At 34.6% G+C, this 72,089-nt stretch overlaps 1 protein-coding gene and 1 pseudogene across 7 annotated transcripts; one reads left to right on the forward strand and one right to left on the reverse strand.

Moving 5' to 3' along the window:
* The window catches only part of LOC125834814 (18.1 kDa class I heat shock protein-like), an 8,734-nt pseudogene extending 7,335 nt beyond the window's left edge, over positions 1 to 1,399 (reverse strand).
* A 23,715-nt stretch (positions 1,400 to 25,114) lies between these two features.
* On the forward strand, positions 25,115 to 58,076 carry LOC125834812 (DNA polymerase eta). 7 transcript variants are annotated; one of them, XM_049513960.1, is made up of 16 exons: positions 25,115 to 25,212; positions 28,887 to 29,007; positions 29,110 to 29,221; positions 29,299 to 29,466; positions 30,173 to 30,337; positions 30,473 to 30,576; positions 30,839 to 30,958; positions 35,736 to 35,859; positions 36,078 to 36,209; positions 36,431 to 36,646; positions 37,997 to 38,105; positions 38,193 to 38,335; positions 55,796 to 55,832; positions 55,943 to 56,064; positions 56,834 to 56,939; positions 57,670 to 58,075. In XM_049513960.1, exons 1-16 carry the CDS (start codon positions 25,137 to 25,139, stop codon positions 57,927 to 57,929), a joined length of 2,115 nt encoding a protein of 704 aa, XP_049369917.1. In that variant the 5' UTR covers positions 25,115 to 25,136; the 3' UTR covers positions 57,930 to 58,075. The 7 variants fall into 7 exon arrangements, with proteins under 7 accessions (XP_049369917.1, XP_049369918.1, XP_049369919.1 ...); XM_049513961.1 differs by having other exon boundaries at positions 38,196 to 38,335; XM_049513962.1 differs by having other exon boundaries at positions 36,078 to 36,191.
* The last annotated feature ends 14,013 nt before the right edge of the window (positions 58,077 to 72,089 follow it).

Consider the following 72,089-nt stretch of genomic DNA (forward strand, 5'->3'; position numbering starts at 1 on the left):
TGAATTATATATGTATACCCGTCACGTGAATTAATTTAAGCATAAAGATAAAGGATTAAATTAATCAATGGATTAAATTTTTCAGAAGTTTGATTTAATTGATTGTGTCGGTAATTCTAACTTGGGGAGTTAAATAAGTTGTAATGGAAAAAATTTGAAACTAAATAAAGGAGTGCAGTTACAAATTTTTAGTGGTACAATCTGTGATTTATTATGATATGGTTAATTCATGCATTTTACGAATTAAATAGTATAATTTGAAGCCTCTGCTAATAAATTTGCGGTCCCTACTATGCTTGATTAATTGATCGAGTTCGGAAAAGAAAAGGATTGTTAGTATTTTTTTAGTTTAGGAATACATCGTTTTTTACCTTTATTAGTTTAAAAGAGCAAAAAACTTTTTATTTTCTTAAAAGAAGAAAATATTGCAATTCCTTTTTTCCTTAGAAGATGAAAGAAGCATATAATAGTGTTCAAAGGTTATTAGTGGCTATTGATGGTGTTTAATGGTTGTTGATCACCCTTGGTGTTTAATGACTTTCTAAATACACTTAATGATATTTAGTGGTTGTTGATAACTATTGATCATGGTTGTTAAACACTCTTAACAGTGTCAAAATACACTTAATGACATTTACTGGTTGTTGATGACTATTGATCATGGTTGTTGGAAACAATTCACAGTGTCCAAATACACCTAAAAGTATTTAATGACTATTAATAGCTATTAATTATGACTAGAAACGTTTCATCTTTCAAACTTTTTCCTTATCTAGAAAAGTATAAAATAGGGGTGGTGGTTCTTAAGGAAAGATCATCCTTTTTCTAAAAATTTTCTTGCCCACACAAGACTTGATTGAGAGAGATTGTCAGGAATTAGTAGAAGGCTGCAACCCTGGAGTCTCAGTCCCTGAACGAGTTGTGTGAAAGCTACAAAAGGTTAGAGTTTCACAATTTATATAGTTTACATTATTATGCTATTATGTAAGTTTGTGATTCTGAATAATGCTTCTGATGTACATATTCTAACAGTAACATGTGGGAATGATAGTGCTGGTGCTATGAGAGATCGAGGGGTTTCGAGATAAAATTTATGAGAGGGATCGTAAGGATCTTTCTGACCTCGACTTGTTTGGAATTGATGTGTGATTTTTGTTGTTGCTAGTTGATTAACAAGATTGTGTGGATCTTGATTTGTTGGTGGTGGTGGATAATTATAATGATCTTGCTCATCACCTCGATTTGTTTTAAATTGATTTATTATTGTTGTTGTTGGATCGTAAGAATCATAACAATCATGATTTTTCTGGGATTGAGGAGTAAATATTGTTGCTGGAGGAGAATTTTGTACACGACGTGCATGGTTTTTGCGACCGTTAAATAGAGGTATTAAAGGCATTTTTTTGTAGTATACTTAATTTGTTTTGGAATGAGAAAATATTAATTGAGAAGATATATTAGAAGGATGGAAAAAGACACTACGTATTGACCATGTGTAAAATATTTATTTTCTTTCTTAGGTGATACTTTTTGAATTTTAAGATTTAAAAAAGTTTTCAAGTTTTCCTTTATTTATATGTTTTTTTAAAAAAAATTGAATCGTCAAGTAAGTTATGGTATTAGTAATACTTTCTACGTAATTTACACATATGTAGATTTTAGTTTAAAAATTTTAATATTTTATGTCTGAATTCAATTGTTCAAATTTTGATATTTGAACTATATCACATAAATTGAGAACAAACAATACTTAGATAAAGAATAACATGTCAAAACTATCACCTTTTTCACAAATTTCAAACTTTAACTATCCATTGTTCTTTTTACATACCTCAACTATTACTCTCTTTGTATTAAAACAAACCTTAATATTGAGTTGATCAAATATTTGTTCTCAAAATCGACAACAGGGTGGGTAGGTCAATTGAGCATCAAAATATAAGTTTTAATACAAAGGAAGTGAAAGTTAAGGTATGAAACTCGTAAAAAATGATAGTACTTTAGATAGGTAATAGAACAATAAATAATTAAGTATGAACCTTACAAAAATAAATAAATTAGAATTTAAATATATATTTTTACCATTAACTCAAAACCAAATTACATTGATAATGTAAGTGTAATTTTGCATGTAATAACCATATAAAAATTATTATGACTTAGCCTTTTGTAGATATTACCGCGTAACATCACAATTACTTCTCTTTCTTCATCCAATTGAAAATGAAATCTTCATGTTGAATTTATATACATACTTTTATGGTATTTGAGTTTTTCTTTTACTGAATCATATGATTAATTAATATATATTTTACTTCAATAAATCATATTTCATTACAATAAAAATAGTTTTTAATTAGTGACAATAGGTGTGAGTATTAACAAAGAGTGCTAATGCCTTATCGGCATTAGTTCATTGTAATTAAATTCAATGTCGTTATAGGTTTTAGAGACATTTATAAAAAATTGCCTCTAAAAATTAATGGTAATTAAGCTATTATCGTTAATTAATTGTTATTAAAGTCATTTTAAATTGTTTTAGTGTTTCTTCATGATAAATTGTATTGATTTATTATAAATATTTAACTGATAAATAAATGAGTGTCGTGTAAATATTTAAAAAATGTCATTATTTTACACTATTGGTAATTAAGTATGTATTTGGATATGAATAGAGTAATACAGAAGAAAAAAAGTCAAAGTGGGACACTATTAATTAAGTATTATTTCCATTTATATGTCGTCGCCTCCGTTTCTATTAACATGTCATTCTTAATAAAAAAAAATGTTTTTTAATGTTTGTCATTTTACAAAATTAATACATAAATAATATTATTCTTTTTATTTTACCCTTGAGAGTTACTCTTCCGTCCACTTTTAATTGTCAAGTTTTCCTTTTTTAGAGTCAAACTATATAACTTTGACTAATATTTTACGATGTATTTTTTCATCATATATTGATATGCAAAAAAATTGCAATTTCTAATACTTTTCATTTAGTTTTTGAATATCTAAATTTTTTGCTTAAAATTAATATCAAACTAATATAATCTTATTTAACTTTATAAATTAGTCAAAAAATTTACTTTCGAAAAACGTAACATGACATTTAAATATGGATGGAGGGAGTATTAACCTTGAAAGCATGAATTTGGCCAACATAGAAAAACTATATAATAATACATACATGTTCGTTCATTAATTTAATTACGATGACATATAAGTAGCAACGAAGAATATGTATTTGGATATGAATTGAGTAATATCGAAAAAAAGAAAAAAAAAATCAAAAAGTGGGGGTGCTGGCAAGCGAGGAACAAAGTGAGCATCAGACATGTCCATGGACCTACCTTCTAACCTGCCTGGAGAAATTCAACTCCAAGAACTGACACACATTGGTGTTTCTTTTGTTTGGCACAACTTAGGGGAAAACACCGGGCAAACCACCTCTTCATACAAATCTACTGATTACAGAAGCGGTTTAGGATTCGGACTTAAATCGTGTGCAATTCTCAGCTCCACCCACTTTATACAAATCTTCTCCTTTTACTTTTAAAGGACTATTTTTCTTTTTGAATATCCGATATGGGATAATGTAAAGGCGATAGAGCATTTATTAGTCCACTAAAGTGATTTTATGACAACATTTATGTAGTGAAGGCAATTTTATTAAACTTTAGCTTTGGGTATTAGCTAAATAAGATTAAAGTTTATATCCAAATCATGAGACTATCTATATCTAATAAGGAGGATAATGTGGGGTTCAAGTCGGTTTGTAAGCAATTTAATTAGTTCTCAATAGTACTTGTTACAATCATCAACACGCATTGAACAAATGGAGGATATGAGAATACACATCATTGACTTTACTATAATCTCAAAATTACAATCCTAGAATATAATCGAAACTTCATACACTACTCAAATTTTGTGATACAACACAAAGTATTGTAGTTTATTAACAATAGGTAACAACAACTATATTACTCTTATTTAGAAACGGAAGTCACTGCATTATGAATTGTACCAAAAGTTATAAAATTTGTATATTAGAGATGTGGCAAATAATACGAATTCTATTATCTTATTAGCTAAATGATAACTGACTATTGCTAAAGTGCATACGTATCCTTTTTTTTGTTAAAATCTACATGTGCAATTGTATACGTGTCATATTATGATGCTCACCTCAAACTCTAGATTTTCTTGACGTTCAATTGTTTCCATTTCATCAGTTTAACAGTTCATCGTTTTCTATGTCCTCCTTGTGTTTTTTCGTACTTCTTGAAATACTCTTACCACTAATATCCTTTGTTTTTTTTACTCCCTCCATTCACTTTTATTTGTCATGTTACGTTTTTCGAAAGTCAAAATTTGACTAATTTTCAAAGTTAAATTAGATTACATTAATTCAATATTTTAAACAAAAAAAATTGGATCTTCAAAAACTATACAAAAAGTACTATAAATTGCATTTTTTTTGCATAACAATATGATGAAAAAATACATCATAAAAATGATAGTCAAAATTTTTATAATTTGACTCTAAAAAAGAAAACTATGACAATTAAAAATGGATGCATGTATTAATAGTTATTGCCATTTGGGCATTGGAAAGATGAAGCACATCAGTGTAATTTGTGTCATGTGATAATAGGTTGGAATTTTGAAATTTCGATCTTCTATTGAATTTGAATATATAACTTTAAAATTTTTTAAATAAAATTTATATATTTAAAAATTATATTAAATTATAATAATAAACAACTTAAAATATTTAAAATACATGAAAATGCTACCAAAAGAAAATTGATTAACTAAAATTATTCTTCAAATAAATAAATAAATAAAATAATAACACTCTCAAAATTTCAAGAATTCCATCTAAATTGGGAACGGAGGGAATGTCATGTAAGGAGTACTATATTTGTCTAATAATTATTTTTCACTCTTCAGAATTTGTACTATGTTGTCTAATATTTATTTTTCACTATTTTATTACCTCTTGAGAATTTGTTCCTACTATTCACGGCATCTTATTTTGCTTGTATGTAAATCATACTATTTTTCATTTATATGTCAAAACAAACATTTTTTAGTAAAGCGACAGCTGGAAAAAAATGCAGTAACTAAATCTTTGTGTTTTTCTGCACATATTGTAAGGAAATAAAGGGAAAACTACATAAATGGGCCATAAAATCTAAAATAATTCCAAGTTCATACTCAAATTCAAAGTAATTCTTGAAATACTCATTCTCTCATAAATAATTACAATCCATACCCCCATTTATTAAGGGTGATAATTTTTGCTTAAATGATACTAAATCGGTATCATATATTGTATTGGTATCATTAAGGTTGATAATTTTTGCTTAACTGATACTAAATCAATATATATATATATATATATATATATTGTATTGATATCATTAAGGTTTCTTGTTCAGAAATTACTTATTAGTCAATGATACTATACAAGTATATATGTATATTGTTGTGGTATCATTAAGTTTTGTTGTTAAGAAATTACTCATTAGTCAATGATACTATAAGAGTATATATATACTCTTATACTCTTATAGTATCATTGATTAATGAGTAATTTTTTAACAAAAAAGCTTATATATACCCTAATATATATATATATATATATATATATATATATACTCTTATAGTATCATTGACTAATGAGTAATTTCTTAACAACAAACATTAATGATACCAATACAGTATATATATACTGATTTAGTATCAATTCAACAAAATTATCAGCCTTAATGATACCAATACAGTATATATGATACTGATTTAGTATCAGTTAAGCGAAATTAGTAAATGAGGTATATAGTGTAATTATTTAATGGGGTATAAATGTAAAGGGGTATATATTTGTAATTATTTTGTTTTTATGGGGTATTTACTTATTTTTCCCAAAAAATTATGCTATACCTATGTAGAGAAGAAAGGTGGATTATAGTTATTCAATCAATATCCATCTTTACTGCTCCATCCATTTTGAATTTGTTGGTTAGTTTATTTTATTCTATCTTTTCACGTATTATATTTAAGATAATAAAATTAAAGAGTATTTAGTATATTTTACATATCTTTAGTTTAGTGCCACAAAATTTTAAGGAAAAAATATATAAATATACAACTTAAAATATCATAATCTCTAAATTTCCCTATCATTTAAAAAAAATTCAAAAATCCTCTCTCGGATACATTCCTCCCACTATGAATCATGTTCATAGTTATGTATCCGACAATAGAGGAATGTATCTGATGCAACTACAGAGTAGAGACCAATGTATCCTACAACAGAGGAATGTATCCGACGCAACATAACCAATAGAGACCAATGTATCTGACAACAGAGGAATGTATCTGACACTATAACAAAGTAGAGACCAATGTATTCAACAACAGAGGAATATATCCGAGTTCCGCACAATAAAATCTTAAGTAATGTATCATTTGCAATGTATTGGACAACCAAAAAATGTATCCTAGGACAATGAAAAATTCAAAATTTTTATAATTGGAAAAACTTTCAGTATAGGATGTAATTAGCCTCCAAATGTATGAAATTTCTCTATTTTATACAAATTTAAAAGTACATTTGACATTACACCTAACATGTTGGGCCCGTGCACAACATGGGTTGTGCCCATCTAGTAGTAGAAGAAAAGCTACAAAACTTTTGCGCCTAACATACGCATTCAACACTTGATATCCACAAGACCACAACCTCTAAAGGAGCTTTTATTTTTCACATTTTACAAGTCGATGTACGATGCATGATGAATACACATGATATATTCTTCAATAGAAAAAAACATTGTTAGTATAAATTATTGAATAAGAAATCAACAAAAAATAATAAAATTAAGAATCATCAAAGATTACAAATATAAATAAAAAAGAATAGAAAGCTCATTCAATCTAAAAAACTCAAGTTCAAAATATGATAGAAAGAAATCAAATTGAACGAAATGAACCAAAATATCACCTCAAAACATGATATATTTAAAAGTATTATCATGTGTAGAGGATTTTCTCTTTGATAAATACTGTTGTTCTTCTTCTAGTACTTTCACTTTTTTCTTTACAAATATATTCGATTTTTCTTCTCCTGACATCAAATAATTTACCTATTCACCCCCAAAGAAAAAAATGAAAAGAATACTTGAAATAATTCAACAAATAACATCACACATTTGAAGAAGAATAGATCCATTACTTTTCTTAGTTGAATTTATTTATGTATATATACAAAATCTAGATAATGGGTAGGGCACCACTTTAAATTCAAATTTAAAAAATAGTCATATTTTTTATTTAAAAAAATAGTATTACGTGTTTTTCATATTTTTTTTCATTTTATATTTGTTATTTTTATTTTTGGATTTTAAAATTAATTTAATAATTAAGATTAATATTATTATTATTGTTATTACTATTCTATTAGGGAAAAGGGTCAAAAATGCACTTGTACTACATGAAATGATTAAAAATGTCCTTTGTTCATATTTTGGTCCATTTATGCCCTTACTGTTAATGAAATGGGCCAAAAATGCCCTAAAGTTTAACGGAGGCAACATACAATACTTAAACCATTTAATTAGTCTTAATTTGTTTACCCTTTTCTCTTTATCCGATGAACCCAATTCCATTTCATTCACAAAATTTTTTTTTTTTTCCTCTTTCAAACCCTAGTCCCTCTTATAGATTTCTTAAATTAAGACTAATTGATTTGAAACAACATTATTACTAGTAGAAAATAATCAAGCCAAACAAATATTTCACATTTACACTAGAAGATCACCTAAAAGTTGAACACACAAAGTACATATCGTCAATAGTAGTAGCTTTTTCAATGTAATCCGTTGCTTCAGAATTTCCTATGAAGCAGCTTATCGACAATAGTAGACCCTTGTAAATTGTTGGTAACAGTCAATTCGGAGGCATTCTGGTTGGAAACAAGGGAAAACAAAGAAGTTGCTCTGTTATTAAAGCTTCTCGGCTGAGGCAGATCCATAAAATCAATGGTGACCGGAGGTTGAAACTCTGATCGAGTTCTATGGTGAGAAGAGCCCTCGATGGAGTCAGCTCGGATGAGAATGTGATAGCTCCGATTAGGGGTATCGAAGAGGCAACATAAATTATTGTGGTGAGGATTCTGTTTCTTTATGGCGTGGAGGAGAAATGAGATTAAACCTTCCAGGATAAGTTCCTTGTTGGTGATGGATAATCTTTTTGAGTTTTGGATGTTTAGATATTTAAGTTTTGATGTTAGGAATGGAGTTGGGTTTAGATAAAGAGAAGAGGGTAGAAAAATTAAGATTAATTAAATTGTTTAAGTATTTGATGTTGCCTCCGTTACACCTAGGGCTGGCAGGGGGATCGGGTCGGTCCGCCCCGGCCTGCGACCGGTTCGAGAACCGGCTCGCCGGACCCGATCCCGTACATTTTTGGGGGTTTGGGAGGGGTTCGGATAGGGGACCGGTTAGGGGCCGGTTCACCCTTTGGGCCCGGTTGACCCGGCCCGGATGAACCGGCCGGTTCGCAGGATCCCCTAACTTTTCTTTTTTTTTTGAATTATATCCGTTGGGCAACGGCTAGTGGGCCCCCCAACGGATTTATTGACTATTTATTCCCTTCCCCAACACCCCCTACCACCCCTACTTTTAATAATTTACTTTAAACCCTCAAGTTATCATAAATACACTTTAACCCACTTTTAATATTATAAATACCCCTCTATCCCTTATTATTTCTTACAAAATCATATATTCTCTCATCTATTTTTTATATCCTCTCAAGTCTCAATCTTTTATTCCATTTAAGTCTCATATTATATCATAATACATATATTTCAATTCTAAGTTTTCATATTATAAACCATAATATATATAATTCTCATATTTGCTATCAAATATTGGAGTTCCAAATTACAAGTTACATCAAACTACAAGCTTCAAGAATTGGTTATAGCGTCTGCTATTAACGCAGACGTTTGGTACATTCGTTTCATAATATTTATATTTTATTTTTCGTCATTAATTTTTGTGTTATTATTATTTTTATATTATACTTTACATATAATTAAATATGAGTTCTAACAAAAAAGATACCGGTAAAGGAAAAGAGAAAGAATCAAGTGGCATTAGTAGATTATTTAATTTTAATAAATAAAGTAGTAAGGAAAAAAATAAGAGTAAATGTGGTGGTACTTCTAGAGTTAGATTTAATACAAATGATTCTACTTATGTTGATGATACTTCTTATGATATTGATTCAAATGCTCAACTCGATTGTCACGACCCGGGATCACCCCCTAGTCGTAACCGGCGTACTCGACCTCGAAGAGGTCTAATACAAGCCTCTTAGCATTCATTCATCGCATAGACACTAAAACCATAAGGAATTAAAAACTTTCTTTACCAAGAAAACATTTCATTAAAAAAAAACAATAGCAAGCGGAAGACTTTCTAGACTTTATACATGATGTCTCAAAACCATCTAATACTTTAGAGTACAAATTTCGGGACTAATCCCGTACACAACTTAAACAAAACTAAAAGACATAAAAGAACGTATTGGGTATTGTCCTCGAATCTATGAGGACTCACCAAGTCTTCATCTTTAACACTTAGAAACCTATCAAAGCCATGACATGTCATCTTCTCCAAATCCCTACACTTTAGTTCAAAAAAGGGAAAGAAAGGGGTTAGCACAATTAAGTACTAAGTATGGAGACCATGCAAAAACATGTCAAAAAGGACATTTTCAAAGAATAAATGCTTTCATATAAATTTGATAAAACCTTTCCTTTACAAGTATAAGAGACATAATACAAGTCAACATTAACATATAAGACCATAGCCCACCATACATATAATCAACATATGTCCATATACAACTCATGCTTAACTTTAAAAGAACACATGTCATTTCATTACCATAGGACCTCTACCTAATATAATCTTAAGACACACTTGAGTAAGACAAGAAGTGACCGCCCATACAACCTCTTCAAGCACACTTAAGTGTTCCTCAAGATTACCTTAGATAAGGACATTTCCTTTACAACATAACATCAATAGGCCAACATTCTTTAAGAAACCATTTTGGAGACATTCAAGCACATAAGGGGACTTTCACATAATAGTCGTTAGACTTAGGGAACTCACTTTAGTATCTTCAAAGCCTACTCGTGCCATGTGTAGATAGCATCCCATACTACAACCTACACGTTGTAGAACCTATCCAATAACTAGAGTGCACATCCCACATGATGGGAATAGGCATAACCGACATAGACCATACTAGCTAGGTATGGAATCTGGAGTCTATCCTACTCCGTGGAGGTTGTTCTACTTGCCAAAGGTAGAACTAGTAAGCAACCCATGTAGGCACATGGTTTAGGGGATGTCCAAGGAAGTTCATTGTGCCTAATCTCATACTCAACTAGGCCACCTTCCTAACCACATCCACTCGGTGCTAGCCTTGTTTCCCATAGAGTATTCAATCACATATGTACTTAGAGAAGGTTCCTTTTCTAGTTCAACCAACTCATAGTACCTCTTCCCAAGAAAGGCCCCATTTCTTAGTCATGGCCAATCAAGGTTCATAAGGATAGCTCATTAAATCCCCCTGGAAGGGTGCCTTAGGCCTACCGATTTTTCATTAAGGGTGCCTTAAGCCTGCCGGTCCAAGGTTCATCATTTCACACATGAGAAGGGCTACCACCATTAGGTCTACCGATTTCATGGTTTTACATTTACTTAGGAAAGCTAGACTTATGAAAGGGCACCATTTCTTAGTTTTGCCGATTCAAGTCTTGGCCTAGAATTCCTCTTTTAGCATTTATAGAAAGGGCACCATTTTTAGTTCTGCCCATTTCACACATTCATGCATTCAAGACTTTAAGTAACAAGGAGGGACACTTTAGTCTACCAACCAAGTCACAACATTTTCATTTAAGGATACTTCATAATCCAACATCATTTCATATATACATCATAAGAAATCATACTTTAACTCGCAATGCTATCCACTTTACATAGGATCATCACAAAATCACATAAAACTCATTCACATCATACCTTCACATATAGCTTCATATAAAACTCATTCACATCATACCTTCACATATAGCTTCATATAAAACTCATTCACATCATACCTTCACATATAGCTTCATATAAAACTCATTCACATCATACCTTCACATATAGATTCACATCAAACTCTACATATAGCTTCATATAGGACTTTACATATAGCCTCATATGTGTATAATAATACAACAATATAATAACATTCACATAATGCCCTTCATGGCCTCAATTCACAATAATACAACAAATAACCACCTCCACCAAAGGTGGATCAAACCAACCAATAACAATTATATTAATACTAAGAGATCAAGCCATCTTACCACCCTTTTCAAAGGCCATAAGCCACAATACTCAATTTCATGCCAATTATACAATATTTATCAAGTTTGATCAACTTACCCTCTTTCCATGGCAATCTTCATCATCCTCATATTCCAACAATTAACAATACAATAACAATGATAATAACAACATTCAACTATACAAACTAAGCTAAGCATAAGCCCATAATCAACATGAAGACCAATTCACAATTTTGCCCATTCAAGGCTAACATCCCACATCCTTCAATTCAATAACAATTCTTAACAATTCAACATAGATAAATACATACATGAACAGCCCACAACAATTTACACAATAATCGTCCATCAAATTACACAAAATCAATACACCCACTTTAGGCCAAATTTAGAGAATTTGTAAAGGCATGGGTTCATGAAGATTTCTTTCCTAAAACCATCAATAATCATTAATAACAACATAAAACATCATTGGAAATCATTTAATGCAAGGACCCATGCTTAGAATTCGAAATAGGATTTTGGTGTATTTGAAAGACCTTGAAAACCTTTCGATTGGGCTCCTTTAAAGAAAGAATGATCAAGGATAAAGGATCCCCATACCTTAAAGATGAATTCCCCACGAAATTTGAAGAAGAAACACCAAGAAATCTTCAACCCTAGCTCCAACTCCTCTTCTTCCTCTCTTCTTCTCTTCTTCCTCTCTTCTTCTCTTCTTCACTCAAGAACCCTAACTCTTATTCTTTTAAAATGGAACAAAAATGATCCACAAACAGCCTAACACAACAATATAACCTCAAAAGAAAAGATTTGTGAAAAGACCGAAATGCCCTTAAATTTCCGGACGGACTCCCTGCCAACTGCCCAACTTTCAAAGGGCATAACTCGCTCATACGAACTCGAAATCGAGCAAACTCGGTGGCGTTGGAAAGATCGTTCCAAGGGATTTCCAAACATAACTGGAACTACTCCTGGATCATCCTGAGCTAGGAGTTATGATTGGTCAAAGTTGGCCAAAAACTCACTGATTTCCACACTTGGCCGAATTTCTAGATTCTGAATTTTTTTCCAAAAATGACTACTTCCAATTTCAAGCTCCTTCTTATTCATTTTAAATTGTCGGAGTTACACAATTAAAACGAAATTACATATAAACCCCTCATAGAACCTCATTATAAAGTCAACACAAAGTCATAGGCTCTTGCTTAACCTATCATTTTTTTCCAAGTCGTTACATCGATCGTGAACTTTTACAATAAATTTATGGTGATATTAATCCTTATCTTGATGAAAATTCAGGTGAAGAAGTAGAAGTTGGTTCGGGAGAAGATGAATTAGAAGATACACCTACTAGTCCGGTGACAAATGTTCCAAATGAAACTACAAATTCAATGGAGCAAAATTCTGGACGCCCACCCCTTATATCTTCTACAAGGGAGAAGGTGAAGTATCAACGCCCTGAAATTTCTGTTGTGTGGCAATTTATGACGTTAGATAAGGAAAATTCTATTGCTATTTGTAATAAATGTAAGCAACCTTTTAAACATAAACAAGGTGGAGGTCAAGGTGGGACGGGGGGCTTAAATAGGCATTTGTTATCTTGTGTGCTGATTCAATATAAAGAAGCTAAATCATTAGCCAATAGAAAAAAAGGAATTTCAGTTAATGATTTTGATATTAATGTTAATGAATCGGTAGGGGCTTCTCACATGGTTCAAGGAACATTAGATCCTTCTAACCCCGGTGGTCCACTAACACAACGTAAATATAATAAGGAAAGTGATCGTGAAAATTTAGCTAAAATGGTTTCTGTTTGTGGTTTACCTTATAGTTTTCCTTCACATCCCGGTTTTATTGAATATATTCAACAAACTTATAATCCTAATTATAGAGGTTTTTGAAGAAATACTGTTAATTCTGATGTTTTTGTATATCAAGGTAAACATTGTCAATATCTTCGTTGTATGTTTAGCATATTAGATTGTAGAGTGTCTATAACTTCGGACATGGGTCATAGTGTTTATGGACGTGATTATTTAACTGTTACAGCACATTGGATTGATCATAACTGGAATTTGCAAAAAAGAATCGTTAGTTATAAAGAATGTGTAGAGAAAAAAACTGGTGCATATTTAGCTTCAAATATTTTGAGTGTTATAGATTATTACATGCTTATAGATAAAGTAATGTCTGTCGCATTAGATAATGCATCTAATAATGTAAACGCTGCTAGTATGTTAAAAACTAGATTATGTCCAATTGATGTTAATTCTTTTCATGTTAGATGTGTTGCACATGTATTAAATTTAGTTGTACAAGATGGTATTTCATTATTTGAATGTAGTTGTATGAAAATTGAATATGTTGTTGCCTGGATTTTTTATGCTAATAGAGCTGCTAGAATTATGGAATTTAATGAGTTGTGTACTATGTGATTTGCCTCCAAGACATATTAAAACAAGGTGGAATTCTTTTTACGAAATGTTTTCAGCTGCTTACGAATATAGATGACCCATACAAATGGTGTTTAATGCTCATAATGATGACCCATTAGACAGAATTTGTAAAGAAGATTGGGAAGAAACTAATGAACTATTAGAATTTTTAAGACTTTTTTATGATGCTACAACTATGTTTTCTGGAATTTATTATCCTACTATTTCATCAGTATTAATAAATATTTGTGCTATTTCAATTCAATTTTCTAAATACAAAAAAATTAAAAAATTTAGAGTTGCAATTGAAGGTATGATTGAAAAATTAAAAAAATATTTTTTTCCTATTCCTCAAATTTTTTTAACTGCTACTTTACTTCATCCTGACTATACATTACAAGGTGTGCAGGGACTTGTTGACACTTTTTATGATACCTTAGAAATTTTACCGGAAATAAATCCAACTTGTGAAATGTGTAAGTGTAGCATAAAAGTAGAAGCAAAAATTTTGTATGAAAAATATAGAACTACAGAAAATACTCAAAAAGTTGGTCAAACTTCTAATCCTCAGAGTAAAGCTCGAATTTCAAGTTATATGCGAGATTTTCTTGGTCTTAATTCTACTAACCGTGATGATTTTGAAGAATATCTTAATCAATCTTTAGAAACAGTGGAAGACGGAGATGGCAATGAAGAATTATTAGTATGGTGAAGGAGGCAGAGCGTTGCATCTCCAATTTTGAGCAAAATGGTTCGTGATGTTCAAGCTATTCAAGCTTCATCAGTTGCATCAGAGGCTGCTTTTAGTGCGGCAAGGTTTCAACTTGGCGATCATAGACATTCATTGGCGGAAGACAGTTTGGAAATATCAGTTTTATTTAGAGATTGGGTCAACACCGAGAGGAGAAATTATAATTTGCCAAAGTTAAGTTCCAAACAAGAAGCTTGGATTAATGCGGTACTTGGATCTAGTGATGATGAATTAGAGTCACAAGAGTTTCTAGCAAGTTTTCCAACACCGGAGGATGTTACCATCGATATGATGCGACAATTAGAATTAAATTTTAAAGGAGAATACAAATATTAGATTACATCCGAGAACTAATTGAAACATAACCTTTCCTAGAAGGTGGTTGCGTAAATTAGTTACTCATCTAATATTTGTAACAAATATTAGTTTTACATATGAGAACTTATTGAAACAGAACCCTTCCTAGAAGGTGGCTGCGTAGATTAGTTACTCTACTAATATTTGTAAATTGTAACTTCTAAGTTCTAAGTTGCAATTAGATTTTATTGAATAAATTTGAAGGCTTTATTAAGTCTTTTTTATATAACTATTGTCTTGCATTTTAATTTTAATATATTCATACATATTTACATATATACTAAACTAACTTTAAAATACTTAATTTAAAAATCAAAATTTCAAGTTTAAATTACTTTAAAATATTTAAAATACAAATTTGAACTTCTCAAATTTGAAATTTGAAAATTGAAAATTGAAAATTGAAGTTTGAAATTTGAAAGTTGAATTTGAAATTTGAAATTTGAAATTTGAAGTTTGAAGTTTGAAATTGAAATTTGAATTTTGAATTTTGAAATTTGAAAACTTAAGCATTATTTATTAGCTAAAAATGTTATTGAAAAAAAATCAAATAAACTAAAAATGTTATTCAATAACATATAATTCCAATACAAATAAATAAGTACATAAAAAATCCCCCATCCCGTCCCGTCCCCCAAAACCCGTCCCATCCCGTATATATAGTGGGACGGGATGGGACTTATTTTTGTCCCCCCAATCCTGGTCCCAGCCAAATCCCCCCAGAACTGTCCCCCGTCTCGTCCCGTCCCCCAGTCCCCATCCCCGTCCCCTTGCCAACCCTAGTTACACATGAGGGCATTTTTGGCCCATTTCATTAACAGTAAGGGAATAAATGGACCAAAGTATAAACAAATGACATATTTGATCATTTCATATAGTATAAGGGCATTTTTGACTCTTTTCCCTTATTATTATTATTACAATATTATTTATTATTATTATTATTATTATTATTATTATTATTTGTGTTGCTATAAATAAGGAGGTTGTGGAAAGATAGTTAGAAGTATTTTTCCAAAAAAAAGGCGAGTTGGTTGCTTTTATGTTTTAAAAAAATAGTATTACGTTTTTTTTCCCTTTATATTTGTAATTTTTATTTTTATTTTTTGATTTTAAATTAATTTAATATTTTTTCTTCTTCTTAAATAGGTTGTAGAATAATAGTTGAAAATATTTTCCACAAAAAAAGTTGGGTTGGTTACTTTTATGTTTTAAAAAATAATCTTACGTGTTTTCAATTTTTTTTCCTTTTATATTTGTAATTTTTATTATTATTTTTGCATTTTAAATTAATGTAGTTAATTTAATAATTTAGATTATTATTATTTTAAATATTATCATTAATATTATCATTATTATGGTATAAATAAGGTGGTTGTGGAAAGATAATCAAAAATATTTTTTCCAAAAAAGTATCACATGTTTACATTTTAAAACTATTTAAAAATTTAAAAATCATTTTAAAAATAAAATAGTAATTTATTATTTAACCCTATTACATCTAATTATATATATATATATATATATATATATATATATTTGGTAGGAAAATTAATGTCAGACGCTATTATACATGGGGCTTTGAATTAAAGGTGACATTAAGGTGTCAAAATAAAGGGGCGGTGACATAAATCTTAATTATTGAGTGTAGGTGACAATTATGTGATTAATGATTAAGGATTGTGGAGTTGCCCTCAAGTTTATAAGTTGGCAGTTTGGTCCATTGAATTAAATAAGGGGTAAAAGGGTAAATGACTAAAACCTAATTTAACCAATTTTTGGTGGGAAGCAACAAGCTGTACCAAAAGCCCCCCCCCCCCTTTCTTATTCTTCTTCTGCTATGTTCTTGCTCTCTTCTTGCTTGGTTGCTTGCCTTTCTTCTTCCTGTTCTCTTCATCTTCTTCTTCTTGTTTTCGTACATTGTTGGTCTTGGTTGCTAGTCCTTCTTGAGCTCTTTTCATTTTCTTGAATCAGATTTAGCTAATCTAATCAGTGGACCAGATTTTGTTCTGTATCAATTGGAATTACTCCATAAGTGATTGAGTTCACACACCATTGTTTTGGTAAGTAAAATTAACAGTTCTTTGAAATCATTCATCATCATTTGGGTAGCCGCAATTTTTTCAATAATTTGTATTCGCATTTCCAACAAATGGTTATATATGTTGCAACATATGACTTATACATTTTGTCACAATATGTGATTTATGTTTCGCAACAGAATAGTTAAATGTAGCAGCATATGACTTACATTTCGCAACATGATAGCCATATGTTGCTACATATAACTTACACATGTTGCCACATGTGATTTATTTGTCACAACATATCAGTTATATGTTGCAACATATGACTATTATGTGGAGGTATTAGTGCTAATTCCTCATTAGTGCTAATTGTTTTTTTAATTAATTTCTTCAGGTACAATAAATGGAGAAATTATTTGTAGGGATTGATTGTCGTGGCGAATGGGTAGAGAAGAAAAAATGATACATTTGGAGTTGGAAGGATGGTAAGAAACGGGGAGGGTTGGTAGGAATGACTGTCAAAAGAAATATTTTGTATGATGATTTTGTGAATTTAGTCATGAAAAAATGTGGATACAATTGTCAACTGAAAGATCTTGTCATGAGTTACATTCCCCATTTTTTTCATAATGAGAAGGTCTTACCTTTTAAAATAACTGATCAGCCTAGTTTGGTTGTTTATTTGGGAGGAGCAGAGAGACCGCCCATATTAAGAGTCTACGTGGATGAAAATCCTATCGAGGAGGATCATAATCTAGAAGAAGACCAACAAGATATGTTAAATGATGAATTTGATGATGTGGACATGAATTATCACGATGCTGAAATTGGAAAAGATGACGTGCCAAACTTTGAGAGCCACAATCCTTCTATACCTATTGTTGGCAGCAACATTCCATGTTCTTCTCAATCATCACGTGTGAATAATGTTCGAGATGATGAAACTGGTTTTTATAAGGGAATGACATTCAAGAACAAGGAAGAACTGGCAAATTCATTGAAAATTGCTTGTTTGAAAAAAGATTTTAGACTGAAAAAGGTGATCAATTCTCGTAATGTGTTTTCTTTTAAATGTTCATATCCGGAGTGCAATTGATGACTGAGGGCTGTGAAATTTACAAGTAGCAACAGGTTTGTCATTAGAATCTATGAAAAGTACCATACGTGTGGTTCAGACAAGGCCGGCTCTATGTATACTTTAATAAGGCATCGGCCTTAGGCCCCCAATTTTAGGGGGCCTCAATTTTTTACCAAGAATAAATTATGTGTTGATTTTTTATAGAAAAAACATTGATTATTTATGATAAAAAGTATATATTTAAAATTATTATTTTATTCTCTTCAACCCCATTCAAATAGAAGAAATCAAGAAAATATTATTTTATTTTCTTACACTGTCTCTACTAATACTCACATTATTTTCTTTTTAACTCCTTTTACACTCTCTTTTTTAAATTGTTGATAAGTTAGAGTAATATTCTGTCAAAATTATCAATTAATAGTCGAAAAGTGTTGAATAAATTGAATTGTAAATTCTTTTTCCATTTCTTCTTAGATTTTCAAGCATTACAACAACCATAGTAAAATGTGGGGTAACCAAATTATCAACTTCATCAAAGCTATGGTTCTAACTCTTACATTTATTTGAAATTTGTCAACTTATTACTTGTAGAACTATGTTAACAATTCATATAATGATTGTCCGAGTAAAATAATATTTTTCAACGTTGAATTAATAAAATCTTATTTAAAACTAACAATTGAAAAAGAAATCGAATAAATCATTTATATATAAAAAAAAATATTAAGTAATACTTTGCATTAAAAATGTAAGAAAAATAAATTTTAGATAAATGCATGTGAAGTTTATTTAGATTTTAGGCCTCTAATTAAGATTTCGTTTTAGGCTTCCGATTACGTTGCTGCTCACATTCTTCGCATAAACAAAAAGAGCATTTGATGTTAGAAGAGGAAGCAACACCAATAAAAGATTGAGCTGTTGTCATGGATGAAACTTCTTGTATCATTTCATCTACAAGGTAAATAAAAAAAGGTTGAGAGTTTACAATTGATAATGGGTAGCAATTTATACTTATGTTGACACAGATGGATATTATGTTGCCACATATGTACCTTCTATTGCCACAAATGAATCTTCTGTTACTACAGATGATCATTTTGTTGCCCTAACACATAGGTGATATGTTCCAACATATGACAACTCTGTTGGAATATATACCAATATATCACTAAAATGTAGCAACATACGACACATCTTTGTTTTATACAGATTTATAATAATTATAATATTTAAAAATATTTTAAATAAATTAATAATGTTAACTCTTTTATTGACAATGGCAGATAATACAGATGATATTTGAGTTGTTGAATTTGAATAATTGGTAGCAAGAGTTTGAAAAAATGGAGGGGGATAATACACTTATGCATATGGTGAACAATTTCACACTTAAGTAATTGAGTGTGCTTTGAATATAGTATCAGACTCTTCCATTATATGAAATGAAACCGTCTGTTGACATTATTTTTTAAAAAACTAGACTATATATATGCAATGGAGAGCTTGGTTCTAGATACTTTTTAAACTTTACATTTAATCTTGCTAGCTATCCTGTAACAAGTATTTAAAGGAGTTCATATATGATTTCAGATATTCCAAAGAAGCAGCACATTAAATAGACTCCAATAAGTTTAAACAAGTAAACACACAATTATTTACGTTATGTTAATTTAGTAAATTGAATTATAATCTATCAAGCATATGAATTAGATCAGTAAGCTCTTCATCTGAAGCATGCATCATTATATAGGTATAAGCACATTGAAACTATAAAAAATATCAATATAAATAAGATTAAAATATAGAGGTTGGTGTAAAAAGAAACAAATTGAGAGGAAAATAAAATAGCTTAACTACATATTTGTAGATGTAAGACATCTTTTCGAATTTTAAACAAATAATCATTTCCCTGCTTCCGCAAGAAGCAATAATTCATCACAATCTACTCTAACAACATGGTTAAACATAAAAATAAAAACAAAGATAGAGATCTAACCTGACATTGCAAAGAACATAAAACCGGATACGACCACAGAATAAACTCTCAATCACCAAGCAAAATAACAAAATTTGCATCAACATAAGCTTATTACAACTATGTTATAGCATGCATGTACTAATTAAATTAAATTTAAAATATAATACCTTAGTTGATCATCCCAAATAGAGTAACATCGAGGAAAAATAGAGTTGAAGAAGACATCACCTGATAAATTTTAAAAAATTAACTCCACGACAAGAAGTTGATGCATGCTAATACTCTTCAATCGAAGTTCTTATTACAATTCAATAAAATGAAGAAAAAAATGAACTCACCATTTCACGAAACATACAATTGTTGATGGAACGACTCTAGATCTAAATACAATTTCAATCAAAATCTTATTTCCAGTGTGATACCTGCTTGAACAAAGTCTTTCTTTCTAATTTGAATGTTCGAATGTTGAAATGAGAATTCTTTTTACCAAAGTTATGTTGATGAGATTCAAATTAGAGATTTCGTTCTTCCAAGAAACTTTACAAGAAAAAATTAACAATTACAAAGAACCCAATTGAGAAAGGGTAACAGAAGAATATAAAGAAAACAAAGGAACACTTACAGAATATGAAAAGGCACACATGAGCTTAGAGATGACAGATCTAGCTTTGACCGGTGACGATCTAAACAGGAAGCTCACTTTCCTAATCTCAAAAATCATATTCCATTGGTGCATGTTTGGTCTCCTTCCACAATATAGATAGATCCATATTTTTTAAGTTTTCATTTTTTTTTCTTATTTTCTACTACCTGACGTTTTTCTCCAACTTTTTGTTTCTATTTTTTGTTATTCAATAAATTGGCCCATGGCCATTTTGTTTAATTAAAAATAAAGAAAGAAAGATGGAAATATTGAAATGTGCTACATTGAAGTCTTACTATACTATCAAGGCACGCTAATCAATATACCTAAAAAGTTGTATTCTTTTATAGTACTTCCTCTATTTTATACCTCCTTCGTCAACTTTTAATTATCATATTTAGTTTTTCAAAAGTCAATTTGATCAATTTTCAAAGTAAAATAAGATTACATTAATTTGATATTTTAAGAAAAATATTTGTATATTCCAAAACTATACAAAAAGTACTACAAATAGCCATATATGCATATTAATATGATAAAAGAATATATCGTAAATTGTTAGTCAAAGTTCTTATGTTTTACTCTAAAAAAAGAACATGACAATTAAAAGTGGACAGATGGAGTATTTGTTTATTATTATACTAAATATAATTGTTGCATATTAATTTATCATTATACTAAATATAATTAATTTATATTAATTGATCACCTTACTAAATCAATAAAACTTTAATAACTTTTTTTACTACTCTTGCAATTGATTTTATTTTTGAAAGTATTCATATTTGTTTGTATAATTCACAAGAAGTATTTTAAGGTGTGAATTAGAAAAATCATCTTCTTATTTATGTTTTTTAAGCACCGTAAAAAATTAATAGTGATCAACTAATATGAGACGAAAGGAGTATTTCACATACACAATACTTTATTATTTATTATTTTATATTATATATTAATATAAGTGGCTTATGTTTATTATGAAAATTATAAAAACATTACTGTTGGGACCACAAAACAACTTTATATTGTGATTAAAATAAGGATTAATTACTTGAGTGGATCCTTTTTAAAAAATAATTACTTATTTTAAGTATACTCTTTAATTATTACCATTTATAGCAATATATAACAATAATATATATTTTATTAGATTTGTCTTACTCTTTTGCCTCTTTCTCCTTTTTCTCTCTCGCCTTTTTAGTTTTTATCTCTTTTTCTCGCTCTTTCTCTCTTTTTTTCTTTATATTGTTCTTTTTCCCTTGTTTTCTTTTGTGCTGCTGCTTTTTCTCTCTTGGTTTCTTTCTATTGTTTTTTCTTTCTTTTTTCCTTTTTGTTGCACTTTCTCCCTCTCTTTCTCTTGTTTTTTTTTTCTCTTTCTCTCTCTCTATTTTCTTTCATAGTGTAGTCAATGATTCATAGACTAAATAAATTTGTATTAATAATTAATTAATTAAATAAGTAATCTAATCGTAACAAATGAAGAGACATAATAAATTGCAAAATGAATTAAACTTGAATTAAAAATGTGTTCCACACATATTAAAGTTGAATTAGAAGAGAATTAATATGAATGCAAAATGTAGCAAACGAAAGAGCATTATATGATCTGTAAACTGAATGAAATTGTATCAACAATGAATTTCACAAGTAATTAAACGTAAAAAATCAACCAATAAATTGCAAAATCAATTAAAATTGTATTTAAAAGTGTATTACACTAATATTAAACAAGTAAATAAATTAAATTTGCTTTAAAATTGTATTGCATAATATTAAAGTTGAATTAGAAGAGAGAATTAAGAATGAATGAAAAACGTAACTAACGAAAGACAAGACAACGATCTATAAACTGAATTAAACTTATATTATTCATGAATAAAACATGTATTATATATGTCTTATAAATTATTTTTGATTTGTATCACTAAGAACGTGAGTGATGTTGCAATATGTATTAAAAATGTAATGTGCATGTATTATAAGTGTGTTACCTAAATTACTTTAGTTCATATCATTAAAAAGGGAGTGAAGTTTGCAATATGTATTATAAATGTAGGATTATTATTCATGATTTTAATACAATTATGAAACATATCTAATATAACTTTAATACAAACGCAATATAGTTCCGTAAACTTCATCCTTTTCGAGCTTCAATCTAATATTTCTCCTAAAATCAATTTTAAACTTAACCAAACCCTCTTAAAATTGAGATATAAACTCCAAATGATATTTTCAATTATTTGTAGGAACAACCTATCCAAACTAAAGAGCAGACAAGTAATCTAATCGTAACAAATGAAGAAACATAATAAATTGCCAAATGAATTAAACTTGAATTAAAAATGTATTACACATATTAAAGTTGAATTAGAAGTGAATTAAACACGCATGCAAAATGTAGCAAACGAAAGAGCATTCTGTGATTTGTAAACTGAATAAAACTTGTATCAATAATGAATTAAACAAGTAATTTAATCATAACAAATCAACCAATAAGTTGTAAAATGAATTAACTTGTATTAAAAGTGTATTACACAAATATTAAAGTTGAATTAAAAGAGAGAATTAAGCATGGATAAAAAATGTAACCAATGAAACACCAAACAATGACCTATAGAGTGAATTAAACTTATATCAATAATGAATTAAACAAGTAATCTAATAGCAACAAATAATAAACTACAAAATGAATTAAATTTGCATTAAAAGTGTATTACACAATATTAAGGTTGAATTAGAAGAGAAAATTAATAATAAATAAAAAACGTAACTAACGAAAGACAAGACAATAATCTATAGACTGAATTAAACTTGTATTATTCATAAATAAAACATGTATTATATGTGTCTTATAAATTATTTTGGTTTGTATCACTAAGAACATGAGTGATGTTTGCAATATGTTTTAAAAATGTAGTGTGCATGTATTAATCATTTGGTTGGTATCACTAAGAAGAGAGTAAAGTTTGCAATATGTATTAGAAATGTATTGTTCATGAATAAACCTTATATTATACGTGTCTTAGAATTATTTGATTTGTATCACTAAGAAAATGAATGATGTATGCAATATGTATTATAAATGGATTGCTCATGAATAAAATTTATATTATATGTGTATTATAAATAATTTTTATTTATCACTAAGAAAATGAGTAGTGACGGTTGCAATATGTATTAAAATATAATGTGAAAGTCTTATAAAGGTATTATTAATGTGTTACCTAAATTATTCTTGTTGGTATCACTAAGAAAGGAGTGAAGTGTGCACTATGTATTATAAATGTACTACTCATGAATAAAACATGTATTATATATATCTTATAAATTATTTTGATTTGTATCACTATGAAAAAGAGCGACGTTTGCAATATGTATTACAAATGTATTGTTCTATATTATAAATGTATTAAAAGTGTGTTGCTTAAATTATTTTGGTTGATATCACTAAAAAAGAGTGAAGTTTGTAATATGTATTATAAATGTATTGTTCATGATTTATGTACAATTTTAATACAATTATGAAACATATCTAATACAACTTTAATACAATTGCGATACAGTTTCATAAACTTTACCTTTTTCGAGTTTCAATATAATATTTCTCCTAAAAACAATTATAAACTTAACCAAAACCTCTTAAAATTGAAATATAAATTCCAAACGACATTTTCAATTATTTGTAGGAACAACCTATCCAAACTAATCACAAATTCATAAAATACAAATAATGAATTCAAAATTTGAACTTTATAATGACCATCAATGGTGAACTCTTGTTGTTGTAATTTTAGAGATTTGAAATTTCTGCTTGAAAACATGATTTTGTACAAATTTTCATCTTTCCATTTCTTTTTTCGTCGTATTTTTTGGGTAAAAATAATGAAATATGAAAAATTGATTTGTTATTTAAATGAAAATTTGAAAGAAGAAGAATCTTTAAAAAAAAAGAAAAAAAAGAAAGAAGAGAAGGAAGATAATAATGATTGAGAAAGAAAGATGGAGAAGAAGAACAAAAAAAAAAAAAAAGAGGAAGAGGAAAAACGGCCGAGAAAGAGGCAAGTGAGTACATTTCTTAATTCCAAAAAATTGTTATATTTAGTTAGAAAAATTATATTGTCATAGATGGTAAATATTTTTTTAATATAGCATATTTATGTGATTTACCCTTAAAATAATTTCAAAATATTATATACTGTTTTTCATTTAATTTTTTGTTTATTTAATTTTTGTTGATATTTATATTTCATATAAAATATAACTCAATATATGTTTTTTTTTTCATTTTAATATATCCGCGTAACGCGCGGGTACGTATACTAGTATATATATATATAATAGGGAATTGGATTATTGGAGTATAAAAATTCAAAGGAAATTGGTGGGAAATTATTTTACTAGGAGAAGACGATTGAGGGGCCGCGAGAGAGATGCCGGTGGCAAGACCCGAGTTATCGGATTCTAGAGTTATTGCTCACGTCGACATGGATTGCTTCTACGTTCAAGGTTCTACTTTTCTCTGAAAATTTTGGGATTTATATTAATTTGTGTATTCATATTAGGGCATATGCAGACTAGACACTAATATGTACAATCCCTTCATTTCTCTTTTGAAAAATATCACAATTACTTCCCTTCCTTTCGGATTTGTTGTAATAATAAGGTATCTGAAGACCTTGTGATCGTTCCTTTCAATTATAAGACCATTACAGGCGGAGCCAAGATTTTTAATTCATGGGTTCTTGACCAGTGTAGTAGGTATGGGTGTATTGACTTGCTGTCCATTCTAGTATTACTCTTGTTTCTTGTTATTATATGTTTCGTCTAGTTTGATTATAGTATTGTTCTGCTACTACTTGTTTTCTTTATTTTCATTGCTTCTTTTTCTAGACTGTTTTTATCTTAATCTGAGGGTTTATTGGAAACAACTAGCCCACTAGAGGTCAGGTTTGCGTACACTCTACCCTCCCGAGACCCCACTTTATGGTACTACATTGGGCATGTTGTTGTTGGATTACTTATAGTATCAAATGAGTTTTTTTAAAATATAAATACTGAGTTTGAGCCAAAGACGGACCCTGTAGGCTGTACCTAAAACTGTGCCTCCATTTCTGGAGCCAATACTTTCTTGAGGATGTTCCTTTAAAGCTTTGTTATTTCTTAGCCAGGTTACTTTTTCCATAGCTCTTCTATAGTTGGTAAGAAATTGCTGATAGTTGTTGGTTTAAGGAATTGGATGCTTCTGCACCAAGGGTGTGGCTTATGAAGTGGGAGGAAAATTGTGAGGTCTCCGGTTTAATTTCCCGCAAGGTGACTTAGGCAGATGAGAAGATTTTTTCTTTCTGAAATCCTTTTATTGAAAAAAGAAAATAGTTTTTCTCATCTACCTATTCTTCATGGGTAGATTTACATATTACCTACATTTGTGGAAGGGAGTAGGTACTCGATGGAATAGTCGAGATGCGCATAAGTTGATCTTGACATCGCTATCATAAAAGGAAAAAGCTTTGGGTGTTCTTACATATAATGTTTTAGATGTAAACAATATATAAAATGCTAAATATAAGTGTAGCCCAAGCGATAGCACACAAGTTTTTATTGTCAATGCTCTACAACAACAAACCATAACTACACATCAGCCCCAAACATATTGGGTTTGGCTATATGAATTCTCACTGACCTCCAATTAAATTTCATCTTAAGCAAGCGTTATACAAATTTTGAAGTACCAGAAGTTGGCTACATGAATTCTCACAAACTTTTATGTTTTCTTCATTGTTTTCTTCTTTTTACTTGGATTTGATGTACTTGAGTTGAGGGTCTTTCTGAAACAACCTCTCTACCTCCAAGAGGCAGTGGTAAGGTCGCTGTGCACTCTACCGTTCCCAAACTCCACCCGGTGGGATTTCACTGGGTATGTTGTTGTAAGTATAATGAATCTAGATAAATATGGTTTAGCCAAATCTTCTCTTTATATCCTAACATGCCCCTCAAATTCAAATTAGGGAAACCAACTTGATATCGAAATCTCACAAAATACCAAAAATAAAAGTCATGCTGAAATTCTTTTCCTCCGAAAAGTCGTTGATAATTGCATAACAAAAGAAAGTGTTTCTTGCACTTGACACACAAAAAAATATTGTTCTCAATTTCCAAAAGGAGATATTGTTTTGCAAATCTCCAAGACATAGTTACTTAAGTTTAAATTGGTAGAATAAAGACGAGAAATCCTAGGTTGAATGGAAGGCACTGGTAGTGAAAAAAGTAGTAGTGTCAAGAAGTTACACTTGATGAAAGGTTGCTGAAGAGTGGAGCAATGCTTGAATGGTCTCTCGAAGTAGAAACACTGCTTGTTATAGAGAGGAGCATCGCCAAAAACCGAAAGGAAAAGAAATATAAAAACATTGGTCGACATGCGACACATGTTGGCATGCACCGGGTTGTTGGTAGGTGCAGCTATTTGAGTCTCTACCAAGGTTGCAGAAGCTCTGATACCTTGTGAAACTAGAAAAAACCTTCTTATTTAGTAGTGTTATGGAAAACGGACTCTTCATCGCTTAAAGTGAGAAGCGACGTGAGGCGACAAGTATATCGCTTCAAGGGTATGAAGTGCAATGATCCTATGTAAGTGCTCGCTTCATGGGGAGGAGCGTGAAGCGCTAGGAAACAATTGTTTTTATGTTTTTTTAAGTTTTAAAGATATCAATTTTAAAGAAAAAATGGAACCCGGGTCTCCATATTTTGCTTGTTCCAGAAGCTTCAACTTAGAGCTAGTCTTCTTCTTATAGCTGGATTTTAAATCTTTCCAAATAGTCCATTATCAGTGGATTTTTTTCAATTAAAGTAGCTGAGTTTTATTTCGTTTGCCTTTTAAAGAATGTAAATAGCATCACAAGATCAAAAGAAAGACTCAACTTGGATATATGCATAGAAAGTTAATTAGATCGACAAACCTCAATTAAATGTCTTTTTTGTTACAAATTACAAAAAGGTGAATTTATAGTCACAAACATCATCTCATCAATTGGTAATCCCAAGGTTACAACTTGTCCAAGTTCCCGGGCACATGTGAAGGAAAAAGTGCAAGAGCTTATGGTGGATAAAAAATTGAATAACGACTCAAATGCAATAACATATTGTTCTATTCAAATTTTAGATTTGATTTTGCTTGTTGTGCTCTCTACTTTTTAGTTTTTTTAAATTCACAAACACAATTGGAACAACATACACCAATACCATGGCAAATATACTTACCGACAAGGGAAAGCGAAACTGACCTACCCTAGAGTGAGGACTCAAGAGTGACTCCCCCTATCACAAGAAGACAGGAAGAAAAGAATTTCCCACGCCCTTATTTACCAAGCTCAGGACTAAAGGAGCATTTTAGGAATTTTACATTTGCTTATATATGTTGTTTTTGTACAAGTTTATTTTGTCTTTATAAAAAAAGGGGGCTTCTCTTCGATGAAGCAAGCGCTTTGCTTCACGCTTCATGCTTTTGAGTGAAAGAGAATCAGGGCCCTGTTGCTTTTTGTCGCCACACTCTGAAAAACACTGCCCTTGACTTTATTCAGTAACAATATACAAGAGGTGCTCCTTACATAGGAGTTTTAGGCCATGTATGATATGCATTGATGGTAATCAATATCTCTGCTAATAAATTAAGTAAATATTCTATAACTAAAATACACCAGAAGGTATTTACAAAGCTTATTCTATAAGATTTTCCTTATTCAAGTATAATGAATCTGGACATATCTTCTCATGATATTCTAATGACTAAACCATCTCAAGTGACCTTATGTCAATTTATCCTTTATGTGATTCTTGCATTTTTCACTGGTTGCTATCATTTTTGTTTTGGTCTAACCTTGTATAAATATCCACCTTCTTGCAAAATCATCCCTGGATCAACATCCACTCCCATTTAATATTCTTGGTTTTATAACCATTTTGTAAAACTTGCCTTTCACTTTGAATTTTAAGAATGTACTTTTTGTATATTTATAAAAGAAATGTTCTTTCTGTTATGATCACGAGATAGTGATGTTACCATATTTTATTAATAATAGTAATGTTACCATCCTTTTCTTGTGTATTTATCTTTTTACTGTGCAATTTGGTTGTGCCATGATATCATCTTTATAGTCTGGCTAACTGGTCATACTGTGAATCTGTAGTGGAGCAGCGAAAGCAACAAAGTCTAAGAGGTCAACCCACTGCTGTTGTACAGTACAATTCTTGGCAAGGTGGGGGACTGATCGCTGTCAGTTATGAGGCTCGTAAGTTTGGGGTGAAGCGGTGAGTCTGTTTACCTATGGTTGTATGAGTAGTTAACTGGTTATTCTTGGAGAAGTTGATACTCATCAAGCATCTGAGAACTGAAATATTTACATGCTTAAGCTCAATGCGAGGTGATGAGGCAAAACAAGTTTGTCCGGAGATTCATCTTGTTCAAGTCCCAGTTGCCCGTGGTAAAGCTGATCTTAATACCTACAGGAATGCAGGCTCAGAGGTTCATTGACACTGAAAGTTACCGTTGTGCTAAGAATGAATAATGTTGGTGATAATCATACCATAATACAATTGCAGGTTGTCTCCATACTTTCTAGAAGAGGCCGATGTGAGCGTGCTTCAATTGATGAAGTGTATTTGGATCTCACTATAGCAGCTGAAGCAATGTTGGCAGATAATCCTCCTGAGTGCCTGGAAACTATCAGTGAAGACGTAGTACAATCACATGTTTTGGGTCTTGAGGAAGTAGGTGTCATTTAAAGCAGCTTATCTTTCTTCTTTTGAAATAGGAAAGTGGGTGACAATATTGATAATACCTTATCTTTTTTAGAGTTTTGACATTCTCTATTATTTGTGTACATATTTCTATCTTCAATTTGTCAGGTATTTTTTGGGAGTGTTTTCAGTTTGGTTAGAGATTTTTATGTTAGTATCGGGATAAATGTGACATTCAGGGAATTTCAAGTTCTGGAGGAGTCCAATTTCTTGAAATTTGGGTATTATAGAATTGAAACAAACCCAAATGGTATAGAGTTGGTTATGGACCCAGACTCATATACTGACTTCGGTTCTTTGGGGATTAAGACGTGGTAGTACTTGTTCTAAAGTGTCCTCCGTTTCTACCAGCTAGAAGACAGAATCAAGAAGGAGATATTTTTAGCACCATTTCTCTTTTTTTTGGTCCCCCCTTGCATGAGGTCTGAAACCTTAGTGCGATCTGATAAATGCATTCAACAGCAACATTAGTTTATGGTATTTAAGTAATAAAATAAACTCTATTTTGTTTTGAGATGGTAGTATTGGAGATGAGCACGCCTACATCTGTGCATCATTCCATGGACTTCTGCACAGTAATGTTATTTTTTGTATTGGATTTTTAAAAGTATATTTTTTTATTTATCCATATCCCTCGGGTTTTTGCTGATATCTGGTGACTTCGTTTCCTGCACAGGTTGGTAGCGATGCCAGAGAGAATGTCAGACATTGGTTCACTAGAAGTGATGCTAGTCGCCGTGATAAGTTGTTAGCCTGTGGAGCCTTTATTGTTGCAGAACTTCGGCTGCAAGTACTGGAAGAGACTGAGTTCACTTGTTCTGCAGGCATTGCTCATAATAAGGTGGAAATATTTATTATTTTGTAACAACAATAAGGTGGATATAAATGTCGTTTACATGAGAAATGCATAATTATAGATTTGATGGTTTATTTTTGAAGAAGGTTTTTAGTAACTTGAGTATGATATTGTGAGCAGATGCTGGCCAAACTTGCAAGTGGAATGAATAAACCTGCTCAGCAAACTGTGGTGCCTTTCTCATCCATCAGCAAATTACTTAGAACTTTGCCTATAAAAAAAATGTAGGGGTTTGCACAGAAATCGTTCGTTGACACCTTGTTACCATCTGTTTAGTAGTTTATAGTATGTTGGATGCTTGGTTACGTCTTAATTTAATTGAAATTGAATTCTTTTCTTTATATATTCTTAATCTCAGTCCTTTCGTGGACTGCTCTACTGTGATGTGGCACATGGTTTCTATAATGTAAATGGTACTTTTTGGCTTGTTTATTCTTCTAAATACTTTTTTCTTTTAACATGTCTTGGGGCATTATTTGTTCACAGGAAACAGCTTGGAGGAAAACTTGGAACTTCTTTGCAGATTGACTTAGGTGTGAACACTGTTGGGGATCTGCTCCAGTTTTCAGAAGAAAAGCTACAAGAATATTATGGAGTAAATACTGGGTGATAATCTATTCTCAGACTCAGATGTGTTGTTAGTCTTTGTAAGTCTTTGGTCTGTCTATCATGCTCATGTTGGGCAGACTCCTCCTCTTAGGGAAGAAGTCCCACTAGTAGAATTACTAAATCAATGAACGAAAAAAAGAAAGAAAATAAGGAATTTGATGACCAATCCGTCTCAAGATAGCTGAACTCACTATACTTTAGTAATTATTGCCATACTTCTAATTTTAAGTGGAATTTTTAAATACCTACAGTCTTATAAGGTGTTTGGAATCTATGTTGCTCGAACTCTTCAAAAAATTCAATGGGTGTGTGTCGGATACGCCAAAAGTAGTGCATTTTTGGAGAGTCCGACACGGGTGCGGCATCAAAAGTGAAGAGTCCGCGCAACTAAGGTTTGGATTGAGTAGCTATTAAGGCAAAAATAATTAAAAGCTAGTTTGACCAGATTTTTGAGCTAAACCCAAACACCCTCTTAGATTATTTTTTTCTCTTCCAATAAATCAAAGATAAACAGATCTGTTCAAACACGACTATACTAATAGCCTTGCTGTCACAACCCGGTTCCTCTAGTCACAATGGCACCTACTATAACCCACCAATATGTAAGCCAACCCATAAGCTAGAACAACAAGTAATAATGCATATATGGGTAGAAACAAAGTAGAAGCAGTAATTTAATAACAAAAAATGAGCAACAGAAGGTTAAATGGTGGACAGTTTGGAGAGAGAGAAATGGGAGGTGTTATGAAGATAGATCCAATTCCATCCAGAAAGTTAAATGGAATTGTATAATATCTTTCTACTTTTGGTGTTAAGAAGTAGGTTTAGAGGATATAGATCAGTTTGTAGATTTATTAAGATCTCTGTAAGTATTTTGTTTTCTAGTTGCTGTTTTTTTTTTTTTTATCTAACACTTTTTGATGGTGTCCAGCATGTCCTTAATGCTGAGGAATACACATTTACCAGTTTCAAAAAAAAAATAGAGCAACAGAAGGAAACAAACCAAAAGATATATATATATATATATATATATATAGATCCCTTCCAAAAATGGAAGTCACACATACAAGTTTTCTAAAACAAAAGAGTACAAGTAACAAGTCCCAGTGGACCCAAAATACAATCTCGTCTCAAAATGCAAAAGGCTAGCTATCAAAATACTGAGAGAGATGATAAGTCCATGACGCCAAGTGCTCACCCTCGCCTCAGATCAAAAGCTGCAACAGGCTCGAATGGTCAATGTTGATAGTTGGTGCTCGAACCTGCATCATAGAACAAATGCATAGTATAGCATGTGTACCAAAACAACAGGTACTCAGTAGACATCATAAGCCGACTGAGCAGGAAAAGTTAAAGCAATATGAAATGGTAGAATCTAGACACAAGCAAGGTCAAAGTGGAATTTAAAAGAAAAGCACATGAGCGTACCAAGATAGAAAAGAACTAAGTACAACTAAACTAATAAACCTACATGGACCTCATAAGCCTAAAAGGTATACTCGTGTGCCAGTTTAAGTAAAAACCCGAACAGACCCCATAAGCCCGACAGGTACACAAAATAGCTAAAACTACTAAGAATAAGATACGGTGAGTCCAAATCCAGAGAAGGTTGAAGATCGGACTTTTAACCGTGAATAACCTCGAAGTAACCAATAAGAGCCGCCTAGCTAAGGGGTGCAGAGCTCGGACCTCGAAATGCAGATAGTCTCCAAAGGGGTAATAGGCTGTAGCAAAGTGTATCGTCTCCATATGTAGAGGATATAGAGCAGTGTGACCAAATCTTGAGTCTCCAACTATGAAGGTCTGCGAAAGGACCTTATTCAACTGCCTGTAATTATTACACATCCACATCGTACCGTCCTTCTTAACAAACAAAATGGAGGTACCCCAAGGCGACACACTAGGCCGAATGAATGCCGAATGAATCCTTATCCAAGAGATTTTGAAGCTGAACACTGAGCTTCTTAAGCTTTGCGGGGCCATTCGATAAGGCGGAATAGAAATAGGACGAGTACTCGGCTCAAGGTCAATATGGAAATTGATATAACGCTTTGGGGTAGGCCAGGTAGGTCGGTAGGAAACACACCCACGAACTCACGAACAATGGGAACCGACTCAACTGGTAGAACCTCCCTACTCACATCCCGAACCTAGGCTAAGTAAGATAAGCAACCGCTAGCCACTAGTCTTTGAGCCCAAATAAATGAAATAACTCCAATCGGTGTGCTACTACAAGAGCCTTGCCACACCACCGGGGGAATACCAAGCATGGTTAAGGTAATGGTCTTAGAGAAGCAATCTAAGGCCGCGCGGTAGGGAGATACTAGTCCATGCCCAAAATCACATCAAAGTAAAGCATATCAAGCAATATAAGGTCAGCTCGGGTGTCAACCCCCTGGATAGTCACCAACGAGATCGAAACACCTAATCCACTACTAAAGACTCAACCATGGGGGTCGACACATGCAACGACGTTGCCAAAGGCTCCGAACACATACTCAAACGAGAAACATAATATATAAATACATATGAAAAGGTAGAGCCCGGATCAAATAAAGTTGAGGCGGGCTAATGGCATAAGAGAATCGTACTTGTGATCAAATCGTCCAATGCCTCAGCCTCCACCCTCGCTGGAGCTGCATACAAGTGAGTCTGTCTTCCTTTACCCTGGGCATCTGTCCTACCACCTGACTTGCCTCCCCACAGACCACCCTGAATACCCCGATGACTACTACGACAATCTTGACCCTGGCCTCTGCCTCTGATCGGAGGTGCTACTAGTGGAGTTGGTAGAGCTGCCTAATGGCACAAACTCGCACCGTAAACCTCGGGACCCTAGCCGACCATGCCTCTAACCTAAAATGACCCTTTCGGAGCTGATGAAACCATCAAAATTGTATTTTGAGGCTGTCTTCCTGAACTCCTGATCGAATTAACCGTTCAAGGTTCAGAAGCTCCAAGACACAAAATTTCTCATAAAAACCAAACGGACCACCGGGTGACCAAACTATCAGTCTCACCAAGTCATAAATGACTTGGGGTTGCTATAAGAACTCTCTAAACGACGAAAAGAAGACATAAACACAGACATGACCTGGAGGGTCAGTACACTTGCTTTTGCTATTTTTTCCAATTAAATCCATCAGTTTTTCTGCTACTTCTTCTTATGTTCCTGTTCTGGAGCTTATAATGTGTCAACTTCTGTTTTATAAATTTTACTTATTCTTAAATTGTTTGATGTGTACAGAAAAAGCGTAGCACACTTGCTTGCAATTTTGTGATCAGATCGGTCAATTATGTTTTAACTTGAAAATATTTCCTACTTCTTCAGTAAGGTTCTTTTGATATTTTGATAGAAATTAGAAACTAGTGAAGTTGATTGAAAATCATTTTGAGAATGTCATTTCTTGATAACCTGATTCAATCATTGAAATTACAATTGTTGAGTGATCAAATTTTTGGCATGCTCAGTAAGATAGGAAAAAAATACAATAAGTACCATTTAAATCCTATGGCAAGTCAAAGAAATTGATTCTATTACCAACAAGTTGAACAGGCTTGATATCAAATATTAATAACATGCACACCAATAGAAAAGAAAAAGAAAAGATGCATGCACACATGAACAAATTGACAACTAACTATTATTTCATATGTTAATTAGCCTAGGAAGTAACAGTACTTTATTAAGATATTTTACCTGTTGTAAGAGGTTAGTTTTGCTGTAAGCATTTGATTTTGGCTTTAGTTGAAATTATAAATACTCCCTCCATCCCAATGAGAATGCCACTATTATTATTTGTAGCGTCAAACTACTTTTATATAATATAAATTTATGAACATCCTTAAAGCCTTTTTTGACTATAAAAATCATGATACATAGGTTCTTGTTTTTATATATGTACATTATTTTGCAAAAATATTAAGATATGAAGGGGTTTTATGTAGTTCTATTGACATGTTATTCTTACAAATAATATTGTTAAATGAATGATCTAATTTACTAGCTAAGGTGATTGACACTCTTATTGGATGCAGGGAGTACTAAGTAATAAATCTCATATAACTTATAATAACTATAAATCAAGTTTGTATTCAATATGTTGAAGTGTGTGACCATCTCACCTAAAAGGTTAAGCTGTTAGAGAGTGCACACTTTTATTATTTAATTATATTCTCAACACTCTCCTCACGTGCCGGCCTGATTTTTTTTCCATGGGCCAAGCACGTGGAAATTCTTTTTGATTTGGGTGGCGGTGAGATTCGATCTCAGGGCCTCTGTCTACTCTGATGCCATGTTTAAGTGTGTGACCATCTCACCTAAAAGCTTAAGCTGTTAGAGAGTGCACACTTTTATTATTTAATTATATTCTCAACACTCTCCTCACGTGCCGGCCTGATTTTTTTTCCATGGGCCAAGCACGTGGAAATTCTTTTTGATTTGGGTGGCGGTGAGATTCGATCTCAGGGCCTCTGTCTACTCTGATGCCATGTTTAAGTGTGTGACCATCTCACCTAAAAGCTTAAGCTGTTAGAGAGTGTACACTTTTATTATATAATTATATTCTCAACACAATAATAAGATTTCTATAATGTGAACTGAAATATTTAGTTTATAATTAATCAACTTAAATTTCCCCTTGCAATTGGTTAACTAAAATTTGAAGTGTCCAATGACAACAGGATTTGGTCTTTAGATGTAATTCTTTAGTTTTAGGCTTATCAGATAGGCCCCTCTGTAACCTACTGACCTTGTTGTGCTTAACTTGCACAGTTCTTGGTTATGGAATACAGCAAGGGGCATTAATGGAGAAGAGGTCAAGGAACGCCTTCTTCCCAACAGTCATGGATCAGGAAAGACATTTCCTGGACCTCGAGCTCTTAAAACTGTCGCTTCTGTAAGTTTTATTCAAACTGAACACCCATCTTCTGGATGACACTGATCTATCCTTCTTTTACAAGTTAGACATAACTGATCTACGGAAAATAGAAGCAATGATGTTCTGATTTTTACATACTTCTTTATTTATATTTATATCGGAGTTTTATTTTGAGTTCTAAATGTTTTATCTACCAGTTAAAATGGACCACTTCTACTTCATTGCTTTGTTTCTAGGTTGAAAAGTGGCTTAATGAGCTCTGCGAAGAACTTAGTGAACGTCTTCAGTCTGATTTAGAACAGAATAAGCGTATTGCACATACTCTTACTCTACATGCTCATGCATACAAGGTTGGCTTTTCTTGTCAGGTCTCCAGTATGATGACATGAGTATTTGCAAGTCCCTTATATAAGTAATTTAGAGATATGTTGCTCGGACTCTTTAAAAATGTCGCCGGGTGCGTTTCAGATTCTCCAAAAGTAGTGTTATTTTGAAGAGTCTGACACAAGTGCGGCATCATTTTTGAAGAGTCCGACCAGCATAGATTTAGAGTTTCCTGAAATTGCATACTTAAGTCTGCTATTTGCAGTCAAATGATGCAGATTCGTTCAGGAAATTTCCATCAAAATCGTGTCCACTGAGGTATGGGACTTCCAAGATTAAGGAAGATGCCCTAAGCCTGTTTCAAGCAGGATTGCGTGAATATCTTGGCCAGTACAATGTGAAGATTTCCGGAAATCAAAAGAGTGGGTGGGGTATAACTGGTCTTTCTGTTTCAGCCAGTAAAATAGCAGCTATACCATCAGTAAGTTCTAAGTTTTTTTTAGCTATAATCTATTACAAATATCCACTTCTATATACATATATCCAATGTTTACATCTCCATAGACTTTTTTTCTGGTCTGCAATATAAGCCTCTGAGATGTGCACCCGAATATCAAATGGAAGCTAATTGCAATGGTTTTTGTTTGTCTTACAAAGATATATGAGAGAGGGATTGTACAACTACTTTATACTTGATATGATAAATCCCTTTTCTTGATTGCTTCTTTCAGGTTGCAGTTTGGATATAATCAGTAAATGGCTTAACTTCTTATTACAGTTTATTTTGTGATGCTTTGCTTTCTCTAATTGACTGTCCTGAACTCCATGAATCCATCCAAATTGAATTCGCATGTTGATGATCATATTTTTGCCACTTCTCGTATAGGTTTTTAACAGGTCTCTACTTCAAAAGGCAATTATTGTCGAGTTAATGAACTTGGTCAAATGAATTTCCAGCATAATGTAGTGTTATCGTTGCTGAAAATTCCTGTTGCGATTTATATGCCTTGTGGAGTTTTTATTTCAAATGTGGATTATCTTTATATCTGCTGATAACATTACAGTGGTTACTTTGGTGCAAGCAAATATGAAACTCTATTCTAACTTGAAGCAGCCTAAGATATGTACAGTATATTCTATTTTCGTTGGTTATTTCCCAGTTTGAATATGTTCAGATTTTTGAAGCTGCTATGGTGTGATATGTATTGCTATTAAAACATAACCTTGGACAGATGAATATTTATGCAATAAGCAATATCCTATGTCCTAGAAGTTCCTTTAAGGTGAACTGCATCACATGTATTCAACGAGTTACCAATAAATTTAGTTGTGGAAGCAAAAATAAACAAACAGATAATCTTGGATTAAAGTCTATGACATAAGGATCAAATAAACAAGAGGTAGTGCTATGAGATCTGTGTATGGTGAACTTGAATCCAAATAAACATCCAAATGGCCAGAGGAGTTTACTTTGTCCAAGGTTATTTGATGAGGAAAGGATGAAAAACTTCTGTAGTTAAATAAGGAAGTTTAAGTGGGTCAAGTGCAGCTGAGTGGTGCTATTAATGAAGAGCTCCAACTTTGCTCTTTCGCTGCTTGTTTCTGCCTAGTTATTTGATAGTTCAGTTAAGAAAGCTTTGACATGAAAGAGAATCGTATAAAGAACTTCTTGAAATGTATTACGGCATCCGGAATCTTGCTTTGAGTATAAGGTTTTCTGTTGTTTAGTTTTCTCTGACTTCGTTTTCATTACATTTCTTGGTTGGTGTTCTATTTCTTGCATATGCTTAGTGTCATGGTATTATGTTCTGCTAATTAAATCTTTTGGCAGGGTACACGTTCTATTATGAATTATTTTCATAACCAAGAGGAAACTTTCCCTCAAGTTAAACTATCCAGCGAACAACTTATCCAAGATGCTCCACTTTTGTCACCTTCAGGTTGTATGGCCTGATGCTAGTACCTTTATTTTTCTTTTGGCCTTCTTTTCTTAATTGATTGTCTTACCTTTTGAGAATGAAATTTAGAAGAGGACAGTCTTGAAAGTGGAGGTCATCTGACACTGCAGTCATTAGAGCCATGGATAGCATGTCGTGAGGAAAATGAAGAGACTAAATATTCCATGCCACTAGACAGACAGGAAGAGGACAAGGACACGTGTAAAGAAAAGGTTTGATGTCATTCTTGTTATTTCAATCTGCATTGATTTCATACAAGAACATCATACGTGCAACATAATGTTTCCAAATCTTGATTAAAAAAATCAATATTGTTTCGAATATTAGTTATGCTATATTTTGAAGAGCTAAGGGGCGGACCATAGGAATGCTTGATAAATTTAATGATGCATGCAAATGTTGTTAAAATATTTTCTTTTACACCTTTAACCTTTTCTCCTAACAATTTTATTCATCATTTGTTTTGAATGCAATTATCTGCAACCCATGTGCCTGTATTTTCTCTATGCTTGTAGTTGAATCTAATACTTCAAGAAATTTGTTGACCTTGTGGGAAGTGCTTAGAAGATATCATATCCTACCTGAAGTTTCAAGAGACAGTGTTCATTAGAAGTGTCCAAAACATTGTTAAGCATGTCCCATGGGTGTTGCTTTTGCTTGGTGAAAAGTGAATCACGAGCAAATCAACCTCAGTCGAGGCAGCTTTCTTGTCTACTTCTCTCCTTGGGTTGAAATCAAATGCACCTATGAAGTATATAGATACAAAATGGAGACTTTTTAGTCGTGACTGGATTTAGCAGAAAATTTAATATACAACAAATACAACTTAGTCTCAAATGAGTTTGGATCAGTTATATGAATCCACATTGACCGTAGAAATTTCAATGGATTAGATTTATAAAGATGTTTGTTAATTGAGTAAAGTGGTACGTAAAAGCATTACAATTACATTAGGGAAGGCACCAAAGCACAAACCACTTGTTGGCTTGAAAACTTAAAAGTCACTTAGCCCTCTCCTATATATCTGTAAAAGAAAATTTAAGTGATGGAAGTGGAGATCCTTACTTGCAGATATCATACTAGGCTTTGCTACATACAAGTAAGGATATATTTAGGGCCTATTTGAAAGTAACCTTATAATTTATTTAGGGCCTATTTGGAAAGTAACCTTATAATTTAATTGATTGTAATAGTGTGTAATTATATTGTGTTGGTATGTTTGTCTGTCCAAGTAATTACTTGATCAACATGTAAATGAGAGCGAGTAATTACAATCTTTAAGTTTCAAGGGAGTTTGAAGATTGCTGGTAATTACATGGTGAGATTACAAGGTTATTTTTAATTTTAATTTTTATATAATTAATTTTATTTTAATTTATTTTTTACTTTTACTTTTAAAATGGTTGGTAGGCCTCAACATACCATAAGAGAATCCTGACATGGGTTACACATAGCATGGCTACCCATCAATACTTACAAACCCAATATATGTCCATGGAGCCTCTATAGCATACCCTTTAATGCCAACCACTTTTTTTTGAGAAAGGTAACTTGTATTATAAACAAAGAATACATAAGGAGTATTCTAGTAGTACTTACATCCAAAAGCTGCTAAAAGAAAAGAACTCCTATGGAGGTCATAAGAACTCTAAAATACTAGGAATATCCTCTGCATCTTGAGGATATTCATGTTTACACCAAAAAAAGAAAAGAACCATGCAATTCAACTTCAAATTCTGCATAGAGCAGCTCTTGTTTTTAAAACATCTCTGGTTCCTCTCCATCCATATAGACCACCAAATGCAGGCAGGGACAATCTTTCATCTCTCCTTGTGTCCTGACTGATTCCCATCTCTGTTCCAGCAAGCTAGAGCTTCTTTGATGTTCCTTGGCATAGTCCAACTGATGCCCCTTAAGTTGATGAAAATCTGCCACAACTTCGCAACCTCTCTACAATGTAGAAAGAGATGATTTATTGTCTCGACCTCACATTCACAAAACCAACACCTGGAACAGATTTGCATGCCTCTTTTCATGAGGTTGTGTTGAGTGAGTGCAGCCTGATTGGCTAACAGCCAAGTGAAGCATGCTATCTTGAGTGGTATCTTGACTTTCCAAATCATCTTCCAAGGCCATCCACCTATATGAGTACCAGGTCTTTGTGAGCTTCTATAAGCCGAGCCAACTGAAAATCTGCCTTGCTCATCTGGATTCCAAAATAGATTGCCCTCATCTGTGTTTAGATCTTTGTATTGCCCTAGAATGTTGAGTAGCTCAACTATTTTATTGACCTCCCAATCATTTAGATGTCTTCTAAACCTAAGATCCCACCCTTGATTATCTCTCATTTCTCTGATTGTAGCCTCTTTTTGAAGGCTCATGTTGAACAAAATAGGGAACCTATTTCTCAAAGTCACCTGATCCACCCATTTGTCTTCCCAGAACAAAGTCCTTCCACCATTCCCTACCTTGATTTTGCAGTTGTTAAAAAATTTGATCCATAAATTTCTAATGGATCTCCATACTCCAGATCCATAGGGTTGTGTGGACAGGTTGGTGATCCACAAATTCTCCATACCAAACCTAGCCTTTATTGTTTCCTTCCAGAGAGCTTGTTCTTGTGAGGCAAATCTCCATAACCACTTCATAAGTAAGCTTTGATTCTGTATTTTCAGATTCCTTATCCCCAAACCTCCTTCCTTTTTGCTGAGAATGACTTGGTCCCACTTCACTAGATGGAATTTATGATTATTAGGATCACAATTTCCTTGCCACAAAAAATTCCTCCTAATTGCATCCATTCTATCAATCACATTTGCAGGCATATGGAAAACATACATCATATATGTGGGTAGAGTATCTAGCTCACTGTTGATGAGTGTGACTCTTCCTCCCAAGGACAAATATTGACTCTTCCAGTTCACCAGCTTCTTCTCACACTTTTCTAGAATGTTGTTCCAGATACCTTTTGACCTGCTCGTCACCCAAAGGCATGCCAAGGTATGTTGTGGGGAGATCCCCTATCTTCCCCCCTAGAATATTTGCAAGCATGTTTATCCTAGGCACCTCATTGACAGGAAAGATGAAGCTCTTTCTCCAATTGATGTGTAGGCCTGAGATGGCTTCAAAAAGGATCAGAATTACTCTCAAGTACTTTAGTTGAGAGCTGTCTGCATCACAAAATATCAATGTGTCATCAGCATACTGTAAGTGGGAGATGGCCAGACCTTGTCTGTTATTCATATTAGCATTGAATCCTCTTATCCATCCTCTTGTTTGGGCTGTTCTGAGCATGTCATTTAGGCCCTCCATCGCCAAGATAAAGAGGAAAGGAGATAAAGGATCTCCTTGTCTCAGTCCTCTCTCTGATGAGAAAAAACCAGAGGGGGCACCATTTATCAAAATAGAGAACTTCACAGTTGTAGTGCAAAACTTAATCCATTTTAGCCATTTTCCTCCAAAGCCCATGTTTTCCAAAGACTTCCAGAGGAAGCCCCAATGCAGGTGGTCGTAGGCTTTTTCAATATCCAATTTGCATAAAATGCCTGGCACCTTACTGTTCTTTCTCTCCTCCACACATTCATTTGCAATCAAAATTGCATCCATGATCTGCCTACCTTTTATGAAGGCCATTTGTTGGGCATCCACCAGATTATAGACCACTTTCTTAAGTCTTTCGGTTAAAACTTTTGAAATGATCTTATATATGCTCCCTATTAGACTAATAGGTCTAAAATCCGTCAACTCCTTAGCCCCTATCTTTTTTGGAATCAATGCTATGAAGGTAGCATTAAAACTTCTTTCAAAAATACCATGATCATGGAAATTTTGGATAGCTGCAACTACCTCTTTTTTAACTACCTCCCAACATGTAATGAAGAAAGCCATAGTGTACCCATCAGGGCCTGTAGCTTTGTCCCCAGCACATGCCATGACACAATCATTTATTTCATCCTCTGTAAACTGACTCTGCAGCATGATATTGTCCCCTTCACTAATCATCTTGCCATTTCTAGCAATGAACTGAGGTCTCCACCTCTCTGTCTCAGTGTAAAGATTCTGATAAAAGTTTAAGCTTTCTTCTTTGATTATTGCTGGTTCTTGCGTGCACACTCCATTAACAGAAATCTTATCTATGTTGTTGTATCTCCTGTGGCTGTTTGTAGTTCTATGAAAGAACTTAGTGTTCCTGTCCCCCTCTTTTAACCACAAAGCTCTGGATCTTTGTCTCCAAGCTACTTCCTCTCTCTTTGCATTATCTTCAAATTCAACGGTGAGAACTGCTCTTAAATAGGATTCATCATCTGTGAGTTGTCTTTGGTCTTGTATCCTCTCTAGGTCAGCCAGTTGATTAAGAATGCTCTGTTTCTGTAGTCCCAAGTTTCCCTGTCTTGTTCTGCTCCACTCTTTGAGTTTATCCTTCAAGTATTTTAATTTACTTGCCAGGATAAAGTCAGGTTTTCCCCTAAAATTACTGGAATCCCACCAATTCTTCACCATTTCCTTAAAATTTTCTGTTTGAAGCCACCAATTCTCAAACTTGAAATAGAGTTTGGTCTCTCCCAATTACCACATTCCAATATCAGAGGGCAATGATCTGAAATGACCCTTTGTAATGTCGATTGTTTGATGTTCTTAAAAGTGTTCTCCCATTCCTCAGAGATCAGGAATCTATCCAGCCTGGCTGCAGGATCATGGCCTTCTCCTTTCTTCCATGTAAAAACATCTCCCGCTAGCTGGATGTTAAGTAGCTCTGCATCTTCGATAAAATCTGTGAAGTCTGTCATGGCCTTATTAAATCTGGTACAATTTCGTTTCTCTGAAGGGAATCTGATTGTATTGAAGTCCCCCCCAACCACCCAAGGTCCTGAAAAAAGACCTCTCACCGAGCACAATTCCCACCAGACTTCCTCTCTCTCTTCTCTGTTATTAGGGGCATAAACTCCAGACATGTGCCAGCTGAAGTCCAGAGATTTGCCGGTGAATTTGCACGTAATACAATATGCACCTGTTTCACATACTTCCCCCTCCCAAACTCTGCTGTCCCACATTAGAATGACTCCCCCTCTAGTACCGCTTGCCTCTAATTGAGCATGTTTTACCCATCTGTTGGCCCATAAATCTCTCACTAAGTTGTTTATATCCCCTTGCAATTTAGTTTCCTGAAAACAAAATACATCTGCCTTCCAATTGTGTATGAGACTTTTGATCACCAGCCTTTTCCTGGCATCATTTAGTCCCTTCACATTCCATGAAACTATGTTAATCTTCATGAGACTGCACGATGTTGCATCCCCCCCTACTTCTTGTGCCATAGCTAAAAAAATTTGTTCCCACTTCCAGGTTTTTTAGTTCCTTTGAGACTTTTGATTTTGGTGTCATCAACATTAGAGCCTTTGCTGCTTCACCGGTTCTTTGCCTTTTCCCATCTATCTTCATGAACAGTTCCTCTGCGATTTCCTCACACCCATTAAAGTGAATCCCAAATTCTTTTCCCAGATTAATGATGTTCTGTCGGACCCATAAAGGAATTGTAGAGTCCGATGTTGGTTCGAAGTTCTCTGGTAACTCGGTGTAATTTAATGGAGTGGCTTCCTCAACATTCACAGCTCCAAGTTCTTTGTTTCCTTGTTCTGCACAAGTGTCGATCTCTAATCTACTGTCCATCTGAATGATTGACATAGCGTCATCATCCCTCTGAGTTGCATCCTGGAGCTCTTGATCCAGCTCTTCTCCCTCACTTTGTAAGTCTCCTGATGAAGTGCCTGTGAGAAATATAGGAAAAGAATATTATTGAATTGTTGTTGTTTACATTATTACATTGAGACCCTATTTATAGACCCTAGAATACAATCCTTTACCACGTAGGATACTATTTAGTATTCCTATTTCTATTTCTATTCCTATTCCTGTTCTAATAGGATTGTATAAACTTATTCTTATTCTAATAGGATTGTATAAACCTATTCCTATTCTAATAGGATTGTATAAACTTATTCCTATTCTAACACTCCCCCTCAAGCTAGTGCATACAATTCATGTACCTAGCTTGATACAAATGTAATTAACACGAGGACCGATGAGGGGCTTGGTGAGATATCTGCAAGTTGATCACTCGACTTCACAAATTTGACAATCAATCTCAATGGGCTTGGTCTTCTCATGAAATACTGAATTTGATGCATAATGCCGATAAAACAGAGAGTGATAAAATTACAGTGTTGAACTTCCCAAACCAAGCTTGCAAAAACTATTTCAGACCATAGAGTGACTTACGTAATCAACATACAAGGCTACTAAACTCCCCCTGAGCAACAAATTAGGTGGTTGCTCCATATAGACTTCTTCACAATGCAACGGTCGCCGGAAGTGCTCAAAATCTAGTATAAAGTGTATGGATCATGTTGGAATCAATAGACGTGTCAATATTTAACAAGAAAGTCACCGAAAAATTGGCCGGAACATGCTTATATGCCGGAGTATTGATTTGATGGATAAAAGTGGTCACAATCTAAGAAATAAAATTATATGGGTAGGGTTGGAATGATGTCACGACCCAACTAGAAAATAAAAATTATATAGGATAGTTCGAATTGATGGAATGACCCCCATTGAAAAAGAGAAATAATATGGGTAGGGTCGGAATGATGGCACAACCCTAATGAAAAAGAGAAATTATATAGGTATGGTTGGAATGATGGCACAACCCTACGCAAATCATATTTGGGGAGTCACCGAAAAGACGAATGGAACTATGCAAATCAAATCTGAGGAGTCACTAAAAAGACATGATGCTATGCAACTCAGATATGAGAAAGTAGTTCGGTAAAATCCACGGTACTACACAAATTAATTATGAAAAGTAGTCCGGAGAGATGTATCTACGGACCGTAGTCCACATCCGTGGTTTTACACTTCGTGAAAATTTGCAGGTGCATCAAATGACGAACCCCATCTACGGTCCGTAGATGGATATACGGTCCGTAGACGGGGTATCGTAGAATCAAACAGTGCCAGGTATCATACATTTTTGGCTTTTGGTTTCAACATTAACGCAACCTAGTTATGCATATACACCATTAAAACATGCTAGTTCGTCATTCTTAAGATTCCTACCGATTATTATACCCAACAATTTAGACTAGATGGGGAACCCTAAGTCGAAACTAGCATATAGTATTTACGAATACATAAGCTCACATCACAATTAAAACTACACAATCACTATCTATCATTCCAAGGGCATTGTACTACTCAAGTTTATCATGCAATATCAACTAACAATTACCCGAGGTTAAAACCCACTCCCGACCCTCTATATTCAATCTATGAATTGAAATTCAAAGTGAAGAGAAAGTCTATTACCTTACAAGCAACAAGGAGTGGGGTGATTGCGTGATGGTACTATGATTTAGCACGACCAAGGATTCTCCTTTTCGTCACTGACCAACCACCGGACTCTTTTTATCAGATTATGGAGTGGGTTGATTATGGTAGGGAAAAGGGTTTAGGGAATATATGGAAGGGAGGATATTTTGTGGTGGTTATAGAGTGATTTGGGGAGTTTAAAAAGTGGGAGAAACGGTTGTGGGAGCAATGGAGGGAAAGGGAATGATTTGAAACACTGGTGGTTTTAAGTAATGAGGGTCCGGGTCGGGTCAGTCAACTGTAAGGTGTGGACTCACGAGACCCCGTCTACGGTCCGTGAGTCTATCTACGGTCCGTAGATCTCAATTATACTAAGGCAATGTTAGGGACTTACCTGGGATCTACGGATACCATTGACGGTCCGTGGATCAAACGACGGACCGTCGATGGGGTCCGTAGACCTCTGCACCAGACCATTTTCTGCAGATTTCTTGCCTTTTGTACCTGCACATGAAGCAACCAAACGGCTATTTTTTTTTTTACATTTCTAGACACTTTTTAGATACGGACCCTATATTACTTCTAGCCAACACTAAGAACTAAAAATACTGAAACCCCTACCTACATTGCTAAAAAAAAAAAAAAAATTTTTTTTTAAAGTAATCGAAGAAAGCTAAATACATAATGTAAAACAGAACCCTATTGTTGGCTAGATTTTACATCTTGGGTTGCCTCCCAAGCAGCGCTTGATTTAACGTCGCGGCACGACGCAGGTATCTTGATTATTCAAACTTCATCAAGATTGCAGGCCTCAATCACTTCTTGCACCGTTTCAGCATTTCCCAGATAGATCTTTATTCTTTGCCCGTTCACCACAAACCTTGTTCCATCCTTATTTTCAAGCTCAACCGCTCCATGCGAGAGCACTTTTGTGAGCAAAAATGGCCCAGTCCACTTGGACTTGAGTTTGCCTGGAAACAAGCGCAACCTAGAGTTGAATAGCAGCACACGATCGCCAACCACAAATTCTCGCTTTTCAATTCTTTGATCATGATACCTCTTCATCTTCTCTTTGTATAAGGCTGAACTTTCATACGCTTTTAGGCGAAACTCATCAAGCACGTTCAAGTCGTTCATCCTTTGATTAGATGCAGTGCCCCAATCCAAATTTAACTTCTTCATTGCCCACATTGCTTTGTGCTCTAACTCTACTGGTAAATGACAAGATTTCCCATATACAAGTTGGTAAGGCGACATACCTATGGGGGTCTTGTATGCAGTGCGATATGCCCATAGAGCATCATCAAGCTTTCTTGACCAATCAGTTCGATTGGCGTTCACAGTCTTCGCCAATATCTGCTTTATTTCTCTGTTGGACACCTCAACTTGACCGCTAGTCTGTGGATGATAAGGAGTGGCTACATTGTGACGGACACCATACTTCTCAAGTAGTGTTTTGAACAACTTGTTACAAAAGTGAAAGCCTCCATCGCTAATAATAGTCCTTGGTGTACCAAATCTGGAGAAGATATTCTTTTTCAAGAATGCGGTGACACTTTTACCTTCGTTGTTGGGGAGTGCTACAGCTTCTACCCACTTAGAGACATAATCAACCGCGACCAGAATATACTTCATCCCATATGAACTCACAAATGGCCCCATGAAATCAATGCCCCATACATCAAACAATTCGATCACCAATATGGGATTCATAGGGAGCTCTTGTCTCTTTGAAATTCCTCCATCTCTTTGGCACCGATCACAAGACTTGGCGAAATCATGAGCATCTTGGTGGATGGTAGGCCAGTAGTACCCACACTGCAAAATCTTATGTGCAGTCCGAATTCCACTATGATGCCCACCAACAGGTGATGAATGACATGCTTCAAGTACACTCAGCATTTCAACCTCAGACACACAGCGACGAATAATCCCATCAGCACAACCACGATACAAATAAGGTTCGTCCCAAAAGAATTTCTTCACATCATGCATAAATTTCTTTCTTTGGTGAAAAGACAAATCGGGTGGCACAATGTCGCTTGCCAAATAATTAGCAAAGTCTGCGAACCAAGGAATCAAATCATGAGAAGCAGCCAATACCTGTTCATCTGGAAACGCATCATTAATTTCAGCCCTATCTCCAAGCTTTAGCATGGCCTCTTCCTCTAATCTGGACAAGTGGTCGGCAACTTGATTTTCGGTTCCCTTTCTATCTTTTACCACAAAATCAAACTCTTGCAACAACAATACCCATCTGATCAATCGTGGTTTTGCATCCTTTTTCGCCATCAAATATCTCAATGCAGAATGGTCAGTATGCACGATGACCTTTGTACCAAGCAAGTAGGAACGAAATTTTTCGAATGCAAAAACCACTGCAAGAAGTTCTTGTTCGGTCACTGTATAATTCTTCTGGGCCACATTCAGAGCTTTGCTAGCATAGTAAATAGGATGAAGAATTTTCTCACGCCTTTGACCCAATACCACACCAAGCGCCACTCCACTCGCATCACACATTACCTCAAACGGTTGTTCCCAATCTGGTGAAATAATGATAGGTGCTGTAATCAACTTTTCCTTCAACTCTCCAAATGCTCTAAGACAAGCATCATCAAAGCAGAACTTATTCTCCTTCTCGAGCAGTTTGCACAAGGGATGTGCAATTTTTGAGAAATCTTTGATAAATCTCCTATAGAAACCTGCATGCCCAAGAAAACTTCTAACACCTTTTACAGAGATAGGTGGTGGAAGCTTTTCTATTACTTCGACTTTAGCTCTATCAACCTCAATACCTTTCTCTGAAATTCGATGACCCAACACTATACCTTCTTTTACCATGAAATGACATTTCTCCCAATTCAGCACCAAGTTGCAGTCTTCACATCTTTTGAGCACCTCGGCCAGATGTTTTAGACAGTGGTCAAACGAATCACCTACCACTGAAAAATCATCCATGAACACCTCAATAGTGTCCTCCACCATATCAGAAAATATAGACATCATACATCTCTGGAAGGTCGCTGGAGCATTGCACAATCCGAATGGCATTCGTTTGAACGCAAAAGTCCCATATGGGCAAGTGAAGGTGGTTTTCTCTTGATCTTCTGGAGCTATAGAAATTTGATTGTAGCCCGAGTACCCATCGAGAAAACAATACAACCCTTGCCTGCAAGTCTATCTAACATCTGATCCATGAATGGCATAGGAAAATGGTCTTTCTCAGTCCACGCATTCAACTTCCGATAATCCATGCAGACTCTCCATCCAGTGACAGGCCTCATTGGAACAAGCTCATTTCTTTCATTTGGAACCACAGTCATACCACCTTTTTTAGGTACACATTGCACAGGACACACCCAATTACTATCTGAGATGGGATAAATAACTCCCGCATCCAGCCACTTGATGATCTCCTTTTTGACTACCTCTTGCATAGGTGGATTTAATCTTCTCTGGTGCTCAACACTGGGCTTATGATCTGGCATGAGTTGGATTTTGTGAGAACAGATACCGGGGGGAATCCCAATAATATCTGCAATAGTCCACCCAATCGCTCGCTTGAACTTCTTTAATACAGTCACCAAACACTCTACTTGCCTTGCATTCAAATCTGCTGCAATGATGACCGGCAAAGTATTCTTTTCGCCTAAATATACATACCTCAAGTGTGGTGGTAGAGCTTTAAGCTCCAATTTCGGTGCCTCCACAATTGATGGTCTTGTGGGTGGGGACTCGCGATTCTTCATGTCTAGCTCATACTTCTTTGGTTTGGAGCGGTATTCACCCTTTTCAAGTGCGGCTACCAACTCATCATATTCTTCAATACCATCACTATCAAAATTCATCATGACTGCTGCTAGTGCCTCAACACCTAATCGCTCTTCAATTTGCACTTCTGACCCACTCTCCACTCTGTAAGTTATAGCAGATATTGTTTGTAGCTCACCATTCTGCTTCATGGATCTACAGATATTGAAAGTTGCTTCTTCATTGTTCAGTCTGAACTTCATCTGTCCTTTTTCCATATTAACTAACGCACGCCCTGTGGCAAGGAATGGTCTCCCAAGGATGATGGGAACCTCAAAATCAACCTCACAGTCAAGGATCACAAAATCTGCCGGAAAGATGAAAGACTCTACTTTCACTAGAACATCATGGAGCACACCTATGGGCCTCTTCACAGTCCGATCAGCCATCAGTAACCGCATCGCCGTGGGCTTTGGATCCCCTAGACCCAACTTCTTGTAAATAGATAAAGGCATGAGGTTGATGCTAGCACCAAGATCACACAATGCCTTAGCAAAGTGTAATAACCCTATAGTACATGGGATCGTGAAAGCACCAGGGTCTTCCTTCTTCTGCACCAGAGATCTTGTAGCAATAGCACTACAATGCTGCAATCTATCATCATCTTCAAAACTCACAGACCTTTTCTTTGTCACCATATCTTTCATGAATTTTGCATATCCAGGCATTTGCTCCAAGGCTTCTATCAAAGGGACATTGATAGAAAGCTGCTTCAACATAGTGATAAACCTGCGATATTTCCCATCTTCAGTCTTCTTCACTAACCTTTGAGGAAAAGGTGGTGGAGGTCTAGGTATGGGAACCACTTTCTGAGGTACCTCCACTTCTTGTTCTGTCACAACCTCTGACTCCTCTCTAACTTTCACCACATCATCTTCTTTTCTATTCTCAACTTCTACCATAGACGGCATAGGTGGATCTACGGTTTGCTTGCCTCCTCGAGTGGTAATTGCCATACAATGCCCATCATTCTTCGGATTCTGGATGGTGTTGCTAGGAAGAGTGCCAGGTTGACGCGGGTTCACTGTAGTAGACAACTGCGTCATCTGTTGCTCTAGATGCTTTATTGACACTGCATGGGCATCAACCTTTTGACCAATACCAGATAAGTCGTTTCTCATCTCCTTCACATTCTCATCAGTGGCATCAAACCTTCTCATCATCTTCTGCAGCATATCTTCAATACGCGTCATATTACCTCCAACTTCCCTAGCACCAGATTCCCGATTTTGAGGGGGAACATAGGGTCCAACCCGATCGTTTCTGTTGCCAAAGTTGTTCCTGTTGTAGTTGTTGTCACGATTGAAGTTCCCATCTCGGACATAGTGACCTCTCGGTTGTAATTTCCATAGTTCCGACCTTGGCTCCCTTGACCTTGGCGCCAATTTTCCGTGTTGGATCCTTGGGCGTTTGGTCGAAAACCCCCCGTCTGATCATTCACCGCATAAGTGTCCTCTTCATAGTAACACTCCTCAACTGGTGGTGGAGTTCTAGTTAAGTAATTTACAGCATTTACCTTTCTGCTCCTCCACTCACATGCTTCAATACTAACCCCAACTCTGTCCTCATCTGAGCCATCTCCTCACGAATATCATCTGCAGAGTTAACAGTAGCATTATGAACAGCAAATGTGTTTCTCCCAGTATCTGACCTTCTAGTGCTCCACGCTTTATTATTGCGAGAGATCCTCTCCATTTTTCAGCAATCTGTGCGTATGTACAATCACCATATGAACCTCCAGCAATAGTGTCAAGTACTGCTTTATTGTTATCATCCTGACCTCGATAGAAATATTCCTTCAGTGACTCATCATCAATACGGTGATTTGGGACACTTCTTACGAAGGCAGTGAATCTGTCCCACGAGCTACTCACAGACTCTCCAGGTAATGCCACAAAATTTTGACCCGATCTTTGTGATTGAGCTTCTTAGATACTGGATAGTACTTTGCTTTAAATACCTCTGCTAGTTGGTCCCATGTGAAAATTGAGTTATAAGGAAGCTCAGTGAACCATACTGCAGCATCGCCTGTCAGTGACAGAGGGAACACTCGTAACCCAATGACGTTCATATCCAAGTCTGGTTGCCTACACAACTTTTGCAAACCACCCTGAGCTTGGCTAAGTGAGCATGTGGATCCTCCGATGGCGATCCTGAAAATAAGCCTCTTGCTGTAAGCATCTGCATCAAACTACTAGTCACCACAAATGTATGCCCGGAGGTAGAGGAGGTAGGACGATGGGTCCATCGGAATCTGCTATGTCGACGTTGCCCCGATAGTTTTCATGGTGTTGCGGGCCTGGTGGACCATGCACTCTCAGTGCATCTCCCAATTGATTTTCAGCTAGACCCCGGTTTTCTCCACCAACTACTCTTGGCTGCTGTAACTCAACTGCTTCATCTAGATTTCCTCCGATAGGATGAACTGGAAGTCCTTGATTGTTCATTCTTCGCAAAGTTCTGTTCAACTCTGGATCGTACGGAGCAAGTGGTTCTCCTTGGCTCCGTGTAATTGGCATACACTAGAGTCTGAACCTGAGAGAGACAAAAACAAAGAAAAAAATAAAATTAGGAAATATTTGACTAACGTTCAATATTGTAGTTAAAACTAAATCTAAAAGCCAAAATTTCCCCGGCAGCGGCGCCAAAATTTGATACGCTCAAATTACACCTCCTTTCAGAAGCATAAGCGATCGTTATCAAGTAAAGAACCCAACTTGTAGGTTGGGATCGATCCCACGAGGAAAATGGTTTAGACTTTACTTTTAACCGACAATTATATTCGATTAGTCAAATTATTTCCAGAAACAAATAATAAAAAGGGGGGTTGTGCTTGTGTAAAACAAATAGTAATACGAAATATTGTAATCAATAATTAAATTCAACTTTGGTTGTTATCAAGATAAGAGAAATAACTAGGGTATACGTGTTCCCCATAATCTCATAACGCAGTAATTCTAGTAATAGCAATCCTCTTCTAGTGTATTACATGCAAAGTGATAAGTTAGGTATCTCTAAATCCTTGGTCTGGCATCCAGAGAATTTCACCCCGCACCTTGGTCCGGCTACGTGTGTATAATTTACTAACCCTTACCTTTACCTCATATTAGACATCATAATCGATGTTTGGCTTAGTTATTACTTCGCACCAATCGACACTAGCCTATTAGATAGTATCACACTAAATCTATGTTGATAATTCTTTTCTTGTTAATTACCTCCTTGGTCCGGCAAGTAGTAACAAGGCGAGTTCTAACGTTGGCCACCGTTAAAAAGACTTCTAAACGAAAGAATTATCAATGCATGCAAAATACTAGTCAAGAATTGCTTATTTACTATTTATACTTTGTTAATTGATCATGGTTCCCACAACCCTAGTTGTGAATTTAGTTACTCATATCAGCAAGAACACAATTCATAATTGTAGATAAAGAAATCATGAACTTACGTAAAAAGAATAATAAACCCAGAGAATTAACTTGAATTGCAAAGCCAAAATCTTCAAAACGAACTTCCAAAATCAATAATTGCTAGGGTTCCAAATTAATCTCCAAAGTTCCAAAGTAAAAATAGAATAATAGTGTCTAACCCCCAAAAACGAGGTTTACATGTCCTATTTATAGAAAACAAATCCTAAATAAAAAAGGAAACAAATTAAGGAAAGTTTTGTTCAGGTACGCGTCTTCGATCCACGAGACTGACTTACGGACCGTCGATTGATCTACGGTCCGTAAGTCCCTTCCGTCACTCGGGACTTAGAAAATATTTCGGCATCCAAAAATCAGCTTCTCTGAAGCAAACGACGGACCAGCAGCACGGACCGTAGATCGATCTACGGTCCGTCAATCCCTTCCGTAGCTCCATACTTAGAATCTTCAAAAATCAGGTACTGGAACCCTCACAGTCTCATCCTACGGATCAACAGTACGGTCCGTAGATGGATCTACGGACCGTAAATGGGCACCGTGGTTCCACACTTGGTCAGATTTCCCTGATTTGTCCTCAACACATTCCTGCTGGTCTACGGTCATCACCTACGGACCGTGGATGGACCTACGGTCCGTAGATGACCTCCGTGGATGCCTTTTTCTGCATTTCCTTCAGTTGTCTCTAAACTTCCGCGCCTGTACACCTTTCCTGCAAAACATGATAGAATACATAAAAACCAATATAAAAAGGCCCTAGACACACACAACTTGTAAGTGAAATGTATTAGAAATACCGTAAACTCACGGTATATCAACGGTGCTACGCAAATAAGATATGCAAAAAAAGGTAGTCACCGGAAGGATGTCACGGTGCTACACAAATTATATATGAAAAAGTAGTCACTGGAATGATGGCACAGTGCTACACAAATTAAATATGAAAAAGTAGTCACCGGAATGATGACACGGTGCTACAAAAATTAAATATGAAAAAGTAGTCACCGGAATGATGGCACGGTGCTACACAAATTAGATATAAAAAAGTAGTCACTGAAAAGATGGCACGGTGCTACAAGTTAGATATAAGAAAGTAGTCACCGGAATGATGGCACAGTGCTTAAATAAATCAAATATGAGAAAATAGTCACCGGAAAGATACATGGTGACCCAACTTTTGCTAACATAATTGTTGGCCAGACGGGCGGCATATATGAGTAATTGCCGCCCGCCGACAGTGGAAGCTCTTTGATTGTTTACCAAGATCGTAGAGGCTCTGATACCATGTGAGAAATATAGGAAAAGAATATTATTGAATTGTTGTTGTTTCTACATTATTACATTGAGACCCTATTTATAGACCCTAGAATACAATCCTTTACCAAGTAGGATACTATTTAGTATTCCTATTTCTATTTCTATTCCTATTCCTGTTCTAATAGGATTGTATAAACTTATTCTTATTCTAATAGGATTGTATAAACCTATTCCTATTCTAATAGGATTGTATAAACTTATTCCTATTCCTGATGAAGTGTCAAAAATATTTTCTCCTCTGATATGTTGAGAGAGGCCTGCGCTTCTTTCCACTGATTTGCTATTATTTCATCTATAAAAGGGTCTGCTGGGCCTTTTGCATTTTTCCCCTCCCCTTCTTTAAAACCGATTTGGGCCACTGGATCATGGCCCAAATTTCCCCAGCCCAAAAATTCCCTCTTCTCATTTAAATTGCCTGCACGTGCTATCACACGTGTATCAAGACCCTCATCCCTTTCACGTGACCTCTGGTACGTTTGCCCATCTGTAAAATTCAAATTTTCCTGCGACTTTGAAGTGCCCACGTGCCCCATCACCTCGGTGCACTCAAAACCCCCCCTACCCTCTATAAAGTAGGGTTTCTTTTTGAAATTGGTAACATTAATGCTGACCACTTAATTAACAGTTGTTTCATGTTTGTACATGACTACATTCACTTTTCTTATTCTACTCCTAAGTTTTACATCTAAGAATACTAACCTATGTTGGGAGGTCATCGCTTCTCTTGGAATAACTTTGTTACAGTCCTTGCATGTACTTCTCGTCTTCTTGTAAGGATAAAGTCTATTTGACTATGGTTACCCCCACTCCTAAAAGTAATCAAGTGAGAATCCCTTTTCTTAAAATATGCATTAGCTGTCACTAAATCATAAGCTAAGGCAAAGTCTATTTAGTCTTGCCTTTGTCATTCTTAGTACCATAACCAAAACCACCATGTACTTGTTCAAAATCATCACCATCTCTACCGACATGGCCATTTATATCTCCCCTATAATATTTGTTGATCTCCTGGAATTCCTGAATCAAGTTATCCCAAAACTCAGATCATAGGCACTGATAACATTGATTGTCTCCTCCCCCCATACGAGCTTTATTGCAATAATGGTATCCCCAACTCGTATTAACTCCACAACCATATCTCTTAGTCTTGGTTCTATAGTAATTCCCATTCAATTCCTATTTTTATCTTTCTCACAATACCATAATTTATAATCCGTGTTACCTATTTCTCTAACCTTTTACCCTGCTTGTCTGTTTGATTTCCTGAAGGCATGCAATGTCCACTTCCCCCTTTTTAGAGTATCCACTCATTCCATCGACTCCCCTGTCTTGTGTTCCAGCTACCTACCTGAATCCGACTCGCTTGGACTAGCTTTTTTACCCTCATTCGTCCATGATGTGAGAACCCTTTAGCATGTTATCTTAAACTCCACTAGCCTTTTCTTCTAAGGGTGGAAGACAAAAGGTGAGGCATAGTGTCCCTGGTAAGAAAAGAGGAAGCAAACCATATACTGATTGTTATCTCGGAAGCCGCTTTACTGAACTGGGATGTCATTTATAACAATTTCAGTACTATGACCTACTTTTGTGCTATAAATTATTTAATAGACCTGGTCTTTCAACATTCAGTAGTATGCATGCTTTCTGTATTTTCCATTTTGATGGTCCTCTATGGTGTAAAACAGTTATAATCTGCAGCCACCTTGATCAGGGCTGTTTCTGTGTCTTTTTTTTTTTTTACCATCTGAGCAGCTGCCAGATAAAGAGACTTCAATATGTTCTTCACCAGGTACTTCTTCCTATTGGTTCTAATAGCTAAACCTTTGGTCAATATTTCCTTAATCTTGTGCTTCTTCCCAGCTTGATTTGTTTTAATTTTACTTTTCAATGCTACTTTAGATGCTGAAGTGTACCGGGGATGGGAGAAAGATCAGACTGAATCAAGCGGGGACTACCTTACTGTAAAGATTAGAGATAGTTTAGAGTCAGAGGAAGGGAAGAGGAAGCCAAATAAAGAAAAGGTTTCAAACTCCATTCTATTATTTCATTGCTATAAGAAGTACTTGTCTCATGGATTGTAGCTATGTGTTGGCTGTATTCTTCAGTTTCTCCTTACCCATTTAGCTTTCTTTAAATGCATGATTTTTTTTTTAATTCCCCATTGTCCTTTCTAATGTTGTTACTCTTTTACTTATGAACTGCATTTTGCTATTACTTGATTTTAAGATGACAGATCGTTTGAGTAGTCAGATTTAGGTTTCCATTCTTCTCTTTCCTTGTTTAAGTATTTTTACTTTGTGTAGTTATTTTAATCTTCAATAATATATGTATTAAGGAGAAACCTCAACATGCAACCGCCTAAAGAACATCCAAAAGATTTATTTTCATGAGGCTAATAGATCTCTGTTGGTTGATTAGAGATCATATATCTGTGATCTAAACATTAGGTCAAGTTAGAAAAGACAAGCATCAGAGCATTTATCAAGGACATCTACTTTATCAAAGAGTCTCTCTCCTCTCCTTCTATGTATTGCTATGCAAATGCTTCACACATAAAAGGAAGTAAATAAGATATGCACACATTTAAAGCAGTCATCAATGATCTCAGCCACTGAATTAGTGATATCAGTTTCATCGATACCCTTTCAAATTGTGATGCACCATGTTTGGAGTTGATGCCTTAAAATTCTCTAGGAGTAAATGCGCCCAGTATTCAAATAGTGAAAGTAATCTTTGTTTTGATTGCTTCAGAGAACTGTTTTAAGCTTCTTTTTGCTGTTGTTATATCAGGGAATGTCAACAATCTCGCGATATTTTCAAAGTCAACTCTCTGGCTCTCTCTTAAAGGCAGAACATGCCGGTACTAGTAAGCTAAGCGAATCCTCCTCCTTGTCAGGTAACATTTTCACCAGTCAGTGTGCTCTTTTTCCATCCGCTTTCCATTTGTACTCTCCCCTGTCGTTTTACATGATCGTGTTCAACTGAACATAGTGTTTAAGATGTTAAATTGACTTAGTGGAAAAATATATTTAAGTAATTGTTGAACAATTAGATCATAATGAGCATATCACATCAAGTTCTAAATTTGAATAGCCAAATGATTTTGAAGCTTTAAAAGTTGTTGACACTTGTCATTTTTGGATGTACAAAAACACACATTGTTCCATATTTGTACAACCCACATTTTTTCCAGAACTCAAATATTTAAATTATTAAACTTTTGAACTTCCGTGTGATGTTTCTGTTAAGATATGACACCTGAGCCTAACTCAACCTCAAAAGCTAGCTCATGAGGGAACGTTTGTCCAAGTCCATATAAGGAGATCAAATTCCCATTCCTCTACCGATGTGGGACATCTTAACAGTTTCTCTATCAAACTAACTTTTCAATCGTTACTTTGGTATTATTTTTTTACCATCATTACTATACTGAATTATTTGACCTAATATATTAAAATTCTTGCCCAATCAAATACCATCCATATATGATGAAATGGAGCAAATATAAGATAAAATTATTTGTGAAATGTTGTCAAACATTTTGGGATGTCCTAAAATGGAAAATGATGTCATATAAATTTAAAGCATGAAGTATTAGGTTTCTTAGTTGTATTTATATTGCGCAGCCTGTCAAAGTGAACTTCCTCAAGAAAATTCACCCGCAAGAGGTGAATCTAGTGTTGATGCTCATCTTTGTAGCCAGATTAAACTGAAAAGGCCTGCCTGGAGTTACGACATTGATGAGATTGACCAGGATATCTTGAATGAGTTACCAAAACAAATTCAAGAAGAGGTACAAGCATGGCTCAGGCCTCAGAAGCGACCTAATACAGTGAAAAGGGATTTGGGTATTACTCGTTATTTCTTACCTGCAAAAGATAAATAAATGCCAACAAACCTTTTATCGAAAGAGGTGGATGATGTCAGAGGCCTAGATTGAGTTGAATCCTATTGAATTAGGAGGCCATGTTAACAAGTTGGTTAGTCAATGCATTCAGTCTTGATGTATAATATCATGTTGAATATACCCCGATGGTTGTTGGGATTGCCTAGCACAGAAGACACTGCTTTTATGAGATCGGCATGAAGAAAGTGACGGTCAATGTCACTGTGTCTAGAGTTATTCAGATTTCACAGCATAATATTTGTGTATGTATTAGGTTAGCATTGACTATGTTTTGCGTAAGGATGTGCATGTATATTATTGAAAATGAAGAGTTAATGTAAATATGATTATGTCAATTACCTCATTGGTGTATTATTATCTTCTATTCTGGGAAATGCGGTATGTTTTTTTTTAAAGATCAGCATCTAAGTTTTAGGTGGTTTGCCTAATTATTAGATATAGACATCATGGTGCTCAGCACTTCATCGACCACTAGGTCATACCTTTGGGTATTCGGTTACATTACATTTGTTAAAGGTTGTTCCTTTTATTGTCTGGCTAATAATAATTTATACTTTTGTATCAAAGTGGAACGTGCAATACCCAGATTTCTTTTCTCTTATGTCATTTCTTAAGTAATGTTCCTGATGCTTGTTACAGCTATTTGAAGGCCTGATTTTGTTGCCCTTTTTTTAATGATGAACTTTTTGACTCGTATCCTTTTATTGCATGTTATATACACATTAACAATGACCTGATTAAAAAACAAGAAGTTTTAAAAATCATGGTATGATGGGGCCTAGTTATTGGATCAAACGATACTTTTCATATTTATAGTTTTTCCCAATGTATCTGTATTCACTACCAATTTCTGGTGTATTCAGTATCAACATGCACGGATGTATCCAGTGTATATGTGCATAGATATGGACTGATGTATCCATTCTATTTGTGCATAGATTAGTAGGCGTTTGGCCATGCGATACGATATGGTATCGTGAGATGGAATCAGCGTTTGGACATGCGATTTTACGCTGATTCCATCTCATGATTTCATATCATGAGATGTGATTCCATATTCTCCAAAAACCATGATATAGAATTATATGGTAATTCCATATCGAGAAAAGACATAAATACACCATCAAAGTTGTCCCGTATTTGCTTAAAGACACCTTAACTTTCAAAGTGTCATATTACCCAAGAACTATTTAATATCTTTGTAAATGAGCCATTTTGACCCATTCCCTCGTCTATGTAGTCGCGCGTGTTGCTCACTCCCTATGATAGAATTCAACCCGACCCGACCCTGTTCTTTGAAGAAAGTCGTTTTTCCTTTTCTTGTCTTATTTCTCAACTTTCCTTTTCCTTTTCTTCTTCTAAATTTTATTTCTTCTCTATAAGGTCTTTGTTTTATGTTTTAGTTTTTTGATTTTTCTTTTCCTTCTTTCTTATCAAATTCCTTTTAGTTCCTCTGGTTTTCAACCTGTTTTAGTTATTTCAAGATTGTCTTTATTGTCGTCTTCTTCTGATTTATTGTCTACTTCACAATCATTTCAAGATTTTGGTAGTGGTTCCTTATTGCATTTACAAATTGAGGGTCGGGTTTTATTTCCCGATCATGTTTTGTTGTTGGTGAACAAAAATTCAGAAGAAATTAAACCATAAAAAACTTCAAATTAACGTTTTATACTGGAAATTAAAAGATAAAACGAATTCCTACCTTATTTTCTTGGGGAAGATGATGAAGTTGTCAAAAAGAGAGAACCAACGTTGATCTTGCTATGGAAAATAACCATGAAATCGAAAAATTAGGGCTATCAACGGCTATTTTGGGTTTAGAATTGGGGAAGATGACATAAATTGATAAAATAATTAATAATAAAGAAAGAAAATGACATGTGGCACTTTAAAATTGGTCCATGGCAGTGAAAACACGGAATGACGCGCCTCATGTGCGTGGTAACAATCCAGACGAGGAAATGGGTCAAAATGGCCCATTTACAACGATATTAAATAGTTTTGTGGGGGTGATAAGACACTTTGAAAGTTAAGGTGTCTTTATGCAAATACATGACAACTTTGGTTGTGTCTTTATGTCTTTACTCTTTCATATCATGATTTGAGATATTTTAATATAAAAATTGATCCACAAGTTTATATTTTGTTAAAACAACCCACATTTATATCTATTAACTATTTATTTCATATGTAAATAAAATTTATAATCACATCCTTACTTTTTAAAATTTATTATTCTCATCGACATAAAATTTATTATTCTCACCAACATATAGTCACTTTAACTCACACCAACCGATTGTTAAAGTGATGAAATATTTATGGTCTATGAGCATGAAAATATAGTTGCGGATGATATTGACCAACAAATGGCTCAAAGTAACAATGTTGTTTCGTCTTCTCGGTCACATGATTGAGAAATACAAGTTCAACGTGAGGAAATTGTCCGTACTATGTGGGATGATTATATTAAAGACTAGTACACTACAATTTATGTTCAATTTTTTTATATTAAATTAAAGTTGGATGAAACAATTACTTAAGTGGAGAACAAATAGTTTTGTAATAATTTATTATGCAATTTTATAAATTTTTGTTTATTTGATAAGATTGAATAAACAATTGGGGCTATTTTAATAGTTTTACAACTTATGAGATTTTTATGTTTATGAAAAAATATACAACACAAAAATTTCATATCGCATGTCCAAACAAAACTTCATTTTCATCTCATGATTCCATTTCATGATAACATATCGCATGGCCAAACGGGCCCTTAAAAGAAGATACAATTATCCAGATATGTGTATTTGGTTTCAAATATGCATTGACACTATCATCAAATAAGCCAAAATACAACCCAGATACACGGATCCAATATCAATTATGCACTGATACATTCATCATCTCCCAATGCTTGCAGAAGTTGTTATCATCTAGCCACAAATTATCATATAAATGTGATGGATTCAATAAGTTTCATCTTGTTTATATATTCATAATAATATTTTTTTCTCAATCCCCCAACCCTAAGTTTGATCAATTGGTTCAGAGAGGGTGCAAGAGAGGAAGAGAGAGAAAATTGAAGGTGTGATTTGGGTTGAAAGTGTGGTGGGTTGAGAGACCGTGAGAAAGAACGAGAAAGAAAGAAGAGGGAGGAGAGAGACGAGTGAGAGAAGAGGTTGAAAATGTTGTTGAGTGGTGTAAATTGTTAAAACTATAACTGAATTGAGTAGATATACTAGCTATGTTTACTTAGATGTATTATTTTTTCTAAAATGGAAAAGGGCCTAAAATACCTCTCAATTATGCGAATTGATACAAAATTACCCTTATTCTACCTTTCGAGCCTAAAATGCCCTTGGCGTCAACCTTTTGGCTCTAATTTGCCCTCATTTAACCGCCTAAATAATAACCTCAATTAGCAAATTCATTTATGACGTGTCCCTATCATATTGACTACCCTAATAATTAATTAAACTAATTAAAAAAAAACAAATACCCACCCAAAAGCTCCAGCTGTAACCCAGATCATTTAACCCAAATTTTCTAACCCAACCTTCATTTATCGAAGAATCATAATCAGATGATATAGTAGCAATTACAGCAGCAAAGTCATTGGTTGCTTCTACAAGACCTGTTCAGATCTCATCGCCCTGAGTTAATCCCTCAGAGTCTCGAAAAACTCAGATGCCTTTTGAGTATAAGGCATCGTATAAGTTTTTCCTGATTTTTTCACGAGTACTGACTCTGAAACTCAGGAAAACGTCGTAATCCAGTCGTAGTGATTGGAGTGAAACTATAATTTCTGCTGCTCGAATTCCTCCATTTGCTAATTTAGGTTAAAAGGTTTGTGTTAGAATATTTGGGTTAATAGATCTGGGTTACGGGTGGGGCTTTTGGGTGGGTATTTTTTTTTAATTAGTTTAATTAATTATTAGGGTAGCTAATAGGATAGTGACATCATAAATGAATTTGTTAATTGAGGTTATTATTTAGGCTGTTAAAAATGAGGGAAAAATAGAGCCAAAAGATTGACGTCAAGGACATTTTACGCTCGAAAGGTAAAAAAAAGATAATTTTATACCAATTCACATAGTTGAGAGGTATTTTAGACCCTTTTCCGTTTCTAATAATAACTTGTAGGAAAAAGTAAAAACTGCACAGAAAAAGAGAGTAGAAAAGCAGGAATTGAGGAAGCACAATGCTTAAATCTTGAGGTGACAGTATAAAAAAAATATTCTGATTTATCTCATACTTCCTCTTTATTTTGTATTACGTTATTCGGTTAGGACGAAATTTAAATTAAGAATTAAGTGACATTTAAAAACTTAATGTATTACTTTTGATAAATTTGAAAGAGTATTGTTACTCAAAAATTTTAAAAATGCACAAAAGGTCAAAAAAACATAAATCATGAAAAATATTTTAACCAAAAAGCAGAAAAATATTTTACTCCTTAAACATAATGAACAAAAAGAGTATGATTAAATGAGCTAGATTATTACTATCTCTGTTTAAATTTGTTTGTTGTGTTTTAACTTGATATAAAATTTAAGAAAGTAAAAAGATTTTTGAATTTTATGATCTAAAATTAATGATATTTCAAATACACAAAATGCCCTTAATCTCATGATATTAAATCTGTCATGTAAAGATTGACATTAAAGAGTTGTCAAAAGGACAAGAGACGTGGGTATCAAGAAATTAAACCCACATGCAGAAGAGGAGCACAAATGAGATGTGTTAGAAATCGCTTGAAACTATCAACTTTTCACAAAGAAGGAAAAGACATTTATATCCTTATTCATCATCACTGCCCCTTTGTTTTATGATGAATTAAATCACTAACTCTTCATTTCCCCCCCCCCACTATAAATAGGTGGTGGTATGCAGTTTCTAGTATGCACTTACACACATTGGGAATTAGAATAAGTTCAGCAGTAATGTAGTAGTTATCTTCTCCACATTTTGTAATGTTAGTTACAAGGTAGCTAATAGAAATAGGACAGGTGTAAGCATATGATTGGGTTTCTTCGCTTTTATTAGAAATTTTTGTACAAAGAATGATCAGGAATACACAATAGATATTTTTCATCATATTTTCTCTTTCGTATTCCTTCATGGTATCAGAACTTTAAGACTGCGATCTACTCATCATCTCTTTTCTTTCAATCTTTATTCAACTATTCTACACTTCAATCACGGTCAATTATACATTAGAAACCACATAATTTTCTCCTGAAAATCCCCCTATCCTCACTCTTGTTGAATCTGGAACAAACGTTTAAACTTTTGATTCCACACATTTATTTTAATCCTTCGGATTCCCCAGACATAATATTGGTGAACTTCATTTTTGATGAAAAAGATTATGGAGGTTGGCGCAGGGGAATCCTCATTGCGTTGTCCGCCAAAAATAAAATAGGATTCATTGATGGCATTGTGATCCAACCTAATTTATCTTCAAAGTCTTTCAAGGCTTGAACTAGGTGTAATGACATGGTTATTTCTTGACTCTTGAACTCGCCATCTAAAGAGATAGCTGAATGTGTCCTTTACTCCAAGACTGCAAGGTAGATCTGAAATGAACTTGATGAGAGATTTGGCAAATGCAATGACCCTCAACTCTTCCAACCGCAAAAGCAAATTATTGAATTAGCTCAAGACAGTCTGGATATTGCTCCTTACTACACTAAGCTCAAGATGAAAGACTTACTCAGTTCCTTATGATACTGCTATGCTGGACCAAGTAGTAACTTACTTATGCTTTCTCCTTTGCCTTGGGTGAACTATGCCTACTCTTTGTTCATCAGAGTTGAGAAACAAAAAGAGGTACATATTTCACATCATTCTGTGAAATCTGCTTTTTATGCTGATAAGCAACCTTATGGTAATCAGATACACAACTCAGAAAAGAAAGTGGTTTCAGAGGGAAACAAAGGTTCTCTCAATTTCACACCTATTGCAAGAAACAAAACTACACAATAGAGAGTTGTTACAGGTTAATTGGTTTCCCGGTCGATTTCTAATTTACTAGGTCAAAAAAGTTTGCTGCTGGACCAAAGAGAAATGCAGTTTTTTTCCACAGAAGATATAGTCACGCAATTAGTTAATAGTGGCAACAAAGCAATGACGCAGTATCAGTTTCACAGCTTGTACAAGCTACTTCAGTCTGTTAAAGTTGGTTCGCAGGCTCATTAGGTGACTGAGGACAATGCCACTACCAATTGTTCTGGTATTTTGAAATTCTTATCTTTAAAATCATACATTAGTATCTCCTTAAACTCTGTTACTTGGATTTTAGATTCATGTGACTCAGACCAAATGACATCTGATTTAAGACTTCTATTCAATGTTAAAATGCTTCCTTAACCAAAATATGAGGCTCGTTTAATTCTCTAAAGGTTCTTGTATTTCAATCGGATTCTATGAATATATTACCTCGTTTCACTCTACAACATGTCCTATTTGTGTCTAGTTTTCAATACAATCTCTTATATGTATACAAGTTACATCTCGAATTCAATTTTGTCCTAATATTCTCATTCTGCTTGTAATAAAAGTGCTAGAGCACTAATTTCTGATTTAGCTTTATTCGTAGGCTCTGTTTTTATTGATGTAAGCACTTGGCATATGCCATTTTCTAAAATAAAAAATATTTTCTGCCATTTCTTGTAATTGTATGTCTTCTATTTTACCTCCTTGTGATATTTGTGCAAAGTCCAGACATGCTAGCTACCTTTCCCTCCAAAACTCTCTTAACTAAACACATTTTGACCTAATTCATGTAAATACTTGGGGCCCCTATAAGTCTCAAGCTCATGACGGATTTAATTACTTTCTCACTATCGTAGATGATTATAGCAAAGGAAAAATGGAATTTTATCCTTAGCATAAAGTCAAATGCATTCAATATTAAATATTTTTTGGCTATGACCGGAAGACAATTCAATATAAAGGTGATATATATTAGTTCTGAAAATGCATTAGAATTAGGAAGCAGTTATGAAACTTCTCAATTTCTTGCTTCCCGCGGAACAAATTCACCAGACCTCTTGTGTTTCCTCTCCTCAACAAAATGGAGTAGTGCAAAGGAAACACATGCATAGCTTTTTTATCTCAATCTAATCTTCCTATCAAATTCTAGGGAGAATTTCTCTTAACAACTACTTTTTTATTAATATATTCCCTTCTAATCTTCTTACAATGAAAACTCCATATGAGCTTTTGTTTGGGCATACACCTTCTCATTCATATTTAAGGGTCTTTGGGTATTTATGCTATGCGTCTTCTCATTTATTACATTTATCAAAGCTAGATTCACGATCAATCAAATATGTGTTTTGGGTTATCCTTTTGGGAAAAGGGGATACAAATTATCAAATCTTGAAACAAGGAAAATTTTCATTTCTAGAGATGTAATTTTTCATGAGAACGTCTTTCATTTTTCTTATAGTATGCGTTAGTACAAAGAATGTACCAAGTATTATAGCCATGCATAAAAGATATGAAATCATGCTAAAAGGGAGTTTTACATGTCATGCAACGACCAAGTTATAACATAAGATAATAGGTTAGAAAACATCATCGTGATCATGGTCAATTCAAGTAGAAATCATCGTAAAACACATGTGAGATACTTCTTGAAGTAACCTTAGTTCATTATTGTGTGAGATTTACCTTTAACCGACATAGAGACAGTATGAGCTATAACATGGAATCTGGTGTCTATCCCACACCAAAAAAGGGCGTCCTACTTGCCAAGGTAAGACGATGGACTTCTAGCTTACGTGGATCCACTAGCTAAGTCTATCTAGACAACCTATGGTGACACATAGTTTATGGGACATGGGTAATCACCACTTTTCCACTCGGTGCCAACCATTAATCCCACTAAATATTCGTTGGTCTTATCTTATCTTAACATTCATGAGACGTGGGTATTCGCCACTTATCTTATCATTAAAGGACATGGGTAATCGCCGCTTGCCTTATCATTAGAATAACTCCTTAACTTGATTCATCTTTGGTGAGAAGAACTTTCAACCCTATAAATCCTTTATGTGAGAAAATCCTTTGCCAATCATGTTATGAGTAGTATGTGAGAAATCCTTTCACAACAACAACAATCACATTGATACTTCACTCGCAAACCATCCTTAAAACATTTACATCATTTTCATAAAGAACATGCATATCTTCATAAACTCATGTTTCATGATTCGAAAGATTCATCATATGAACAATTCTAGAAAACATGGATTTCACATGGGTTCATGGGGATTCAACTTAGAAACATGCCATTGCTTTAATTCATGCATAAAAATACATAAAACAAACAATTAAATCGTAATTGAAAGGAACCATGAGATTGAGTAAAAAACCTAACTTCCATTAGAGATTTTACCTTGTAAAATAGTGTCACGCCTCAGATCTGATTAAGACGGACAGACACCCGAGGTCTAAATGGCCCGGGAGAACCAACTTACAACCTGCACTTACCATACATTTAACTATGATAGCTATGAAGCTATGACAAACTTATATGCCCTGTAGTGATAAAAGACTGACATAGACATGCCCAAAACTTATGTACAACACTTGGCCGTTGAGGCCACAATTGTTAAGAGACAAGACACAACCAAACTTTATACATTAGTCTACAAAGCCTCTACAAGATAGACAACCTTAGTTTAGGTCGGGACAAGGCCCCGCCTTACCCTTAACTACTATACGGTAACAAAATAGATGCCAAAGACTCGATTAAGCTCCGAATCAACTTGGAGCTCACCAATAGCAGCTGAGTGTCCTGTGCTCCTACTGGGGAGGTCTACTAGCTGGAGTACCTGTGGCTGCAACATGAAATGCAGCGTCTCCCGAGAGGGACGTCAGTACGAAGAATGTACTGAATATGTAAGGCAATAACATATGTAAACAAGAGCTCAACTGAAATCAAGTATCAATATGTATATGCATAGATCAGATTAAAGACCACCCTTGTTGTTGTGGTGGGATCAAGTACATTATATTCTTTTCTATAATTTTCTTTACATTGCGATCTCTGTAAAGCATGTGATACAAATAACCAACTGATCAGTGGTAAAAGAGGATGACCCATGCTAGGCATTTTAACCCCTGAGATGCTGTCCTCAAATATATAACTTTGGGATCGACCCATGCTAGGCTTTCTCCCCTAGGCTGCCACCCTTATATACAAATTGGGATCGACCTATGCTAGGCTTTTGCCCCTAGGCTGCAACCCTTACACATATACCGCTTCACTAGTTTCTTTAATCTTTGAGATTGTTATTTTAGTGGTCATAATTATTTTTGAGCATCAAAACTGTGGATCAGTAGTAGGAAACATGTGAATATGCACTTAGGGCAGTAACAATAACACAAGATGGAAATGTAACACTAATGAATTACATAAGAGCTCAAATGACACAATGGACCTCATTTGATTGATAGGAGAAATCACAAAGCTACTGCTGAAATTACCCTTTTCTCATACCAATACTTGGAAAAGTAAAGATGCACATATATTGAAGCAATTTGACACACTAAGAAGAGGGGAAATATTGTTAGCTGTGTTTGGGATTATACGCTGCCACTATGTGTCTTTTACTTGAAAGAGCACTTAGGAAGCTCACTTGTTGGTAGTGACACAAGCAGAGTTCATGCCAAAGAATATAGAATCGAATAGCCTTACATACCTTGCTGTACCACTCAGATAGTACAACGAATTAACCTCCTTCCTTTCCGATTATTAATCTTGTTGGACAGCAACCTCACTTGCTAACTTCAAGGTTTAGGTTGTCTTTTCCAAATTATCTTAAGGTGAAATTAGTTCCTCCTCTTCAATTTCTTAAGATGGGAGATGTTACACCAACTTGTACTTGAAAAATAAGGGTTTTCTCAGATTTTAATGGTGAACTTGCAGGCCAGCATTTTGGAGCTTCTAGGGTTTCTTTTTGGGAGTAAATTGCTGTAGAACAAGTGAGAGATATATGAAATGACTTTCATTCTCTTAAGGGTCCTTTATGGATGTTTTTACATTAAGAAATATGTACAAATATCTAGTCCCTCACTTTAATTAAGCATGTACATCACTCCCTTGATTTCTGCCACAAGTTCTTTAAGTAGCTGCATCACCTAGTTGCCCTTTTCTTTTAAAATGCAGTCCACATATTTCCTAAGTAGGTGCATCACCTACTTACCACTTATTTAAGTAGGTCAACAGTATCTACCATTAAGAACCTATGTCATCCTTTCTACGTAAGCTACACATGTACGTAAGTAAATTATGCAAGACATCCGAATCAGTAGCTTAAGCAAGTAGGTTGATTACTATGACAAATTATACTTTACTTACTCTATTTAGCCTCAAACCTCTTTCGAATATTGTCAAACCTATTTCAAACCCTCACTACTCACATAGAACTAGTATATGCAAAATATGGGACGTTACATCCTCCCCTCCTTAGGAACATTCGTCCTCGAATGTTTGCCTAATTATTCAGCTTCAATCAAGTTCAATCAAGCCTATGTTGAATTCTACTGTTAGCCACATAATACGCACAAACTTATACTTACTTGTTACTGTCTCAACTCAGCACTTTGACCCTTCTCCTCGGATTGAAATAAATGAGGATATTTTGAACTTCATTTCTTCTCCGTAGTACTTTTACAGAAGCTACTTCTTTATTTCTTAGTTTCTTAACTTGTCGATCCAAAATTGTGATGGGTACTTCTTCGTAAGTGAGATCTTCTGTAACGTGTACATCTTCCGTAGGAGTGATACGATATGGGTCGCCTATGCATTTTTGAAGCATTGAGACATGAAATACTGGATGGACTGTTGAGAGCTCTTGAGGTAGCTCTAACTCATACGCGACTTGACCAACTCTTCGAATAATTTTATATGGCCCTATATAGCGCGGACTCAGCTTTCCCTTTTTACCAAATCTCATTACCCCTTTCATTGGGGATACCTTCAAAAATACCCAATCTCCTATGAAAAATTCCAGTCCTCTCCTTCTATTATCTGCATATGATTTATGTCGGCTTTGAGCTGTTGCTAATCGTTGTTGTATCACCTTAACTTTTTCCATAGCTTGATGAACAAGATCTGGCCCAAATAAGGCAGTTTCGCCCGCTTCAAACCATCCGATCGGTGACCTGCACTTTCTCCCATATAACGCTTCATAAGGTGCCATTCTGATACTTGAATGGTAGCTGTTGTTGTAAGCAAACTCAATAAGCGGCAAATGATCATCCCAACAACCTTTGAAGTCTAATATACAAGCTCGCAACATATCCTCAAGTGTTTGGATTGTACGTTCTGCCTGACCATTTGTTTGAGGGTGAAAGGCTGTGCTTAAATTCACTTGCGTTCCCAAACTCTTCTGAAATGACTTCCAAAAGTTCGCGGTGAATTGAGCTCCTCTATCAGATTTAATAGAGTTTGGCACTCCATGAAGCCAAACTATCTCTTTAATATACAACTTTGCATACTCTTCAACTGTATAAGTAGTCTTGACCGGTAAGAAGTGTGCTGCTTTGGTGAGTCTATCAACAATCACCCATATGGAATCAAACTTCCGAAATGAGCGAGGCAAACCAGTGACAAAATCCATATTAATCATATCCCACTTCCAAATTGGAAGTTCTATACGCTGCATATAACCTACAAGCTTCTGGTGCTCTACTTTAACTTGTTGACAATTTGGACATTGAGCTACAAATTCTGCAATGCTCTTCTTCATGTCACCCTACCAATATACTTCTTTCAAGTCATGATACATTTTTGTTGATCCCGGATGGATAGAATATCTTGAATGATGTGCTTCCGTCATAATTCTCCTTCTTAGTCCATCTATGTTAGGTACACACAATCTGTTTTGGCATTGAAGTACTCCCTCTTCTGTAAGCTCAAATGCCTTTGTCATACCTTGTTGTACATTCTCCTTAAGCTGTAATAGGATAGGATCCGTGTACTGCTTCTCTTTCACCTCCGCTACAAATGAGGATTCTGCAGCATTTTGCGCAATAACTCCTTCATCTGGAGATTCAAGAAGGCGAACCCCCAAGCTAGCTAATTGACGTAGATCTTTAGTTATTTGCTGCCTTCCTATGGACTACTCATAAGTGCTTGCCATCATTTTACGACTTAAAGCATCAGCTACAACATTTGCCTTCCCGGGATGATACAAGATATCAATGTCATAATTTTTTAATAACTCAAGCCACCTTCGTTGCCTCAAATTCAGATCCTTTTGCTTAAAGATGTATTGCAAACTCTTGTGATCAGTATATATATCAACGTGAACACCATACAAGTAGTGGCGCCATATCTTCAAAGCAAACACAACTGCTGCTAGCTCTAGATCATGGGTTGGATAGTTTTTCTCATGTGATCGCAACTGCCTTGAGGCATAAGCTATCACCTTACCATGCTGCATCAACACACATCCTAAGCCCACTCCCGATGCATCACAATACACTACGTACCCTTCCGTGCCTTCTGGAAGTACCAATACAGGTGTAGAAGTCAATTTATTCTTCAGTTCTTGGAAGCTTCTTTCACATGCATCGCTCCACTGGAACTTGACTTCTTTTTGTGTTAGTTTTGTTAATGGTGCGGAAATAGAAGCAAATCCTTCAACAAACCTTCTATAATAACCTGCCAGCCCAAGGAAACTACGAACCTCCGTAGGTGTTGTAGGTCTTGGCCAGTTCTTCACAACTTCTATCTTTTGGGTATCAACCCTTACTCCTTCATCAGATACAATATGACCCAAGAATGCCACAGATCTTAACCAAAACTCACATTTAGAGAACTTTGCGTACAACTTTCGATCACGAAGAATCTGTAACACCTGCCGCAAGTGATTAGCATGGTCCTCTTCAGATCTTGAATACACCATAATGTCATCTATAAATACTATCACAAACACATCCAAAAATGGCTTGAACACCCTATTCATCAAATCCATAAAAGCTGCTGGTGCATTTGTTAGCCCGAATGACATAACTAAAAACTTGAAATGACCATACCGTGTTCGAAAAGCCGTCTTGGGTATATCTTGATCTCTGACCCTCACTTGGTGATAACCCGACCTCAAGTCAATTTTTGAAAAGCACTTAGCACCCTGTAACTGATCAAACAAATCATCAATTCTTGGGAGGGGATATTTGTTCTTAATCGTTACCTTATTCAACTGTCGGTAATCAATACACATTCTCAATGAGCCATCTTTCTTGCGTACAAATAAGACTGGTGCTCCCCAAGGGGACATACTAGGCCTTATAAATCCTTTTTCTAACAAATCGTTTAATTGTTCCTTCAACTCCCGTAATTCTGCCGGGGCCATTCTATATGGAGGAATGGAGATATGTTGAGTATCTGGAATTATATCAATACAAAATTCTACTTCTCGTTCTGGAGGCAAACCTGGAAGATCTTCAAGAAATACATCAGGAAATTCATTTACCACCGGAACAGATTGAAGAGTTGGTGGATCTGCATCTATATTTCTTATTCTTACTAAATGGCATATGTAGCCTTTGGACATCATCTTCTTCGCCTTAAAATAAGAAATAAACTTACCTTTTGGCGCCCCAATATTACCTTTCCATTCAAGGACTGCCTCTTTTGGAAAATGGAAATGCACCATCTTAGTTCGGCATTCTACTGTAGCATAACAAGAAGCTAACCAATCCATACCCATTATGACATCAAAATCAACCATTTCTAGTTCAACAAGGTCAGCTAATGTATTACGACCACAAACAGTTACTATGCACTTTCGATAGACGCTTCTAACTATAATAGATTCACCAATCGGTGTAGACACTTCAAATGGTTTAACCAATAATTCTGGTGTTCTTTTGAACTTTGCAGTAATCAATGGAGTGACATATGATAGTGTAGACCCCGGATCAATTAATGCTTATACAATATGTGAAAAGATGGATAATGTACCTGTAACCACATCCGGTGAAGCCTCCAAATTTTGTCAATTCCCTACGGCATATGTGCGATTCTGAACTCCACTAGAACTAGCTGCCCCTCTAACATCTCTACCACGACCTGCAGGCATTTGTGCACCCCTGCCTAAAGAAGGAACTGAT

Source organism: Solanum verrucosum, unplaced genomic scaffold (genome assembly GCF_900185275.1).
Source record: "Solanum verrucosum unplaced genomic scaffold, falcon-dt-bn FXZP01000172.1, whole genome shotgun sequence".
Lineage (NCBI taxonomy): Eukaryota > Viridiplantae > Streptophyta > Magnoliopsida > Solanales > Solanaceae > Solanum > Solanum verrucosum.

What these genes read in the sequence shown, in the direction of transcription:
- LOC125834812 (XM_049513960.1), top strand. Translation starts at nt 25,137, where the DNA reads ATGCCGGTGGCAAGACCCGAGTTATCGGATTCTAGAGTTATTGCTCAC. An exon ending in ATGTTTTGGGTCTTGAGGAA is followed by an intron (nt 29,467 to 30,172) that starts GTAGGTGTCATT and finishes TTTCCTGCACAG; the next exon opens with GTTGGTAGCGATGCCAGAGA. An exon ending in AAATAGCAGCTATACCATCA is followed by an intron (nt 36,647 to 37,996) that starts GTAAGTTCTAAG and finishes ATCTTTTGGCAG; the next exon opens with GGTACACGTTCTATTATGAA.